Source organism: Amia ocellicauda, chromosome 5, assembly GCF_036373705.1.
Source record: "Amia ocellicauda isolate fAmiCal2 chromosome 5, fAmiCal2.hap1, whole genome shotgun sequence".
Taxonomy (NCBI): domain Eukaryota; kingdom Metazoa; phylum Chordata; class Actinopteri; order Amiiformes; family Amiidae; genus Amia; species Amia ocellicauda.
This window is the reverse complement of record NC_089854.1, coordinates 43,346,907-43,399,568: the sequence shown is the minus strand read 5'-3', so window position 1 is coordinate 43,399,568 and position 52,662 is coordinate 43,346,907. Positions and strand designations below refer to the sequence as shown.

Sequence of the window (52,662 nt, the reverse complement as noted above, 5' to 3'; positions counted from 1 at the left end):
TTTAAGGCATTATAAAGACTCCCAGAGAGCAAAAATCCAATGAGAACAAATGAATAATACACAGTTATAGAGCAAATAACATTAATGTGCATGTATGTGAAGTTCTGTTTCATAGGTGCTGGGATGATATGCTTTTCACCCTGTCCTGAGTACTGAAAAGAGGACTATGCCAATATATTTTTGGTTGTACTTCTAAGATATGCAGTAGAAGACATTACACACTTTTGGGGGCTTTGTTTTTGCAGGCGGTGCAAAGTGAGCAGGAGTGCTGTGTGCTGTCCCTACTGAAACACAAGGCTGACCCAAACCTGGCAGACATCAATGGGAACACGGCCCTCCATTTTGCTGCCTTCATTCCTTCCATTCCTCTGGCTGGCCACCTACTGAGAAACGGGGCCAGCATCAATGCCAAAAATAAGGTATGTCTTTATAGTAAATATATAGTACAAATGTGATGCATAAATAATGATTATAATGGGCAGTAGAATGATGTGATTTAAAGATTGATGTTTTCCTCACTTTTAGGAAGGCTGTAGTCCGCTGCATCTGGCTGTTTCAGAAAACCACCTTGATATGGTATCATATCTGCTGAGCAAAGTTGCAGACATCAATGCAAGTGACAACTCATCGAGGTGGGCAGTATTTTGTTTCTCTTGAAAAGAAAATGACACAAACCTAGAAAAGTGATATCATCTGTTAGAGGAATGGATGGGGAGTGTTTTCTCTGTTGCTTAAAGAAATTAATATCTAGGCCTGGACCAAATCAAGACATTGCCCAACCCACAAATCACTGGATTTCTATAATACATATTAAAGTTGAATATTTTCCTGTTGATGATTTTGTTTTTCTTAGAACACCTCTGATGATTGCTGCTAACAACGGATACTTCCGTATGATCTCGATGCTTTTATGGCATTTTGCTGATGATTCTATCAAGGACAACAGTGGATGGACTGCCAATGACCATGCAGTGATGAATAGACACTATGGGTAAATATTGTTCTGGAAATAAACTGGAAAAGTTTCATTTTTGTGTGTAAAAAATATTTTTCTTACTTTTCTATAAATGTTCAAATGTAGCCATTTGTTTGTTGTCTCCCACATGAATATAGAATACATATATGTAACTCTCATTAGAATATATGTAATAGTTTTTCAAACGTATATTAGTTTTAATTAGAAATCGTCCTAATAAAAATAATTAAAAATATATATTACAATCATTCTAATGAGCTTTACATGTGAAGAGGGGATGAAGTACAAACATACTGAATCTGTTTGGATTATTTTCTTAGTCAATCACTACAGTAATCGCAGAGAGCTAAAGTATATGTTTAAGAAATTCAGTGACCTTTTCTTTTGCTTCTCAGTTGCTCAGATCTCATTATAAATCGTGGGACCAGGGGACGGCCTCCGCAGTCTGCTTCAAACAGCGCGGGAAAGGAGGCTGAGCGACTCAGCAGCCCGATCGTGACAGAATCTGCCATGACATTGGAGGGGCCTGCTGTTGACGGAGAAGGTGAATTTAAGTGTTCTTTGGGAAATCTCACATTTTTATTTTCCTGGCCTACTGGTCATCCCATCAGGCATGTTTGGGGGAAAAAGTATATTGTTTAGAATTTGTTTGTTTGTTAAAATTTCATAATTTTCTCCATGTTGTTTAAGCTCACATTGAAAGTTATGACTTGATAAGTGATCAGTTGATAACTCATTTAGTGCCACTACAGACTTTACATTCACATTGTTTTTCTAGATATCATGACCTTCCTTGATTCAGGGCCATGTTGTTCTTAATGATGTTGCTACTATTGAAAGTTCCCTAAGTCTTACCAATATAACTTTCTTGCATGGGGCAACCCATGTACAAATCACATTTAGTAAACAGGGTTTCTTTCTCACAACTGTATTCAGGCCAGGCGCCATGCCTGGCCAAAAACATGTCCAAACAATATTGAGATAAATGAGTCAGCAGAGAGTGATGTTTAAATAAACCCTCACATATATTTCTATGAGTGATTTTCTTGAGGTCAGTTTTTCTGCATAGAAATGCATTTCCTGAAATATATAGCCAAAACATCAAGATGAAGACAGTTTTAACGTTTTTGTTTCAGTCCGTTTTGCAATATGAAATAAATATTGAATATTGCAAAACAGACTGTTTGTTTCCATTGCACGGACGTCCTCTGTATTGACGGTCACTGATGGTTGGTTGTTAATTCTAGTTTCCTGTTGTTGTCTTTCAGCTCCAGGAGGCCAAGATTCTGAGAAGAAGGTAATTTCCGTTATATGTCCATCAATTTAAAATTTTGAATTTCAAGGCTGATTGGAGTAAATCCTTTTTTCTACGACACCCTGCTGTGTTTTCCTGTGGAATAAAACATAGGCACTGCTGGACTGTCCTCAGTCTGGTGTGCTTGGTGGAACTGTAAATACTGTATTATCATTTACTTTTTAATGTTATTTTTCATTCAGCTTAATAAATATTGTTGATTAAATTATACTAATGTATTAATTCAGTCTTTTTCTTAGTTTCTGATTCTGCCTAGGGCAAACTGTAAAGGTACCAGCCTCAATCAATGGTGTGTCAGTCATAGATACACATCCTGACTAAATCCAGTTCAATCCCTTTACTATCGTAAAGGTTGCATCCCTGAGGCCCCAGATGACCTCGGCCCTGCAGGAAGGGGTGCACAGCCAGGTGACCAAGGCAGACATCAAGGGTGTTCTGCAGCAGGAGAGACATGACACATCCTCTGAGTCGTCCTACCAGCCGGAGTCATCCAGTCTGTGGGAGTTGTCCAGCCAGCAGGAGTTGTCCAGCGAGCCGGAGGACATCAGCAGCTTGCCCCAGCAGCTCGACAAAGCTGAAGCCAAGACCAGCAGCCTGGAGTGCCACCCGGCCACCCTTTCCGTCACCCTCCTGCTGGAGACAATACAGCGAGAGAGAGACCTGGCCCAGGAACGCCTGGAGTCCCTGCTGCAAGCAGAGAATGTCCCGCAGAAGAACTTGGGGTTTCTGGAGGCACAGAACAAGGGCCTGGTCAGGGAGGCCTTGAGTGATGAGCAGGAGAAAGAGAAATCGGAGAGAGAGGTAGGTGGCCAAGAGTTTCTTACTTGGTTTTTGTATCACCTCTGACAAGGAATAGAATACATACAGGTAGATTGAGGGGGAAGGAGACTGACCTGTGAGTATCTGACACATTTGTAGCAAGGCATTATTTTCCAGGCTCAATTGTCCTAGACTCCATATTGGTCAAAGGGATATGGAACAATATGTAGCGTGTGCAGGTCAGAGCTCCCTACTTGGGATTCGACCCATATTTGTCCTGGGCAGTAGAGAAAAATTCTGGAAACAAAGGAATCTAGTGTTAGGTGTCATAGTAAACTGCACTGGTGTGTGACAGTGTTGCATGTATCTTGGGATTCAGTTGCAGAAAACCATGGGACTGTACATTCAGAGCAAGCAGCACATCCATGACCTGAAGAACGCTCTGGAAAGCAAACAGTGCGAGGTCATCTTGACTGTACAGAAGCTACAGCAGGTTCTGTCATCTTCCTCTGCGGCTGAGATGACCATCAAGCAGCTACAAGAGCGTGTCATGAGGTATGTTAGGTTATGCCGACGAAAATGCAGCGGCCAGTGGAAAATGGGAATTGAGAGATTTCTGTGTAGAATCGGATTCATGCCTCACAACAATGCATGCATTGCTGTTATGTTTTGAAATTAAATGCTTTCGTAATGCATTCCTAATGTGAAACGCATGCCTTTTGTTATTATCAGCACATTAATCTGTGGTTTCTAAAGCTTGTGTGTCCAGTGCGGCTCTTGCTTGTCCTGAACTCTTTCAAATTGTGATGTGGCTTTAGACTTGAAAGGGAAAACGCCAGGCTGGAGGCCACTTCCAACTACCAGAATGACAGAATAGAGATGCTTGAGAGAAACGCACAGGAGTCTGCAGTGGTGAGTAAGCTTTCCCTATCCACTTTGTTACATACAGTGAGGGAAAAAAGTATTTGATCCACTGCTGATTTTGTACGTTTGCCCACTGACAAAGAAATGATCAGTCTATAATTTTAATGGTAGGTGTATTTTAACAGTGAGAGACAGAATAACAACAAAAAAATCCAGAAAAACGAATTTCAAAAAAGTTATAAATTGATTTGCATGTTAATGAGGGAAATAAGTATTTGACCCCTTCAACTTAGTACTTGGTGGCAAAACCCTTGTTGGCAATCACAGATGTCAGACGTTTCTTGTAGTTGGCCACCAGGTTTGCACACATCTCAGCAGGGATTTTGTCCCACTCCTCTTTGCAGATCCTCTCCAAGTCATTAAGGTTTCGAGGCTGACGTTTGGCAACTCGAACCTTCAGCTCCCTCCACAGATTTTCTATGGGATTAAGGTCTGGAGACTGGCTAGGCCACTCCAGGACCTTAATGTGCTTCTTATTGTCCCCTTAGCAGAAAAACACCCACAAAGCATAATGTTTCCACCTCCATGTTTGACGGTGGGGATGGTGTTCTTGGGGTCATTCCTCCTCCTTCAAACACGGCGAGTTGAGTTGATGCCAAAGAGCTCGATTTTGGTCTCATCTGACCACAACACTTTCACCCAGTTCTCCTCTGAATCATTCAGATGTTCATTGGCAAACTTCAGACGGGCCTGTACATGTGCTTTCTTGAGGAGGGGGACCTTGCGGGCACTGCAGGATTTCAGTCCTTCACGGCGTAGTGTGTTACCAATTGTTTTCTTGGTGACTATGGTCCCAGCTGCCTTGAGATCATTAACAAGATCCTCCCGTGTAGTTCTGGGCTGATTCCTCACCGTTCTCATGATCATTGAAACTCCACGAGGTGAGATCTTGCATGGAGCCCCAGACTGAGGGAGACTGACAGTTATTTTGTGTTTCTTCCATTTGCGAATAATCGCACCAACTGTTGTCACCTTCTCACCAAGCTGCTTGGCGATGGTCTTGTAGCCCATTCCAGCCTTGTGTAGGTCTACAATCTTGTCCCTGACATCCTTGGACAGCTCTTTGGTCTTGCCCATGGTGGAGAGTTTGGAATCTGATTGATTGATTGCTTCTGTGGACAGGTGTCTTTTATACAGGTAACGAGCTGAGATTAGGAGCACTCCCTTTAAGAGAGTGCTCCTAATCTCAGCTCGTTACCTGTATAAAAGACACCTGGGAGCCAGAAATCTTGCTGATTGATTGGGGATCAAATACTTATTTCCCTCATTAACATGCAAATCAATTTATAACTTTTTTGAAATGCGTTTTTCTGGATTTTGTTGTTGTTTTTCTGTCTCTCACTGTTAAAATACACCTACCATTAAAATTATAGACTGATCATTTCTTTGTCAGTGGGCAAACATACAAAATCAGCAGGGGATCAAATACTTTTTTCCTCACTGTACCTTTCAGAATCGCCATGCCTTCCATATATTTAATGGATACTTTGACTATCTTATTATATTATTATATTACTATATTATATTATTATATTATCCTTTGCCTGCTGATAATTAATGTTTTGTTTATCATACATTTTTTCTATTCGACACATTCTTTACATCTACATCTGAACTTTCTCTCCCATATTATTGTCTGTAATGGTGTGTATTGCTGCAGGTACAAAATAGGTTAGAGGACAGAGCAACACACCTGGCGGACAGACTTCGATGGTATGTGGACACAGTGGAAATGTGCAGCCGCTTGACTGAGGACCGGTTTGTCCAGGGGTACAGGCAGAGGTTGGAAGAAGTCAACCTTATGTTGGAGGTGAACCATTTAATGCAGCACATTGGTTTGCTATGAGCGGAGGGATCAATGCTTTGATTTAGTCCAGCCCTTAGCCAGTTGTTGACTTTTTCTTCTTTCTCTCTCTCTCCAAACTCTGAACAGCTTCTCCACTATTAGAATCAAAACACCAATGAGCAGATTGAGGCAACCAATGAGCAATCAATGAGGTGACTTTGAGGAGTAAACTGGACCAGAGGATCAGAGACCTACACTGCGAGCTCAGCAGGATGCAGAAGACCCAGCGGGACGCAGAGGACCCACAGCAACAGGACTCTGCATTTCATTTTTTCCTTTTGCTTTCAACTATTTCCCAAAATATAACCAATGACTCCTTAAAATGAGTTTGAGTTTCAGTGTTTTACATTAAAGTATCATTCCATCCATTTTTGAAACTGCTTATGCTGGTGAGGGTCATGGGGAAGCTGGAGCTGATCCCAGCAGGCATAGGGCACAAGGCAGGAATACACCCAGGACAAGATGCCAGGCTATCACTGGGCAACACACACACACACACACACACACAGGGCAATTCAGAGAAGCCAATTAACCTAACCTGCATATCTTTGGATGGTGGGAGGAAACTGGAGTGCCTGGAGGAAACCCATGCACACACCCATAAGAATATGCAAACTCCACACAGGCACCCCAAGCTGGGACTTGAACTTGAGGCACCACCCACCGCACCACCCACCGCACCACCATGCTTAACCCCTTGCCCCTGAGCAGCGCTTTTGACTTGAAAGATAACGACATGATTTTCTAAAAAAAAACACTACGATCAAGTGATACACAAGTTACCATTTCAAATTAAACCAAAGCATTACATTAAACTTATTTATTTATATGAAATGTTGCACATTGCACTTACAGTGGGGGGAAAAACGTATTTGATCCCCTGCTGATTTTGTACATTTGCCCACTGACAAAGAAATGATCAGTCTATAATTTTAATGGTAGGTATTTTAACAGTGAGAGACAGAATAACAACAAAAATCCAGAAAAACGCATTTCAAAAAAGTTATAAATTGATTTGCACGTTATTGAGGGAAATAAGTATTTGATCCCATATCAATCAGCAAGATTTCTGGCTCCCAGGTGTCTTTTATACAGGTAACGAGCTGAGATTAGGAGCACTCTCTTAAAGGGAGTGCTCCTAATCTCAGCTCGTTACCTGTATAAAAGACACCTGTCCACAGAAGCAATCAATCAATCAGATTCCAAATTCTCCACCATGGCCAAAACCAAAGAGCTGTCCAAGGATGTCAGGGACAAGATTGTAGACCTACACAAGGCTGGAATGGGCTACAAGACCATCGACAAGCAGCTTGGTGAGAAGGTGACAACAGTTGGTGCGATTATTCGCAAATGGAAGAAACACAAAATAACTGTCAGTCTCCCTCGGTCTGGGGCTCCATGCAAGATCTCACCTCGTGGAGTTTCAATGATCATGAGAACGGTGAGGAATCAGCCCAGAACTACACGGGAGGATCTTGTTAATGATCTCAAGGCAGCTGGGACCATAGTCACCAAGAAAACAATTGGTAACACACTACGCCGTGAAGGACTGAAATCCTGCAGCGCCCGTAAGGTCCCCCGCTCAAGAAAGCACATGTACAGGCCCGTCTGAAGTTTGCCAACATCTGAATGGTTCAGAGGAGAACTGGGTGAAAGTGTTGTGGTCAGATGAGACCAAAATCGAGCTCTTTGGCATCAACTCAACTCGCCGTGTTTGGAGGAGGAGGAATGACCCCAAGAACACCATCCCCACCGTCAAACATGGAGGTGGAAACATTATGCTTTGTGGGTGTTTTTCTGCTAAGGGGACAGAACAATTGCACCGCATCAAAGGGACGATGGACGGGGCCATGTGCCGTCAAATCTTGGGTGAGAACATCCTTCCCTCAGCCAGGGCATGAAAATGGGTCGTGGATGGGTATTCCAGCATGACAATGACCCAAAACACACAGCCAAGGCAACAAAGGAGTGGCTCAAGAAGAAGCACATTAAGGTCCTGGAGTGGCCTAGCCAGTTTCCAGACCTTAATCCCATAGAAAATCTGTGGAGGGAGCTGAAGGTTCGAGTTGCCAAACGTCAGCCTCGAAACATTAATGACTTGGAGAGGATCTGCAAAGAGGAGTGGGACAGATGTGTGCAAACCTGGTGGCCAACTACAAGAAACGTCTGACCTCTGCGATTGCCAACAAGGGTTTTGCCACCAAGTACTAAGTCGAAGGGGTCAAATACTTATTTCCCTCATTAACATGCAAATCAATTTATAACTTTTTTGAAATGCGTTTTTCAGGATTTTTGTGTTGTTATTCTGTCTCTCACTGTTAAAATACACCTACCATTAAAATTATAGACTGATCATTTCTTTGTCAGTGGGGAAATGTACAAAATCAGCAGGGGATCAAATACTTTTTTCCCCTCACTGTATATACATTTTGAAATTACCCTCCCAGAGTAAAAAGAAATCTGGATATGCAAACTTGATTCTGCTGCCAGTCTTGCATCAGTAATCAAAATGGTCAAACCTCATGCAATTTAAGCATATAGTAGATTAAAATATGCTTTATTTGTATTTTTGTCTTCAGTACAAAACAGCAGATAAACATTTACTTAAAAAAAACCTTAAAGCAGTTGAAGTCCACAAGATGGATTTCTCCCCCAATTGAATATCCAGGTACCATGAAACCTCCATTTCAGCACTGCTATCATACTTTTTGTCATACTGGTGTGCATTTTCTGAATAAGCAAGGGGAAATGGTGCCCCCTTGCTTACTGGGTGCAAATGCACACCAGAATATGCAGTTGAGAGACACACACTAGCAGTAGAAGTTTGGACATTTTTGGAAAACTCCTGCTTGATTCACAGGGGTGGCACCACATTTTTTTTCACCAGTGCCCCTTATTTATTGAGAGCAAATGTGGTGAAAAAGTGGTTGTGTATGCATTCATATGGCAAAGAAATAACCATTATAATTTGCTTTCAAGTCAATGTTCCTGTTATTGCTTCACCTGTGTGTGACAGTTGTGAGAAGCTGACAGGAATTAAATTACTTACAAATAAATAAGTAAATAAACATTGAGAAGATTATACTGCGTTAAAATATCTGGATACATTTACAAATGGTATTAATTGTGTAGTAATGAATATAAATGATAGTGTCTCAATGTGTGTACTGCGGTCTGTGGAAAAACACACGTACATTGAAGACTTAATTTAATTACGTACATTAATCCATGGCGTTCCCTTTCTTTCCTTATAATTTTTTTTTAGCAGACATCATTACCCAGGTGTCACAAAATATACATTTTTTACAGAAAGAACACATACAATATACAATACCTTCAGTCCTTATGGGAAAATCTTTAACTAAACTATGTATATATGTACATAGGACCAGCCCTAGCCTTTGTGGGCCATAGGTGAGATTTGATTATGGGCCCCCCACCTTGATGCAAACATTTTAGTGGTGTCCATTTTTATGGTGAAGAGAAAATGATTAGGTCAAACTAAGACACACAAACATTTAAATAGTGCACATCGCAGAACATTTATTGCACTTTACCATATATGTTGAAAAAAATGATTTAGTAATAAATACAAATGTAAATAGTGTACTGTGCACATTGAAATAACAGCAATATCTAATAAACAGTATGACAGGCCGGTAAGTGTATGTGTTGTGAGAAGGACTCTTCTGCCCAGGTACATTTAAAGCAAAACAAAATGTAATACACTCTCAATTTGAAAAAACAAAAAAATAAATGCCTAGCCTTGTCCAGGCCTAGCTGACTTGCTTCCTTTCTATGACCACATCAGTTCAGGAAACTGACAAACACAGGGGGAGTCCTTTTAAAAAGTATTTCTCCCCAACCACCAGCTGGTGGCAGGATGACACTTCCCAGGTTAGTATGTCCAAGTGGGTCTTCAATTCTTAGTGTCCTGCATCGATTGAATATCCCCACAATCCCAGGTTCCCTAAACAGGGTTTTGTCTTCCCCAAACTACAGGGTATATTATTATTATTCAAGTGACTGTTAGCAATGGGTTGACAATTATACTCACTCACCAGTATACACTCTTACCCCACTATACACATTTGCAGTTTGGTAGTACATATCCTTCTGTGAAGTGAGAAGCTTGCAACAGGTTCTAGTAGCTCCTTAGGCTTATCCCAGCTCCCCCCTCCCCCCACCTGTGTCTACTGCAGGGGCTCCTGGGACATGTATTCTACCTTGGGCGGTCATTTCTTAAAGGGATGGAGCCCTGCGTGGAGCGGTCAACCTCCCAACCCGAATGCACCCTGGACAAGCCATCTGCGTTAGCATTTTTGGCCCCACTGCGATGTTTGATAGAGAACTTGTATTGTTGCAAGGCCAAGAACCACCTGGTGACCCGGGCATTCATCTCTTTGTTTTCTTTCATCCAATTAAGAGGGGAGTGATCAGTGACCAAGACAAATCCCCTCCCATCAGGTAATACTTCAGGGTGTCATTGCCCATTTTATGGCTAGACACTCTTTCTCCACTACTGCATAGTTTTTCTCTCTGGGTAACAACTTCCGACTTAAGTATATGACAGGGTGCTCTTCTCCGTCGATCACCTGGGATAATACCGTGCCTATACTGATTTCTAATGTATCAGTTTGCACAATGAACGGCCGGGAGAAGTCGGGAACCCTAAGGACGGGGTCAGTACACAGGTGGGTTTTGACCTCTTGGAAGGCTAGCTCAGCCTTCGAGGTCCACTTTATTTTATTTGGGCCAGTTTTCTTTAAAAGGTCTGTCAGCGGGGCTGCAATGGTCGAAAAATCAGGAACAAACTGTCTATAGTAGCCAGGCAACCCTATGAAGGCTCATACTTGCTTCTTGTCCTTTGGGGTCAGCCAAGCGCTAATAGCTTCCACTTTTCCAATCTGGGGTTTTATCTTTCCCCTCCCCACTACAAACCCCAAGTATTTAGCCTCTCGTAGGCCCACAAAACATTTATCTGGATTTGACGTGAGGGATGCCTGTCTCAGTGCCTGTACCACCTCCTCAACTTTTTGAGGGTGATCCTCCCACCCCTGTGAAAAAAACACTATATTATTAATGTAGGCTGCTGTGTAAGCCTCGTGTGGCTTCAATACCCGATCCATCAGGTGCTGGAAAGTTGCTGGTGTACCATGAAGTCCAAAGGGCATAACTCTATACTGGAATAGGCTCCATGGGGTGGAAAATGCAGTCTTTTCTTTGGCCTCCTCACTCAAAGGGATTTGCCAGTACTCTTTCATGAGGTCAAGAGTCATAATGTAATTGGCCTCCCCCCCCCCCCTGCCCCAATTAATACTACACAGCATATGCTTCTTGTAATAAAGTCGGTATTTATTTTTATTTTCTTGTATAGGAGAAAACATGCCCAAGCTAGAAGTTGCCTAATTATTATTTTTTTCGTATATTTTTACCAGGTATGTTACTTTTCTGAAGTTTTCAAATTTATTTTTAACACGAGGTCTTTGTAATTTTAAAATGGGGGAAATGTAAAATGCTATAAAATGGCATACAAGATTATTTGTTTTAACAAAATTCAAGAATGTTCTTGAAGTGTTTTGTGAAAAAAAAATGCTAATCCTTAAAAATGGAATGTTTGAGCATGAACATGTAAAGCTGATGTTTGTTATTTTGCTAAAAAATTTCTTAAACTAAAACTATACGATCACTCTGTTAACATGTATGAGAATGCTTTTATGTGATACTATGCATTGCTTGTATATTGTGATGGAGCCCTGTTTCGTCACAACAGTTTAGGTTAAAAACATCCACACCAAAAATACTCAGTACTGAAAATACTACAGTGCACATTAAAAAAACAATTCAAATAATACAATACTATCAAAATTATTCAGCTGACAACTGGCAAACTGCTATAGTAGTTAACTACTAGCTAATCATTATCATCATTTGGAAGACAACTGGCAGTAGGCTAGCTATCAAAGTAATGTGACCCTCCACCACAAAACCAGTCACATCGCCAAAATTTTTAAAAATAGATTATTACTTCATCTGATTGATCTGGATTATTCCTTTATAATGATATACAATTTGTTATGATAAATTAATTCCTCACAAAGTTATGATGTTTTAAAATCCCACTACTTGGAATTTGCAGAGAAAATTGCTGTTAAAGTTCCGCTGATATTCTCTTCATAAACTCCAATATACACTTGTATCCATCATATTTATATGAAATTTGGCATACATATCCGTGATGTGTGTTTTGACCACACTAGAGACACTGTGCTTGAATCACAGATTAAATTACCCTCTCCCTCTTGGGTTTACATGGTCTTAGTTTCCTCTCCTCTCTAATTCTTGCAATATTTTCCCAGCCGGCTTTGTAAGTGAGTGAGTGAATGAATCAGTGAGTGAGTGAGTGAGTGAGTGAGGTGGAGACAGAGATGCATTTTCTTCTGCACTGCAATACAGATTCCCAACCTAAGGATATATTATTCAATAAAATAAATCATTGGGGTGAAATCAAAGCCATGGGGAGAAATACTGCATGGGGGGGTCGGCGGCTGTAATCTAACAGGGAGTTTCTTTTCCTCATTTAAATTTTCCCATAGTGTTCACAAAACATTTAAAATATGCCTTCGAACAGTGATGATGGACTACTCCACTCACCAATAATATTGGGTTCTGGAGTTAAGAAGCAGCTGGCTGCACTCTCTTTGGTTATGTGTGCAAGTTGCCACGCTAAGTGAACTTATATTCAAGATTTGTTTTTCTTCATATATTTTACTGTTTACATTTTTTGTCAACAAATTGCTGCAGTGAAAAAAACAAAAAAAACATCCATCCAAAAAAATTTGATCCATCTTCTGCTTTCAAAATACAATTAAAGCAGGGTAAATGCACACTTGAAACTACAATATAAGTGCAATATTGTGCACCATAGTGACCCTTGTCTTTAAGCATCATAACTTAACAACCTCCTTTCATACTGTATGCCAATTTAAATTGTTACTTAAATGCACACCTTCTCAAGATTACATAAAAAGAGTGGTCAGCAGCCACATCATGCCTACAGCTGCTGAATTGCCTACTGTTACATTTCCTGGGACAGAAGCATGAATCGGTAAGACATCCGTTTTTACAGTAACCTTAGTTAATATTTACAGTACTTTATCAAATTAATATTAGTTAATGGGGCATTTAAGGCCCATATACATTAGTATGGCATTACTGTATATGCAACTCCTCTCTAATAGGGTATTGTGTAAATGGGGGGAAATGTTTGGAAACTGACTCACCAGGGCAACCCTGCGTGTAAATCACATTAATCACCAGTACATTGCGCAGTGGGTTTAGCTATTAGTTCCGACAAAGACCAAAAATGATGGTACCAGAAGCACAAAAATAGACAGAACTCAGTAGGAAAATATGTTATTGCATGTAAAGCAAGCAACAACTCATTATGGTAAACTATTATTATTTTTATTATTTTACAACAAAATATGAAAAAACAAAAACAAAGATATAAATCTGAACTTTACCATAGTGGACAGCACTATGCAATTATCAGTTTTCAAATGTAAATTTAAAAATAAAGCTACGTACATTGTGATATGAATTCAGAGCTATTTTAAAGTGTTTTATGAAGCCAAATGTCAAGTCAGTCGTATATGACGATAAAACAATGATTTTAATGATTGTTCACAATAGTTATATTACAATGTTTGAAACCACGCGTGCGCAATCAGTTAAGGATTCACACCGGCCCTGTTTCAAGCCTAAATTAAAATGTTGTGCCCACCCACCCCATAATACGCGTTTAAACACATTATCCTTTCAGTGAGAAAATGTGTCATTTGTGTACACAGAATTTCAGAATTAAGGTAAGTTTTCATTTGGGACCGGTAACCTAGAGGTAGTTTAATTACGTCTCTCCTTCAGACAATGCAATGCAGTATCATCATTCAGAAAAGTTATAACTATGATTTAAGGTTACTCATTGCCATAGATATTTAAGAATACATTAAATACATTTTGCTCCAGACTTGGGTTAGTCTACTGTGCAGTGAGGGTGACGGTGACCGCCCAGCTGAGCCCAGACGCATTTCCCCCCGGCGGACATCCAGCCCATAGACGGGCGCTGTGGGACGCGGGTCTGGGTCTTGTTACAGGTTGGCCTGTCCTCCCCCACTTTCACCGAGTCCGGTGTCCACTCGCCCTCTCTCTGTCAAAGAAATCATTGGTAGTTGTTGTTATTCTTTTCCTATAATATGTCAACCTCAATGGCTCGCCACATCCTTTTCCTGGCGCTACTGGGGGCAGGTACTTCAGTCTACATGGCCACCTTATAGATCTGTGACATCCTTTTGTTTTTTCTCTCCCATTTCAGCCGGAAAGAGAAGGGCAAGCCGAGCTCCGGCATCCACAGCAGCATGTCCACAACCCCGGTCCGATCGCCGACTCTGCAGCCCGGCAAGATGAAGAAGGACGAGTCGTTCCTGGGGAAGCTGGGAGGCACGCTGGTGAGGAAGAAAAAAGCCAAAGAAGGTAGGTTTTTCATTTTTGCAATCCCCACCCAAGGGCCTCCGTTATTTCTTCTCCATTTAGGACAGAACATATCCATGTGGACAGCCAGTGATTACGGAATAGTTACAAAGTGACTTCAGGAAAAAACTGAACCAAAAACAGCCCCTTTGAATACAATGCAACTCGGTATAAAACATGAATCAGCATTCTCCTAAAATCACTGCAGATTCGTTATCTTTAATCATGTCCTTGTGTTTCACTTCTCTCATACATTAATAATAAAAATAATAATATTGTTTGTAAATAAGCACCCATTCTCTCTATCTAAACAAGATCACTATATGAGTATATGAATAGGCTGAATAGCTGTCAATTACAAATTCGTGTACAGACTATATAAATACTACTTTTACTTAGTTTTAGCCCCTTTGCAAGCCTGTTTAAGATGCATATTATAGCATGTATGCTTTGTATTTTTTAATACCTTGTATTTTTCTTAAATTGTACTTTGTATTTATACTTAATTTGAATTGTGTATTGAATTGTATTCCTGCGCTTTTATAATGTAATGTGATATAAGGCGTCTGCCAAGAAATAAAGAAATGAACGAATGAATGCATACATAGATTAATACTAATGTTTTGATTACACCCTTAGACAATTTTAATCTTCGCAACCTTCATTTGATTAACTCTGTGTAGATGAGTTTTTGTAGTAGTTACTTAATATATACAGCATATTGTGTTGGTAATTGTTATACATTTAAGTCCAGGCTGTTAAGCCACTATATGAAAATAATAATAATGATATGCAAAAGTTCCAGCTGTTTAAAATGCCTGCTTTCTGAATGGTTCCTTAGTGATTTCTGACATGGTGAAATACATGTTTTCTTGGAATGTAGTTTTCTACCGCAACTTGAGAAGGATTTGCATCAAAGTAAGCTGGTGAAGCCCTATTAGATTTGAATAGACATCTGCATTGCTTTATCTGTTTGGCACAATAGAGTGTGTGTGTTTGTATGTATACAGCATGAAAGACAGGTAGATAGATAGCCCACTACATTTGGCAAACACTATTTCAGTTTCAGGGAAGTGAAAGATACCAGCCATCATGGTGTAGTTGAGTCAGAGCGGGTCTGAAGCGCTGCCTTGCTGACGTCTGGATCATCTGTTCACACAACTGCTTTGCAAGAACAAGCAAGCTATAAATAAACTCACTCTTAGCTCTTCGGATGCTTTAGCGTCAGTTAATTCCTAATCTAACTTGTGGATACATTGGCCAGTGTGTCTTACTTCACCTATGACATAATGTGTGCCCATTTTACTATTATTAGATGTGTTATTATTCACAGAATGCATGGTTACAGAGATACAGTCTATGTTGATTAAAAAAAATAAAAAATGGTTACTGTCGTTACCCTCTATGGAAAAAAAAGATGTCAGAACTGAATGTTTACTTGCATTTTTTTTTGTTCTTCTATGTATTGTTTACCTCCCTCCCCCTTGCCTTTACCACCGTCTGGAGCTCCATGTGGGACAGCTGTTGGCCTGGGAGCTAGTCTGGTTGTGTGTCCATATAAGGACCTCAAAGGCCATGCAGAGAGGCCAGAGCAATTACTGTGGCATTCCAATGTACAGTTATTGTCAAACAGACGCGCCAGGCTTTGTTTGTTTGTTTTTTTCAAGAGATTGAGCACAGAAATAGAAATGACAATGTCATCTGATGCAAACTGCAGTATTAATGTAGGCCCTTATGAAGTGAAAACGTTGACCCCGCCCCAGTGGTTGTGAAATTACCAGATGGATATTTGATAGTAGTTTTTTGGTGACACAGGCAAGAAGTGTTTGCTTGTGCCCAATTGGAATCTGACATCAGGTTCTGGGTTTGTAATCTGTGATTGAACGAAAGGGTTTGTGTACTTTTGATTTATTTAATCTTAGGCTGCAAGATATTGCCCTTGTTATTGTGAAGTCCAGAACCATACATGCGGTAAAGCTTTTGTCGGAACATGGAAAGCCTGAAAAAGCCAGTTTATTTATAAAATGCAACAATTTCCTGTCATATTTTTTACACCCTCAGTGGCATTATGGTTATTTTCCTAAAGTTACTCATCCATCTCCTTGGGAACCATAGATTCATAGCACTTCACAATAACCTTAAATAGCAATAGGCCTAATAATAATAATTTTAAAAATGGTGTAGATAAGCCTTATCAAAGTGCAAAAATGTCTGTTGGATTCTTCCTGTCTGTCAAAGAAGTTGGATATTTAAAAGTGGCTATATAGAAGTGCAAGTCACTGCTGAAGAAATATAGAGGGAGCAATATCATTCTGGCTGTAGCAAGAGCTATTTACCATTTTCACTGTCTCTTTATAATTGTCTTCTCGACTCAAAAACAAGTAAGTTTAAATTTCATTAGCTTTGTTATAATATTTTAGTATAGATCATTGAGACATTTAAGGTAACAGAAGTATCTTGCTAAATACATTGTGTGTTTCCTATATGTACAGTACTGTGCAAAAGTTTTAGGCAGGTGTGAAAAAATGCTGTAAAGTACGATGGCTTTCAACAATAGACATGTCAATAGATTATGTTTATCAATTAACTAAATGCAAAGTGAGTGAACAGAAGAAAAATCTACATCAAATCCATATTTGGTGTGACCACACTTTGCCTTCAAAACAGCATCAATTCTTCTAGGTACACTTGCACAAAGTCAGGGATTTTGTAGGCATTTAGTCAGGTGTATGATTAAACAATTATACCAAACAGGTGCTAATGATCATCAATTCAATATGTAGGTTGAAACACATTCATTAACTGAAACAGAAACGGTTGTGTAGGAGGAATAAAACTGGGTGAGGAACAGCCAAACTCAGCTAACAAGGTGAGGTTGCTGAAGACAGTTTACTGTCAAAAGTCATACACCATGGCAAGACTGAGCACAGCAACAAGACACAAGGTAGTTCTACTGCATCAGCAAGGTCTCTCCCAGGCAGAAATTTCAAGGCAGACTTGGTTTCCAGATGTGCTGTCCAAGCTCTTTTGAAGAAGCACAAAGAAACGGGCAACGTTGAGGACTGTAGACGCAGTGGTCTGCCAAGGAAACTTACTGCAGCAGATGAAAGACACATCATGCTTACTTCCCTTCTCAATCGAACGATGTCCAGCAGTGCCATCGGCTCAGAATTGTCAGAAAGCAGTGGGACCCTGGTACACCCATCTACTGTCCGGAGGAGTGTGGTCAGAAGTGTCCTTCTTGGAAGAGTTGCGGCCAAAAAGCCATAACTCTGACGTGGCAACAAGGCCAAGCAACTCAACTATGCACGAAAACACAGGAACTGGGGTACAGAAAAATGGCAGCAGATGCTCTGGACTGATGAGTCAAAATGTGAAATATTTGGCTGTAGCAGAAGGCAGTTTGTTCGCCAAAGGGCTGGAGAGCGGTACACAAATGAGTGTCTACAGGCAACAGTGAAACATGGTGGAGGTTCCTTGCAAGTTTGGGGCTGCATTTCTGCAAATGGAGTTGGAGATTTGGTCAGAATGAATGGTCTAATCAATGCTGAGAAGTACAGGCAGATACTTATCCATCATGCAATACCATCAGGGAGGCATCTGATTGGCCCCAAATATATTCTGCATCATGACAACAACCCCAAATATACAGCGACAGTCATTAAGAACTATCTTCAGTGTAAAGAAGAACAAGGAGTCATGGAAGTGATGGTTTGGCCCCCACAGAGCCCTGATCTCAACATCATCAAGTCTGTCTGGGATTACATGAAGAGAGAGAAGCAACTGAGGCTGCCTAAATCCACAGAAGAACTGTGGTTAGTTCTCCAAGATGTTTGGGCCAACCTACCTGCCGAGTTCCTTCAAAAACTGTGTACAAGTGTACCTAGAAGAATTGATGCTGTTTTGAAGGCAAAGGGTGGTCACACCAAATATGGATTTGATGTAGATGTTTCTTCTTTTCACTCACTTTGCATTTAGTGAATTAATAAATATAATCTATTAACATTTTTGAAAGCATTCTTATTTATAGCATTTTTTCACATCTGCCTAAAACTTTAGCCCAGTACTATTTATATTTATATAATGTGTTTATTGATATCATTGATACTAGTATGGTATACTGGTCATGCAAGTCTGAAAACCTTTCTACAAAATCATGTACAATGCTGAGGTGTTTTCCCTGTGAATAGGTAGTTCTGTATATATACTTACAGTATGACTTCAGTATTTGCCGATCAGTTTAGGCTTGCTGTAGTATATAATGAGATTTGCCGGATGTTTGTGTGTATAATGCATTTATCCAACACTGCAATGGTAGTCAATTTCAATCACGTGAACCCAAACCTACATGTGTTCTAAAGTGTGTTGCTAGATTTTTAAATTTCAGCTGAAAGTTCATTGAGTTGTTCATTAATACTCCATTAAACAAACAAAAGACATACATGAAAACCCTTTACAGACAAAATATGAGAATGGCATAGTAAAGGATTAAAACATACAAACCTACCTCATCATTTGCAAAAAAGGATAGTTTGTTTAGGTTAAGCAGGCATGTAATAGGTTGCTTTCTACAGTCTGTAATCTCTATAGTCAGCCAGGCAGATGGCAGTTTAGCTATCTGCATGTTTTATCTGTCTTGTCTTTAATTTTAGTTTTTTGTTAGAACTGTTTTTTATTTTTTTCAGTCAGTAGTACTATACACAGCAGCAGTTGAGAAATGTGCGGGACTTGAATAACTGCATCCACATTTCCTATCATTAATTTAAGTGATATCTGAAAGGGTTATAAATTGAGTGTAAAACTGCTGCATACTGTTATTGGTTTTTGTAGGATGAGGGTGTTGTACTGCCCTGTTGGCAGCAGATGGCATTGTTGGTCAGTGGCTTTCCTCCACCGCTGAGCTTTTTATAGAGGGGAACATGAACACTCTGGAGTCTTCAGGTTGCAGCTGGTTACTATTTCACTACCTAACGAAGAAGACACAAAACGGAGCACTGGCAGAGACAGACATGACTCCTAATTCAGGAATTCAGAATAACTCTGGATACATTTCATAGATAAGTTATGTGTTATACCTGTATTGTGCAGTGTGAGAGTTGAAATTAATGATAGATTATGCATTATATCAAGTAACAAAATAACTCCAATGAATGTTCCTTTTGCCTTTTGTAATTGCCTCTCTCGACATATTTACCAATTAGCAGCACTTGTCTTAATGTGCGGGTGTGAAATGGCCGTGCTCCCTTCTCCACCCAGGCTAACAAGCGAGGTTCTAGTGTAATGTGTCTGTGAGTCACAGAGGGCGAGGGCGAGTCCTGTCAAAAATAACTAGGGCTAAATTTAAAGGGACGTTGATCTCCCTATTGCATTATTTATATCTGGCAGGTGCTGTAAATCATGTTGATAGCATAGTATGGCAGCTTTTGGCATCCTTATTGTCTTCGAATTCACATCAGAGTCTTAAAAGGCCTGGATCCCATAAAAATCTGATGGAATTTGTAACTCTAAGACAGGACTTCTGCCTTTTGTAACTTCTAAGTGTTTAACAAAAATTCTGTTTTGTAACTTTTTTTTTTATTACAGGGGTTCCCAACCCCCCTACCCTTCTTGTTTTTGTTCCAACCAAGCTCTCAGTTACTTAATTGAACCTTAATTGAAGTAACAATCTGCTTAGATTTTAACTTTTTTAATTGTGTAATAAAATAGTTGATTCTTTAATAAGTTATTTATACAATTCTATATTTAACGTAATATCCTTATGGTTTTAATTAAAAGGCTCTAATTTAGGAAATTATTAATTCAGTTAAAGGTTAAATTAAGTAATTGAGCTCAGTTGGAACAAAAACCAGCATGGCAGGGTGTCTTCCAGGACCAGGGTTGAGATCCACTGCTTTGTCGTAGCAGTTCTGAATGGACCATTTATAACGCATCCTCTGTCTTAGAACCCAGGCAGACAGTATTAGCTTTTCATGGAACATATTTCTGATCTGCATGTAAGTAATGAACTTGGCAAAGTCTTTCAGGTCAGTTGTCTACCTGTTAATTTTCTTAGAAGCTTGATTATTCTCCCCTTTCAGTACTTTTTGTAGAAGTGAAGATGTGATCTGACAGAGGCTAAAAGAGTCTTTCCTGTTTGGAAGATAAACGCTGACATACTGTGTAATGTTTACCCTGCTGGGTTCTCCCTACTCTACACTACACAGTGAAAGGTTTTGCCTACATTTTTATTATTTTGGTAGCTGTATGTTTGTATGTTTTTAACTTCCCATAGAAAAAAGTTGTAATTAGTGCTGAATTATCTGTTATTGCATATATTCTAGGGTGCATTAAAGCAGCAAGGGTTCAAGGGTTAATTAAAGTACTTCAGTAGTAAATTCACAATGGGCTTCACTTGGCTTTAACCTCTGTTCATGGGGTTTAATTTGGGTCCTTATCACTGCTCCCAAGTGTCATTGTGTAAATAGATTGATTAATGCAGAATGTGACTCAGAATCATATTATTTAATGTCATATTTAATTATAATCAGCTTTACTTTGTCATTACCCCATTGTCTGGTGTAGACTGAGGCAACCATGTGATCCTCCCACATTAATTACACATTTAATTGTCAAAAAGTATATATACAAAGTGTGTGTGTGTGTGTGTGTGTGTGTATATATATGTGTATATATATATATATATATATATATATATATATATAGGCATTTTCATTCAAAAATACATTGCAAAGTCACATACAATTGGTTAATGTACTGAATTCCCTTTACCTTGAAAGCTGAAGGCAGATATTGCAATGGATTCTGGCAAGTGTGGCAAGCACTATACAATTTATTCTGTGGTCTAAATTGTAATGCTTGACAGATATAAACAAAACATGTATACAATAATTGTATGTGCTGTGATTAGCAGCACTGGATTATTCTTCATGCAGGGTGGATCAAAACCAATGCAAACCTACCTTCAGAATCAGCGTCGCCTGTTCTGCCCACATCTCAGACCAGTCGATGGCTCAGTGCCGGTCAGGTATTTATTGGGATCCCGTAGTGGTGTCTCTTTTCCTTCCGTTCCCTGTGTGCTGTGTAACTGGGCCAGCAGTGTGACAGAAATAACACGTGATGACTGGCCAGGCCACAGCTGCCCCCTTCACTGTGCTGCACTCTCCACCCGAGACACGGTCTCTCTGTCTCTCTCGGTGCCGGGGGCACAGGCATTCTCTAACACAAGGCCACTCCATAGCTCCACTCCACTGCCATGGCGGGCCTTTTGTGTGGGACCAAGCGGAGGAAACAAGGTAGTGTGCAGGGCTGGGTTGTACTGGGGGATTTTGGTTGGCTCGCTCCCTGTCAAGATACGATTTCAGAAGAAGATTTGTGTTACCCCACCTTCCTTCTCTGGGGCCCCACCAACAACTTTACCAGGAGAATCAATATATCCAGGCCTGCATGGGACCAGCTAGAACTGAAAGAGAATGGCATGACCTGAGCTAATTGTTTTATGCAATATCTGTCTCTACAGGTAGGTGCATTGGCTAGCATGTTCAGTGTTCACTTTGCTAGTGAGTTTGCTAGTCAGTGTATCAGGTACTTCCCAGTGTCATTAGAGAAGGCTTTTCTAAAGACTTATAACTGGGAGATCTTCCCTGACATTTGTTTATTTATGAATCTATAAAAAAAAAAAATCTACTGAAACCTTTTCATTTATTCATATATTCTGCATAATATGTATCAAGGGAGAACTATAATTGAATTAATGAGCTAGGAAGAGCTGACTATGCACAAACAATAAGAGTACACAGGATCTAGGGACTTTTTTATAGTGAAGGTTAATGATCAGTGTGGATCATTTGATCTGATGGATTTGGTGAGAAGAAGAAATCATTCAAGTTCTAGAACCAGAGAGGAGATTCTGGCAGGATAGGAATTCATATAGAAATGGTTTATGAAGTGAAATACTACTCTGTAAATGCAATTGTAGTTAACTGATCAATTATGTTGATAGCCAGTGGAAGATTTTTGTGAACCTCAACTCTGGGACAACGTCATGTACACTGTGGTATTTGGATTTTTTTTTTTTCTTCCCATTTTACTGATGAGCTGTACAGAAATGAGAAACGTGGTAGAAAAACAAAAACTGCCTTTGGCTTGTAATATATTGGGTATCACATCTGTGTGTAGTACACCTGTCAGTCAAGCTAAGTGGTTGTTTTTTAGTTTTCTGGCAGAGATGCCTTTGTATCTATGGTGAACTGCACCTCAGATCGCTTTATGCTGTGGTGTTAATGGGTGACAGTGTAACATTGCCATACAGCAACGTGGCAAGGACAGCTTGGGGGAACCCCAGCTGGCACCAAGACGGTGGTAGGAAATGGTCCACCTGTCTCGTCACAGACAGCTTTCTGGCACTGAGTCCATGCAGGGCCTGTATGAGTGTTACTATGAGCCAGGCTCTTTGGTCTTCGTCCCTGCCCTTGCTGTTTTTCATGTGTGTTCCCAGGCTGATTCTGGGATTGCCATTGCATGTGTTTCACAGCTGTGTATACTCGATGCACGTTGGTATTGATCCCCCTCTCCCTTTTTGAAATCTCTGGCATTGTTCAGCTTTATCAAGTGACTATTGCAGGCCACTTGCTTACATTTAACATTCCAAATCTCTGTCTCCACTTGGCTTTACGTATTTTTTTTATATTGTTTCTTATATATATATAGGTAAAACCCCTGGATGGAGGAGGATGCATTAGTAAAACCTTCTGTCTTGCTAATTGACAGCTGAGGCATTAGGGGAGATGCATCCTCAGAGATGAAGAGGTTTTACATTTGTGATGCCCCACGGACATACTTATTTTCACCTATAATGTCTTTTTACTTTATAGAACCTTTTTTTTTTTTTCTCACTATGTACCGTTAATTGGGTGATTGATTGTTCTATGTGATTATATGTTCCTTATAGTGATTAGGAGGATTATATCATCTACTATTTTCATGGCAGTGAATCAACATATGTTAGTCTGTCAAAAATGTGTCCCCCAGAGACAGTCTTTTGGTAGCAAGAAGGCACTGAAAAGCAGCATAAAGAGAAGTCTGTTACTAATAGTAACTTTATTCCTTTTCATTTCAATAAAGTTGGAGATTATTTGTTTATAACAAAAGGCATATGGGGAGTAGGCGTTTGAGGTGACATGGAGACATTTGTGTTATGTTTTTCAAATTATTAAATGACTGCTGCTTAAAAAAGAAAAAAAAGGTTAATTGTAATTTTTAAATTAGGGGGTAGAGAAGAATACATTGAAAGGAGGAGTCTTAATGATTAATGAGAGGTCTATACATAAAAAAAGTATACCGTTTCTGTTGTTTGAATAACCTCCCTGGAGTATAAGTATAGTTCTTCTTACTAAATTATATATACACTACCGGTCAACAGTCCTAGAACACCCCCCTTTTTCCAGGTTTTATTGACATTTAAGCAGTTCCAAGTCCAAGTGAATAACCTGAAATGGTACAAAGGTAAGTGGTAAACTGCCAGAGGTTAAAATAAATAAGGTTAGGTTACCAAAAACTGAAAAATGATGTACATTTCAGAGTTATATACTGTGTTACTACACGCTCTTAAGCATTATTTGGCAGTGTTACATGCAGCTCCTGTACATAGAAGTTACACTGTATTCCTACAATGCGCACACTGTTTGAAAGCTTATTCTCTTGGCTACCAGCGCGTTTCATTCTCAAACACATCCGATTTACAGTTTCTGTGTCGCCTGCCATCATTCAGAGCCCGGTGGGTAAATGCGCAGTCTGCTCCAGCGGGGAGGGTCTCATTCAGACGGTCACAGATCACTCAGTTTCGTTTGGATTTCTTTGCAAATAGGCTTATGTAAATTATGTAAAATCATTGTGTGTTAGTACACTGTAAATAGAGTGTTCCATCTTGACGTTTTGAGCTCTCAATGGGTGTGTTGCTTCTGTGATATCGTGGATGGTCTTCTGTTGATCAGTAGACTGTCTGGTTCCAGAATACGTCATAATTGTCAATATTTTCTGAGATCTTGCATTCCTACTCAAACCAAGTATCCCCCCACCCCCCCATTTCAGAATTCAGGGGGTGTAAATGCAGGGGGGGTATCAAAACGTAATTTTTCACATCAGAGAGTGCTTCACATCATTAGAAAGCTGAGAGTCTCAGCTTTCATGGAACACCAAACACTTGGCAAACAACACAACAGGGAAGAGTACACAAGGGATTAAAGAGAAGCACACAAATTTGGTGCCCTTTTAAGGGTTCCAGAGGGGTTTGTCAGTTTAAGGGGTTACATTTTGTTAAACAATACAGGTTTGATTTATTTTTTATCTCCAATTGTTTTTGTTCTATGCTTTAATTTCATTACATTGAGTACATTGAGACATTACACTGCGTAAATGTCAATAAAACTGGAAAAATTTAGGTGTTTTGACAGATATTATTGTGTGGTGTGTTCATGTGTGTTTGTTTTTGTTGTATGGCTTTTGAGTTCTGACAGTGTATACCAGTATTTTACGTTATATCTAATACAATAATCATTAAATAAATGACTTGGCTAGATTGTTTTCAAAAATAAATGCTTTAGTAAAACTATTATCTTTCATGAGGTAGATGTATGTTATTTTTAACTTATGAGTCAGAAACCAAAATGATTGGGTTTTGGGGGAGGTTGTTAATTTCACATCATCCATGTAGCAAAATACATTGCCTCACAGAGGGTGTGAGTGATATGTTAAGCAAATCAGTCATCAAGGGCAGGGATTGGAAGTCAAATGTATGACCATCACTAGTATTCTAACCAAAACATATTGAGGGTTAATAACAACATCACCTAGGGTGGAGACCGGTCTGAACTTCAGTGGAGAACCCTGTGGATTAATTTAATGGAAGGTGGGAAAGAACTAATAATATAAGGTGGCATTGAAAATGAATCATTTGACATCAAACATGCAGGTTTCCAGGATGAAGAAACTGGGTGCTTTATTTCTGATGTCTTGGCTTTCTTGTCTAGTTAAAATATGAAACTGATTGCAGTTCATATGTGAATGTGAATATGAATGTAATTTCCCTCTCTTCTGCCTATGCATACTCTGGCTAGATTACAGCGTCTGAACGGCTATAATCGCTATTAGAAAAATGGTGAAAATATCCTTCTAATGCTTTGGCCTTTTTTTGTGTCTGCCTAGTGAGTGACCTCCAGGAAGAAGGCAAGAATGCCATCAACGCTCCTCTCCAGCCCTCAAGCACAGACATCCACCCTGAAGACACCCTCCTCGGTAACCTTTCCCTTTTTATTTTACATACGAATACCCATTTATACAGCTGGGTATTTAGTGGAGCACTCTTGGTACAGTACCATGCTCAGGGGTACATGGGATTGAACCCATAACCCTCCACTCCAGAGGCAAGAGTCCTGACCCACACTGTTGTTGTTGCTGTGCTGTGCTGTGCTTAAGGAGAAGTTCTTCACTCTGGGAGGGGCAGTTCCATGGAAGTTACTCTGGCACACCCTGTCCCCCGTGAATCACTCCAGATTTCGCAGCCCCTCCCTTTCATATCCTCTAAGGGCTTTGTACAGTGTCCGTGAAGAGACACCAGCTGGCCTGCTTCTTGTTTCACTGAGCTGGATGTGGAGTCAATCTCCCTTGTGGATGTGGATCCCTTTGTAAAGCCTCCATCAGAGAACATCAACATCACCACAAGGACTTTGTAGCGAATATCATTTTCACCCCCTGCAAATGTGCCACACTGTGAGACCTGGTATATTCAGTAAGATTCACACATGCATCAGATTGGGAGAAATGTTCTGGATACAGGAAGCTTTCCCACCTATGGATGCAGTGTCCTCAGATTACTGCCCTAAATACACTCCCCCTGCAGGCAACAGCTGGACAACCTGCTATGCTTAGCCATTGAAAGCGCGGTAAAACGATCTTCTATTTGATATGTATGCAAAAACTCCCAACTAGTTTCACAGCTTTCCTTTGTAATTGTTTTATCTTTGCTTGCCAGTGCCAGTATAGTTCACTTCAGTACATTGTGAATGTGAAACAGTCAGCTTGGTGACTGATCAGAATCGGGATTTCTGATCCAGATCTAAAAGCAGAACTAGGTAGCAGTAGATTGATTTCCACATGTGATTACATCTAAATTCCAAGAATCATGTGAACAGTGCCTGTGGAATGAGTGTGTAAAGCTCCCTGCTTTTCTCCAGCTCAGTCATAGAGACTTGTGACTCCACTGGGTGCTCACACAATGAATCTCTTCACAGAGGAAAATGCAGAGAGGACTATGCTGGACCCCACCTCCAGGGACGACTCCAAGTTTAAAGAGCTCCTCAGGGTAAATTTGTCATTTCTCCCTGTGTGGTTCATTTTGTTCAATATCATGAGCACATCACCTATGATAATAGCCCTGGTTAATGGCATGGAAAGGAAAATCGCATGCTTTGTATGTTTAAGAATTACTTGTATTGACCTGGATGCCATAATATATATAGGATTGGCGATTTGATGATGAAGGAAATTTCAAACCACAGTATGTTATTCATAATGTTTGTTTTAAAAAAAACAAGATGGTGGTAATGCTTTAAAATGACCGCAAGGATGAGTAAAGCTCCACAGAAGACTCCACAGAATATACTGGAATACAGGCCGATCGTTGTCTGTGCTCTGACCAGGGGGTCTGGCTCTGTCTAGGTGCTGATTGACTGGATCAACAACGAGCTGGAAGAGGAGAGAATCATTGTGAAGGACCTCGAGGAGGATGTCTACGATGGACAGGTGCTGCAGAAACTTTTTGGTATGTATGAAAGAAACTCTGTTAACTTGATTCTCAACAGCAAACTCTGGTAGCTTGTTCTCGTTTCTACTCACTGCTCTAACATGTTGAATGTTGTGTGACTAAACTCCTTATAAAACAGTCCAACACTGGTCCTGGAGTATGGAAGAGCCCTGGGGCCATGTGAAAGAAAATAAATTCACACTTTCAAGTTTTTAATTCAAAAATGTTGAATATATAAGTTGAAAATGTGTTATTTAAGTTGAAATGTATTTATTTAAAGTCAAAATTCTAAAGTTTTTTCTTTTTCACATGGCCCCAGGGTTCTTCCATACTAGAGGACCCCCTACCCTGGTTCTTTTTGTTCCAACCAAGCTCTCAATTACTTAATTTAGCCTTAAATTAAGTAAAAAAATCTGCTTAGATTTGACTTATAAAATTGTGTTATAAGAGTTGGTTCTTTAATTATACTTTTCTTTATTTCTTTTGTTCTTTATGTATAAAGAACTTACTATTTTAAAATAAGTTCTTCATACAATTCTACACTTAACTTAAACCCCTACTGTTTAAAACAATTAAAAGGCTCTGATTTAGGAAATTATTAGTTCAATTAAAGGTTTGAAAAAAAAGCATTCAGTACTCCTGAGCTGTGCTGAGAGGGGAAAAAAGTATTCATTTGCAGTTTGACATTAATCCTATGTATTAGTATTGCCACATACCTTTACTGGAATCTTCCATATTTCCAAAGATATGTAATACTTTGTTCTGTTTTGGTAGCCATTAATTATTTAAAGATGATAATGATAATAACACTTCGGCACTCTCCTGGACTGGTCAGCCACAGTTTTTTCTTTCTACATCTTGGTTTTAAAGAGTTCTGTTCCACACGGAGGTGTTGCACTGAACGTTGTGTTGCTTCCTTATCGCAGAGAAGCTGTCGGGGCGGAAGCTGAACGTGGCCGAGGTGACTCAGTCCGAGATAGGACAGAAGCAGAAGCTCCAGACGGTTCTCGAGGCCGTGAATGAGTTGCTGCGCCCACACGGCTGGGCCCTGGACTGGAGTGTGGACGGTGAGCACAGCTGTCGACACTCGCCTAGCACTGACCTGAACTCTTCATCTGGACACACCTGCACACACGCCTATGCAAATTTCTGTATGAAACGCTGACATACCAAAGCCTCATTGGTAGGGAAACAGCCCTCTGCTCCCTGCATCACCCTCTTTGACCGCACCTCTCTTCTTCCCACAGCTATCCATGGCAAGAACCTGGTGTGCATAGTCTCCCTGCTGGTTGCCCTGGCGATGCACTTCCAGGCTCCCATCCGTCTGCCTGAGCATGTGTCTGTGCAGATGGTGGTGGTCAAGGTGAGAGGGAAGACGAGAAACATATTCATGTGTTTAAATTAATTCTGGAAGAGCATATAGTCGTGTGCTTCAAAATCGAAACAACGGGTACATGTATTTTAAATTGATTTTGGGTTCAGACTCATGATCGCCGCTGACCTAACAAACTCTCAATGTGAAAACTGAGAGGTCATCAGAAACCGATGATGGAAACCAAGGACAAAAGACAGTTCAGGGCTATCCTCATCTACAAACGTGTTTTTGTAATAGCTGTATTTTCAGAACACCTTCACCAGAGGATAACATTTATGATTAATTCCTTTTTTATTTTTAAATAAATGCAGTGTTCAAGGTTTACAGGCCGCTTTGTACTTGTGGTAGGTGAAGTGTATGCTTAGTATGTCTAGTATAGTTTAATCTGAAATAGTTTTACTGTTCATGAATCTCTCCTCATTAAGGCTCTTGTGTTTAATACAGAAAAGAGAGGGCATTCTTCAGACATCGCACGTGACGAAGGAGCTCACTACCACCACAGAGTAAGTAAAGTGAAAACCCTGCAGTGTTAAGATTTCTGCACTTACTGGATCTTGCTGAATTGGTTTTGGCTATAAACTGCTGCTACACCCAATACATCTGTTGCTACCTGGTGTCTGAAAGTGGAAAAGCTGTAATTGTAATCAATGGTTCAAGAAAAACTTTGACTAGGGATAATCTGGGTCTACAAAATCAACCCTACAAGAGTGGAAGTCGGTCTTCTATCCTAGGTTTTCTAGTCACTGTTTGAACAAAACCACCTTTGCGTTTCATATCTATGTAAACTCACCCTTGCAACTCCTCCAGAACTGAATCCACTGCCCAGGACAACTTTTGTGAATCAGGTTCAGTGTTGTTATAACAATCCTTGTGGCCTTGATTCTTCATTGTGAGTGTGATAGACTCTTAATCGGCAAGCATTGTTTATGCAACACAGTGTCCTGTCAAGCACAGGGGATCAGAGTGCAGTTTAATGGGATATCGGCTATCTTTCCTGACCACTTATTTTTTGTCTTTGTGTAGGATGATGATGGGGAGATTTGGTGAGTAATTCTTCTGCACATTGTGTTCCCTCTTTGTTTATTTCAAGAACAACAAGCTGGGCCATCAGACGGCAAATATAAGGCATCTTTGGGCAGGGGTTAAATGGGAAATTGATTTGTTTTTTGGTTGTTAGCTATAATCGTTTTCAAGTGTCTGTAAATAGACCTTGTTAGTTTCTTGGGAGGTGGTTGGAAGTGCTTCACCCCAAGGTATTTCTTGAGCAAAAAGAGTATACAGTAGTTTGAGTTTTGCTGTGGATTAATTTCGATTTCAGAAAGAGATGCCTTTGACACCCTGCTGGATCACGCCCCTGACAAGCTGAATGTTGTTAAAAAGGTTTGTGTTAGCTGATTTTCTCTCAGAGACCTTCACAATGGAAACTAGCTGCATTTACATTCAAAATGTCATGAGAGTAAAGAAAGTATCACGACTTCTTTTAAGGTTCTACAGCTGGGTTATAATTTGTGTGTTTATGGGTAATACTGCACCCACAAAAATTTGTTGAGTTGTTTTTAACTCCTCATCCCTTCCTTACCTTTCATAGTGAAGTGATAGGGATCTTTTGTGCAAAATGTGGCACAGCACCAAACATTAGAACTATGCAGTCTCATTGTATTAACCAGTAATAATAATGTCATTGTTTTTTTCTTCTCTCTTCTGCCCCCAGTCTCTTATCACCTTTGTGAACAAACACCTCAACAAGCTGAACCTGGAGGTAACCGAGCTGGAATCGCAGGTAAGTTTTTCCCACAAGAGGGCCTTCTGCTTACACCAGATTTGGATTTCCTTCTCTGCTGTACCTATCTAATTACCAGTCATGCAATCCATTCCATAACTGGAGATCCTGACGAGCACGGACAGCTATGATTGTGTATTGCATGCTTGAGATTATGGGTTCCTTGTTGTTCAATTACATTTTGCAGCGAGCGATCTCTCTGTTGAGGCTGACACCAGTGGATACTAAGACTATAGACCCTGAGAAATGGGGGCAGTTATACTATGCATTTACTTTGGGTTTCTGTGTATGGTATTGTGGGAAACCATGAATGCCCATGCCTTTGGTGATCTCTCACTGGGCTTTTAGCACGGTGAAGCTCAGTAAACTCTTTATCAAGGGAAGTCAGTTTGATATCCTTTCTCCCGGTCTAGTTTGCAGATGGTGTGTATCTAGTGCTGCTGATGGGACTGCTGGAAAACTACTTTGTTCCTCTTTACAATTTCTTCCTCACCCCCGAGAACTTCGATCAGAAGGTACGTTTGAGGCGACTAATGCTGAAAACATGACATCTGTGCAGGGGGAGAGACATGGCAGTAATCTTGTATTGTGCCCCTGCAGCTGAGAATATTACTTTAGACAGCTGTACCCCCTGTAGTATCTCAATGTTCTTTGCGGATGTCTCGTTTCTATATAAATGGCAAGTATATAATATCAGTGCCTGATCTTGACTTTTCCCTCTATTGTCTGCTCTTCTGACTCATGGGTGAAACAACATTTTGTTCATTAGTGATATCCTGCCTCTATATTGTTCTATTGAGTAGAGAAACTAAAACGGTTTCCCACATTGTGGGGTGAGCAAATGGTAATTGCTTTTAAAAAATGTCTTCCCATATATTATGTCATGAGTAATTCATGTACAAAACAGCACCTCTCCCTACAAAATGGAGAAGAGATATTACAGTACCTGCCTGCTGTTGATTCAAAATTTAGCCAGCACCACCACAATAATCATAGTAACTCCTGTATTTCCTGCTACTGCTCTGGCCCAGCTGTAAGTGAGAGTCTCTTGAGACGCACAGTGCAGGTTGGTGCCTTGATTGTAAAAACTGTCTGGTGTGGGATTAGCCTCTGTGACAGATATGTGATGGCATTAACACCTTCTGTACCATCTGGTTTCTACAGGTTCATAACGTGGCATTCGCCTTTGAGCTGATGCAGGATGGAGGACTGAAAAAGCCCAAAGCTCGCCCAGAAGGTAACTACATTATTTTGCATATTCATGAGGTGAATTTCTCTTCCTCTCTCCTTGATTTGTTATTTTGTCTGTTTGTTTTGTTGACTGAACCTTAATGTACTTTCAAACTACACTCCTGACTGCAAAGCATGTTGAGCTGTATTTCCCTCTGGACAGCAGTCTTTCTTTTGCTTCTCTGGGAGTGACCTGGGTAAAGTACTTTTTGTACTAGTAGTTTTGATAGACAGTGAATATTACTTTGAATCCCCCTGGTTGCATTTTAAATATTGCCCATCTGTGCATTTATTTCCCTAAAGCATTTTATATTTTATTGGATTGTTTTAGCAAGAATGGTTTATCTGTTAGTGTCTTTCTTTTGCAAGACACTCAGGGCTAGATGTACTAAGGGATTTCAAATGTTTTAGGAATCATAAACGAATCAGAAATGTTGGGTGACGTGCACTAAAGAAGCACTGTGACATCTGTGTGGTTTAAAGCAGGGTCTGGTTTTTGTTCCAACTCACAATTACTTAATTAAACCCTTGATTTCACTAATTTCCTTTTAATGATTTGAAACAGTAGGGCTTTTAAGTATAACATTATTATTAAGGAACCAACTTTTAATCAGTCAAATGTAAGCAAATTATGAGTTATTAGGGTTCAATTAAGTCATTGCGAGCTTGGTTGGAACACAAACCAGCAGGGTAGGGGGTCCTGCAGGACCAGGTTTGAGAACCACTGGTTTAAAGGACTTTTTTGGCTGAAATTTGTCTTTGCAGTTCAGCTATTGATGGATATTTAATGCTGAGCGTTTCTACAACAAGCCACAAAAAGCATTGCAGTGCGAATGATAATAGCTTAATGTTGGCCTCAACCCGATGGGCTGCAGTCAAAGAGACACTTACAACTTACACTCCCCCTCCCTCCCCTCATTTTGAGACAGGCATTGGCTCACCAGCTTGTGTTACTTGGTTAGACATTTGACAGAAATTATACCTCTTGGCTCAGATGCACAATGTCTCTGTTTTTGTTTGCAAACAGTTATAAATTAGGCATCCACTGTAAAACAGCTACATTTATCACTGCTGCAGTAACATGCAGGTGATTTGTGTGGAAGTTGTACCTGATTCTTTATAGTGGTAGAGACTGTATGCCAGACAAATGCACATTCATTTGATTTTTTTAATGTAAAGAAAATGGGCTTTTAACTTCACTGCAGGTTCAAAGCAAAGACTTTACGTCCCTTCTGCAGAATACATTTAATAGCAATAAATGGTGCACAGCCAAATAAAGGGTTTGTATCATTCCACTTATATACAGGGCTATTCAAGACATTACATATACAATAGAATGAACACTATAAGCATCACTATGCAGGACACAGGATCTAACTGGTCTTGTATGACCCAAACAATATATTGTTTATGCATATTGTTTATACCGACGATGAGACTGTTTCTGTCTATTTCTTGTTTTAGGACCATTTTGCACCCAACATTTCAGCTACTGTTTTAACTAAGGCCCTCCAGGTGCCTCAGCATGCTGTACAAAGGTTATATATCTTAATGCACTAAAAAGACACAATACGCAGGACTATACTGAAGTTTTGTCATCCTTAATTTCAGCCTTTAATTTGCCTTTTCATGCAAACTTGTAAAATACATTTATATCAGTATTTTGTGTATGTCTTCATGAACATATTTTCTCTTGGTATATGTATTTTGCAATTTGTCGCAACCAAGATGCTAATTGCGGTATGTTGGCCCCATGACTGGTCTTTCTTAGTACATCTAGCCCTTGGTGTGATGTAGCAAGTACATTTTTATTGAACTGAAGAAATGGCCATCCCCACCAGGTGGAAACATTGTGAATTTGAACATTGCTGCAGTTTGTTTTTTCCGTTGCTCTTCGTCAATGTTTGTCAGCTCGTTCTTGTCTCTGTTCGAGATCTCCAAAGTTCCTCCAAATATTGTAGTAAGAGCGGATCTCTCGCAGTTCTTGCTGTGCAGTTTATGAGAAATAAGCATGTTTTGTTTTTAATTAGACAACTTTTGCAAGCCTAAGACTCGTCTATTTAATTTGCTTCCACTCCCCATTTTAAATTTTATTTTGTGAGAAACCTGAGCTGGTCCTGATATGCAGATTTGTATGGGCCTGGCTTGAATTGTTTGTTTGTGTTAGGGTTGGGTTTCAGGTGTTGTGTGGCAGGTAAACTAATATAATACAGTGGTAATGCAGTTCAGTATGTCAGTTCAGAATACTAATTTCTGATTATAATTTACGTATAAATACATAAATTTTGTATCACTATGTGAAGTGAAGGTTTACAGGATTGTTTGTGTTATTTCTATTTGTATATTTTTTTTAAACCCACTTTCCCCCCTCCCTCTTTTGTAGATGTTGTCAACCTGAATCTGAAATCCACCCTGAGGGTTCTCTACAACTTATTCACCAACTACAAGAATGTCGAGTGAAGTTCAAGTTGGCCTGAACGTGATGTCCAAAGACGGTACAAACATTTTGACAGCTGGTGTTCACGCTGGTCTGGCAAATTTGACCGAACTGCAGGGACAATAATTTGCAATGCAATGATGCAAGCTTTGTAGCTTCTCTGGTGATCTCACCCCCAACAACTTCCCCATCCTACACACACACACACACACACACACACACACACACACACACACACACACACACGCGCGCGCAAAGTTTTCTCTGTCCATTCATTGCAATACATTTTTAAAATCTGACCTGATATAAATTGTTTAAGGATTGTATGCAAGACCCACAATTAAACAAATGTTGTAAAGGTGTATTCCCTGGGTTTGGAATGTAACCCTGACATTAGAGGAATGTATTGCACTGCAGCTTGCGTTACTTTGTTATAAATATCTCAGCTCAGATACAGTGATCTGTTTTTGTTTGCAAACAATTATAAATTAGGCATCCACTATAAAACAGCTACATTAATCACTGCTGCAGTAACATGCAGGCATTTTGTGTGGAAGTTGTACCTGATACTTTTACAGTGGTAGAGACCACTGATTAATGAAGTGCACATTGATTCGATTTTTTAATACCCGTTAGAGAATCGTTGTAGTCTTTATTTCAGGTTTTGGTCTTAATTTTGTAATATGAAACGGTTACTGAACTGTAACTAAAAGCCTTTTTTGTTTCTGCAACACATTGTTTAATTTGTAAACCGGTGTTCTCCAACAGAAGACATGGCTTTAATTGCAGTTTTTGACACTTTTACCCTTCATCTCTTTTAACCCTTGGCCAATTATTCCTTGCCTGCTTTTGAGGATCTAAGCCATGTGCCCGGCTCAGCACCTGGGTTCTTAATTAAGCCATTCTTATTAGATGTTCTCAAATGTTTCTGAATTGTTCATCCATCTGCTGCTGTTTATCCAAGTATTGACTCCTCAGTGAAGCTGGTGTCATTTTGCATTGATACAGACAGGCAACAGATTGTCCAAAAGCCTTTCTAAAGAACCATATGTACAGAGAGTGTCCATGCATGTGTGCCGGTGTTGAATTATCACTAGTCATGTTTTTGGAAGACTAGCACCTGGATATTAAAAGCAGTTTTGCAGCATAGGTATTTATGAATGTGTTCTACTGTTACTTTCTTGTAATAAAATCTCTAAAAGCAGTTTTGCTGAGTCCTTGCATTTATGTATGTATTTATTTATGTCGGTTGTGGTTCAGTTCCAGATTGTATTCAAAATGTCTCAGTCCCTTTTGTTTTCATTCATTGCAGTTGGAAGAAGCACAGAAAGATGAACTTGAGAGTTAAAGCGACACAGATTTCAGAGGTTCATGGCCTCTCTTCAGCTCTTCACTGTTCATGTTAGTGTTCAGGAGTTTAGCACCCAGCACCTCAGAACTTGGTACAGTCTGTAATATAAAGGAAGGTTATGTGGCCATCTTATGATCTGTGGTCTTCTTAGGTGCCTGTGTATTAGGAAGAGGAATTGGGACCTCCCCCAATGCAAGATAGCTGAATGTGTGGGAGAGGGGTGTGTGTGAGTAGAGAAGGAGTAAACCGCAGCTAATGTTATTCTAGGTCTACAGGGACAGGAAGTGAGGACTGTGGTATGAGTTGGCAATCATTATTATTTTACTGGTCTGCGTTTTTTGTTGTGCCTTAGTTTAGTTTTTTGTACTTCATGAGTACCCAAGGTCAAAAGATGCTTTTTTGGTGTGGATTAGCAGGTGTAAGGTTCCAACTTTGAGAGCATTTGGTGATGTCATACATAGTTGCAAAAACATGTTGTATTTAATGAAAAGGCTGTTGCTTTTGTTGTTTTTATTTTTTAATCGGGGAGATACTCAAGTTCAGCTTCTGACATTGACAGTCCTCTAGCTAGCACAAAAGTGTTATCTCTTCATGTACAATAATTACAATTTCCAGCATTATATTATATTTCATAATCACATACTTTTCTGACTAAAACTGTTCATGGAATCGATAACATCATCTTCGGTGAGAACAGTGGCACGGCAGATGGAAAAGTTGTGAAATGCAATGTGTCTGTGGGGAAATTTGTTTTGACATCCCGCCTGCATCTGTCGCTTTCTGACGTCTTTGAGGGGGAGGACAAATGGAAGAAGTAAAAAGAAATAGCATCCGAAAAATCATTTGGAAGGAATGAATAATTAAAAATCTCATAAGTTTGTGGAATCGCTCATTCTCGTTCAAGTGAAAACGGCATGTGATGACATTTTCACTTAACGTTTAGCGCCTTGTTTACCGCTTCTCCCTTTTACTGACAGATGGGCTGATGACACTCTCTCAAAGCAAAACAGCTCACACTGTCAACAGTCACAAGCCACTGACTTCATCTTTCTGAGGAAGGACAGCTGTCATGCATTCTGTCTTCTCTTAACATTAAGACTGGTGTGAAACGAAGGTGCTGTAGTGAAGGGCCCATTAATTACAGGCATTTGAGCTTAAACCAACCAATCAACAAATATTAGACCCTGCAGATTACTTTTATTTTATTTTCTTCTCCCCCAACTGTACATGTATGGTTGTTTGATCAATTCAGTAGTCCTTCATTACTTGAACAAGGTTTTATAACACCCTACTTGGTCTCTGACATCCATTATAACTGAAAAGGGGCTGACAGTGTTTAACAGTTTAGGCAAAAATGGCTCATCTGTTCCCTACAACCTTGTGGGTTATTATTGCTTGGTTACCAGTTCAGGGATGTGTGTAATTCCTGTTAGGAGTTATATTGTAATAACAAAGGGGTATACTTGAAACCTGTGCTCTAAAACAAAAAGTACTAAACATTGCATACATGTGGATATGCAATATATTGTTTTTCATATGGACATCTTCCTCAGAAACTGTCCCTGACTGGAAACACGGGTCTTGCTGAACACAGTGGAGTCCATCAGCAAAATTATCCATATTTCCCTCCATTTTGAATTCTTCATATAGAATAGGCTTTCATGAGCCAGAGCCTAACTCAGCAGTCACAGGGCTACAAGGGAGGGTACATGCCAGTTCATCACAATACATGACAAGACAACACACAGCAATTTAGAGTAGACAAACAACCTAAGCAGGGTGTCTTTGGGATTTGGAATGAAACCAGAGCACCTGGCCAAACCACTGTGCCGACCACTGTTCCACCGTGACACACACTTAGTACGATGATCCTTTAAATGCAGAAGTCCTGAAAATTGGTTCTGCTTTGTTCTTTCTTGTAAGTGTTGATGGAGGAGTGTGTTTCTCTATTTTCCCTGTGTGCCATAACCTTTTGGGTTTTTGTAATCTTTTTTTTTTTTTAAATACGTTTTTGGTAGTCATTCTCTGTTCCTGTTTTCCACTTATACAGTGTATTTTCATAAGTACGACCCTACTAGACTCGCATTCAGTGAATCACTAGGTTTGTCAATACGAACTGTGTTGAAACAAGTGCTTGATTTATGTGAGTCTCGTGGGAAGAAATGTATGTTTAGAGAAGATAGTTATTACTTATTACAAATAGCACTGTAAGACAAGTGCAGTTCAGGTCAGGTTCAGATCAAGCAGATCAGAGTGAGGCCTGCCCTTTAAATGAAGTTATGATTATTATGACTATAATTTCCTAAACTATTTTGTAGACACCAAAAGACAAGTCAACTACAATGTACACCGATCAGCTATAACATTATGACCACTGACAGGTGAAGTGAATAACACTGATAATCTCATTATCATGGCACCTGACAGTGGGTGGGATATATTAGGCAGCAAGTGAACATTTTGTTCTCAAAGTTGATGTGTTAGAAGCAGGAAAAATGGGAAAGCGTATGGATCTGAGCGACTTTGACAAGGGCCAAATTGTGATGGCTAGATGACTGGGTCATAGCATCTCCAAAACTGCAGCTCTTGTGGGGTGTTCCCGGTCTGCAGTGGTCAGTACCTATCAAAAGTGGTCCAAGAATGGAAAAGCGGTGAACCGGCGACACTCATTGATGCACGTGGGGAGCGAAGGCTGGCCCGTGTGATTTGATCCAACAGACGAGCTACTGTAGCTCAAATTGCTGAAAAAGTTAATGCTGGTTCTGATAGAAATGTGTCGGAACACTCAGTGCATCGCAGTTTGTTGCGTATGGGGCTGCGTAGCCACAGACCAGTCAGGGTGCCCATGCTGACCCCTGTCCACTGCTGAAAGCTCCTATAATGGGCACATGAGCATCAGAACTGGACCACGGAGCAATGGAAGAAGGTGGCCTGGTCTGATTAATCACGAGTTCAAGGTGTTCACTTGGTCTCCAAATTCCCCAGATCTCAATCCAATCGAGCATCTGTGGAATGTGCTGGACAAACAAGTCCAATCCATGGAGGCCCCACCTCCCAACTATAGGACTTGCTGCTAATGTCTTGGTGTCAGATATCACAGCACACCTTCAGAGGTCTAGTGGAGTCCATGCCTTGATGGGTCAGTGCTGTTTTGGCGGCAAAAGGGGGACCTACACAATATTAGGCAGGTGGTCATAATGTTATGGCTGATCGGTGTATATATAGTTTTGTATATAAGAAGCCACCACTGAATTGGTCACATTGTAGAATTTTGGGGGGATATAAAAGGTTTGTTCAATCTGTGAAATTCAGACTGGGCTGAGGGTGAATGTCTCTCTCTGCCTCCCCTGCTCCCAAGTGAAGATCTGTGCCTTGTCCCAAGTAACCATGGAGACCTCTTGCTTCAGTCTTACCTCTTCCCTGTGTCCGAAAATACATTTTTTGAAAATTCTTTTTAGTTTAGAGATGAGATTTAAAAATCTAAACAAATGAACCCTCTCCAAACCTTTTAGAACTCCTGAATCTTTTTGCACATCTGAAATCAATAGATCTTTTTGTGTTTTAAAATTCAACAGCTCTTATGTAAGAAACCTGGCCAGTTACCAGTCAGCTCCTCAAAGACCATAGTTCTCTTAATTGAACAAGTGACGTTCCTAATTATCAATCACTAGCACTATAAAACTAACTCAGTTGGAGCTATCAAGAACCTGGGCTGGAGACCACTGGCTTGTAACGTGAACACAGAGGCTGGTGTAATTACAGATTTGGAGCTTATAAAGCTGTAATATTCAGGATAGCATTGTCTGCACAGTACTACCAATTATTTGTCTGAGAATGGTACACAAATTGTTCCTAAGGTGTATGAACAGTCCTTTATTCTATGAGGCACAGCAAGGGTCTATGCAAGCTGAGGCTTTTGCATCAGGGGTTTAATTCACAAATCCAAACCACAAAATACCACAGTTGAGCTACTTTGTCGCTTAAAAAACAAACAAACACCAAACAGCTTCTTTTGAAAAACCACAATGTCGAAACAGGAAGTGTCGTAGGCCTTCAGAACCTTAGATTAGGTATTTCTGTGAAAGGGCAGTCATTTCCCGTGAGTCTTCAATTAAATCTTAAATGTATTCACGTCTTTATCCATAGGTATATATGTGCATTGCTCGTTTGTAGAGATTTTGTTTGTGTTTGTCATCTGTGGGCACCGTCCTGACACTTTTGTACAGCCGTTCAGTTCCACTTTTCACAGGAAGAGAGAAGCTACTGCAAAGGGAGTTCTCCTTTTCATTTGAGTGCAGTGCATACACACAGTAACTCCCTGTAAGAGGTAAGTTAATGTTTTTAGATTTGTTTCGTTGTTTGTTTTATCCTGGACAGTGCAGTAATTTGTATCTGATTGAGAGAAGCACAGTAATACTCTTTCAGCTATGGTGTCAATGACACATGCACGGGAATATAAATGAATGTAGACTGTTGGTTAATTGTGCTTCTCTGGCCTTTTGGAGATTTGCAATCAGGATGAAAGAAAAATTAAAAAGAATGAATCTATAACCACACTGCAAAGAGAAATTCTATGAAATTCTTTTCTTTTTAAATCAAGTTGGTAATAAAAAAAAAAAAAAATTAATAAGAAAATTCTGCACCCTGGAGTCTCTGCAACTCAGGAAACCACAATGCCATTTGTGTAGCCCAATATATATTGCGTTTTGCAAAGATAAAAGACGTTGACCCTGTTATCAGAAGGTCTGAGTATATGGTGTGTGCATACAGAGCATGTATTGGCCAGCCTAGCAGTAAAACTAATTAATTGAACCTTAGGGTCAGAAGTTTGTGCAGCGAAGGTACTGAATGAATCGCAAGGTCTGCACGAACAACAGAGTTGCTGTAGATGTCATCTTCTATTTTTGGAGATGAGCATGTTTATGACTTGAAAGGAGCATGTGAACATGAATGATACTTGAAAAAACTGCCTCTTTCAAAATAGTCCTGTATCCTTTCTCCTTCTTGACTCAGACATGGAAGCGGATTTTAATGAGATCTTTGGGCAAGCTGCTTTACGGAGCAAACCATCAGAGGATCTGGAAGGCTTTCTGGGTCAGTACCGAAATTCAGATCCCCACTGCTCCCCACAAATTCTCCGGGCAGCCATGTTTAAAGTAGAAACCTTAATTAAATCATTTATTATGAATTGGGTAATTTTAATTAATTGTCTGCCAGGTACAGCAGTGGAACGCCCTGTAAAAAGAATTGCATTTCGATTGGATTTTCATAAATGATGCATTGCAATAGAAATAAATTAAACTTATTTCAACTTATTTTTACATTTGTTTTAATCCTTCATCTATAATACATGCAGGTGAAAAACGAAAAATCATTCAACCCAGCTCTCTGAAGGATCCCAAGCTTGAGGAGTTGAAAACGGTAAAGTTGTCTTTTGCCGAATTGTTCCTACTTTTTGCAAGTGATTTTAATATTTACATCATGAATGCTAAAGGTGGCACAGACTGGACAGCATACAGTACAATAAATTGGCAGATAAATATAATAATATTGACTTCTGAATGTAGATCATTAGACACAAATTACATACTTTTACTGGTTGTGCACTTTAGGTATCTTAATTGCCATGGTAATGTTGCTTTCTCCACAGTGTAGAATTGTGATACAAAAACTGAGTTTGAGCTGGTCCATTGTGTAGATTCATGACCCCTTTTTTTGGCATCCTTTGTGCACTGTTCTCTTATCTTGATACTCAAAATAGACCGTATGGATCTGTCTACAGGTTCTGATTGACTGGATCAATGACACTCTGAAGAAGGAGCACATTGTAGTGCAGAGTCTGGAGGAAGACATCTACGATGGGCTTGTCCTGCATCACCTGCTGGGTAAGACGCCACTCCCCAGCACACAAAATAACACACAGAAATATATGGGAATAATTACACAAAGAGAGAAAAAAAGAATCCAAAAAGAGTAGATGTCCACAAACATTTTATTCTGCTTCAATAACCCAACTCAGCATGAGGCAGTTGTTTACATGCTTTTTTATTATAAATATATATATATACACACACACACACAGGCCGACACATAATACAAAAAATTATAACAAAAAGATGGCTTATCATAAGAAATGTATTTTTCTTATACTGGCAACACTGCAGAGAGCAACACAATGGCATGTTTATACACACACACACACACACACACACACACACACACACACACACACACACTAAATCCAGTACCTACCAAGTTTGGAAAAAAGCTTTATCATGCTCACAAACAAGATAGACTCCAAAAATAGTCAATTTGGCAGCACCTTTTCAGAACTATGTCTTATGTCTGTGATTATACAATTGTTTACAATACGTACAATCACTCTCCCTCTCTCTCTCTCCATATATGTATATACAGTGATCGTAACATAGAATTGAATATTCACACTGAGAGAAATTTCCACTTCAGTTCTGTGAGGTCATTTGGTCAGCGCAGTCCATTTTCTCTGTCTTCCCCAGCCAGGTTGGCGGAGCAGAAGCTGGAGGTAGATGAAATTGCTCTGACAGCTGTGGCTCAGACCCGTAAGCTGGGGATCATACTGGAGGCCCTGCACAAGAGTCTGGGGTTGCCAGAGGAGGCCGTGCAGAAATGGAATGTTGCCCGTGAGTCTTCCAGAGTGCCACAGTGCAGTGACACATGCTGCCCCTCTATGGCATTACTTACCTTCTTTCTTTCTTTCTTTCTTTAATTTGTGTCTTTCTATTGAATTCTTGTGCACACAGTTGACTAGCACAAACAAAAGCAAAATGCCATGATACCACTATCCTGTACAGCTTCCCCAAATAGGAAGTGACACGCAGAAACAGTTAAAGGTAGAGCAGCATTAAATACTATGCGTGTATAGCATTGCCTAACATGAAATAGGCAGAGGGTAAATATGATGAAGCTACTTCCTGGGTCATTATATTTCTTTTCCCTTTTGCACAACTGTGAAATTAAACAATTCCCAAGCTGTTTCTGAACTCAACTTACCATAGGAGGTCTTAAACACAACTGTCTTGAAGAGGTTTGATATTGTTGCAGACCTTAAAACCCCTGTAGTGGTGTAGTAAGGTGGCCAATAAATATAGTGACTGATCAAACTCAGTTTCACATTGTTTCCGGGCCGATTTTGTACCTGTTAATATTCAAGTGCGCATTCTTATTTGTCAAAAGAATGTGCAGAAAACCATTACAATGCAACACCGCTCCTACTTTACTGCACACATTTAGATTAGCTCCACTGCTGCCCTAACACGGACAGACGCAGTAGTGACAGTAATTAGATTGTCGGGGTATGAAGATATTAAATATAGATCAGAAGAAGAAGGGGAAAAACATGTATTTCCTAAGGCTGTGAAAGAATTTTCTATTTTTACTACCTCAGCAACAAAGGAACACTATTTGTGTTGCTGGAATGTGTGTTTTACAAATGACCATGAGAAAAACAGCAATGCAGTAAGTGTGAGGTTCAAGTTATGCAGTATTGAAGCCATGATACTTAATTGTAAAATAATGATTTGAGGCACAGAATCTTGTGTGGCAAATATTTTCAAATGCATGTTTGTAACAGGAAATGTACAGTACTAACTCTATCTCAGTTGATTCCTGGAGTAGTTTGTGCTGAGGTACTTCTGTTTTTTGTGGGGGTTAATATTGATAAGGGAAAAAACTGTTTAATATATTGTTTTATACCCGCCACAGACCTGAGCACAAGTGATTCTAACACTCTTGAGACCTCAGGGGAATGAGTTATAAAAGCAAATTTGCTATTACAGTTCCTGTCATACCAGGGAGAAGATTAAAATGGTTAGAAATAGAGAGGAGATCTATTTGCCCTCCTCGCAGGCTCTTTTGGTTGCTGGTTATCGGCCATTTCATTCTCAAGGATGCCATCCAGTCGTTTCTTGAAGGGTGTGAGATGGAACCCACTAAGGGGCTTCTTCCAGTTAGCCTTTGCAATGTTTCTTTGGACATAAAGACCCCCTGTCAGCTGAGAGTGAGTCTGTGTGCATTTTTGCTCTTCCCTTCTCAAGTGATCCACAACCGGGACCTGCTGGCCACCTTGCATCTACTGGTTGCCATGGTGAAGAAGTTCCAGCCAGAGAAGCAGTTGCCCCAAAATGTGTCCCTGGAAGTTGTGATCGTGGAGGTAGGAGCTTTCACTAACTCCCACTGCAACAACAAGTTCCCCTTTTCTTTTGTATTCAAGATGGAAAATGGAATCCAATGTAATTGATTCAATTGGTGATTACATGTCTCTTATGTGTCCAGGTAACATTGAATTGAAATTATGTTTGTCAACAAATTTCTCCAAAACATAGAACCAACTATTACGTCACAAAATATGATGCATATGTCCTTTTTTCCAACAGGTGAGCAAAAGTGGAATTAAATCTGAGAAATATACAGAGAACATCACTGAATCAAGGTAGGTAGTCTCTGTGTACAAACGAATGCCTTTGACAAGGATTCCTATGTCTTGAATCCAGACTGAATTTAAAAGTAAAAGTTTTGGAGTTGGATACACCAGCTGTGTCTGTTTGAACTGTGATGATTTGTCAATGTTTTGATTTATTGCTTGTTAAATCATAAAGTCTCTCTTTCTCCTTCTCTCTCAGTAATTCCTCGGATGGGAACTCTAAAAGTAAGTCTGGAAACATTGTGTCTTTGTTGCTATGAAAAGGCTGATGAGATAATACTGGGATATATAAATCAGTAGCATCTTGGCATGTGTGAGCTCTTTTGTAACCGAAGATTTCAATTCAATTCAAATATCACCTCAGTCAACGCACACCCTCACATCTTATCGTGTAGAGAGGAAATGTCACAACCAACCTGGCTCTTGTTAACTTTGCTTAATATATCTCAGAGCACATTGCAAACTCTCTTGGAGCTCCTCTGTGCACATTCTGGCGTTTCTTGTCGGCTTGTTAAAAAAAGAAGCAGCTTGTTGTTTCTGCTATTTTGACCGAAGCAAAGCAGCCCAGTCTCGCGATGCAAGCTTTAGCTGCTGTCTTCTCCAGGGGTTAGTTACTAAACCAGCGATCAGAGACATCAACATGTTGGCTGCCAGCTGCTTGCTCTCTTTGTTCTACGATCTAAAAGCCGAGAAGTTGGCCGCGGGAACAATCTCATTAGCCTTCAACTCTACTTGTCACTATAGTGCATCTGTGCTGCTTGAAGGAGGAGAATAGAGAATCTGTGTTGCCCATCTGATCTCAACTAAGCATAATTGTAACAAGGACAAATCTATCTGTTACCAGTTTGACAACAACCATCCCACTGATCCTTTTTGGTTTCAGTCTCAGCTCTCGGTTCGCGGTTCCTTTATTTGTTTTTCTTCTCTGTCTTTAGCAGAAGATGCCATTGATGAGCTGCTGAAGCTGGACCCACAGAAAGTCATCACAGTGAAACAGGTAGAGAGTGGTGAAATTTACTGCTACTTCAGCCTCTACCACAACCAGCAGAGTAGACTTAATCACATCATGAGATCATTGATTTCACACGTGCAATGTTGAGATGATAAGATCATGTCTTGTAATATTAAGATCCTATGTTATCTCGAGATATCAATGAACAAAGTTAGGAACACTTGTCACCTGCCTGTGACTTGTTGTGGAAGGTATGACTCCTTTTTTTAATTATTTATTTAATGTTTGTATATTCATTTTTTTATTTCAGGCAATTTTACACTTTGTGAACAAGAACATGGCCCGCCTAGGACTACAAGTGTCTGACATGGACACACAGGTATGTTTCTTGCTTGACACACAAAGAGAATGAGATTGTGAGAGTGAGGTTAAGAGAAAGAGAGTTTAATAGAATGGCACTGTTTTATTAATGAAAGACAAAGATCGAATTCAAAAAAGTGTAAGAATTCAAACCTGATATTTTTGCTCTTTTCAACAGTTTGGCAATGGGGTTATATTGCTCTTGCTGATCGGGCAGCTGGAAGGATACTTTGTTCATCTGAGTGAATTCTACTTAAATCCTTCCAATAACTCCGAAATGGTGAGAGATGTGCAATTGGTTTAGACCCCCAAGTTATAAAAGCACGTAATTTCACTCTCCTTTCACTTTGCTATTCTTTATTTCATGTTTTAAGTGGTATACAAGTCTATAACCTATTTTGGTAATCTAATCTAAGGTGCAGTGTCATTAATTCAGCCTCTATGCAAACTGAAAATACAACTGTATGAAAACAGCACTCAGCACTTCTTTAGCCGTGAAGCTACACATAAGACTACTGTTCTTTGGATGCAAATTTCCGTTTAAATTACGTATAACTTTTTGCACTCCAGGGATTTCAAAGTGCCCCCCCACCTCGATTAACCCATAATTGTATCCCAAAGCGCAGCCAACCCTTCCTGGCCAGGGAATACACACACACACACACAGTTGTTCTGTAAATGCCTCACCAGTGCAAATTGACTTCCTGTGCCTTCTGAATAGCGCCTCAAGGGGTCTTAAAGTGCTGTAACAAAAACCCACAGGTGCCGTGTGACAAGAGGGGCTCCCCAAATTAGAGCTGATTGGGATTCAAATGCACAGAGAAACTTCACAGAGAGCTTCAGCTTAGTTTCAAAATAAAAAACAACCTCAATACTGTGTGTGGGAGGGAGATCCAGAGTGTGAGACCTCCTTGGCTGGTGCTGTATAAATGTTTGCTGTGGTATACCATGGTAAAGCATACGTTAAGAGCAGTAAAACAAAGTGCAATGATTTGAATATATAAGAAGAAAAATCAGTGTGGATATTCTGGATTCCTGAGCAGAGGGTTGTGGGTTTAGTCCAAGGTGGGGGACACTGCTGCTGTACCCTGTATGTAGAAATAATTTGATGTATTGTAACAAGTATAAATCCTTATCCACAACGTCTGCTAAGAAATGTAATTATAAATGTTTATACAGAAGAGTTTGAACACTTGATTAGAGCAGGATCAGGCAAGAAAACAAAAATGTGTTCTGTGATCATGAATGTCTGATAAGGAACCTGTCTCTAACACATACACATTTCATATGTACAGTGGGGGAAAAAAGTATTTGATCCCCTGCTGATTTTGTACGTTTGCCCACTGACAAAGAAATGATCAGTCTATAATTTTAATGGTAGGTGTATTTTAACAGTGAGAGACAGAATAACAACAAAAAAATCCAGCAAAATGCATTTCAAAAAAGTTATAAATTGATTTGCATGTTAATGAGGGAAATAAGTATTTGACCCCTTCGACTTAGTACTTGGTGGCAAAGCCCTTGCTGGCAATCAAAGAGGTCAGACGTTTCTTGTAGTTGGCCACCAGGTTTGCACACATCTCAGGAGGGATTTTGTCCCACTCCTCTTTGCAGATCCTCTCCAAGTCATTAAGGTTTCGAGGCTGACGTTTGGCAACTCGAACCTTCAGCTCCCTCCACAGATTTTCTATGGGATTAAGGTCTGGAGACTGGCTAGGCCACTCCAGGACCTTAATGTGCTTCTTCTTGAGCCACTCCTTTGTTGCCTTGGCTGTGTGTTTTGGGTCATTGTCATGCTGGAATACCCATCCACGACCCATTTTCAATGCCCTGGCTGAGGGAAGGAGGTTCTCACCCAAGATTTGACGGTACATGGCCCCGTCCATCGTCCCTTTGATGCGGTGCAGTTGTCCTTGTCCCCTTAGCAGAAAAACACCCCCAAAGCATACTGTTTCCACCTCCATGTTTGACAGTGGGGATGGTGTTCTTGGGGTCATTCCTCCTCCTCCAAACACAGCGAGTTGAGTTGATGCCAAAGAGCTTGATTTTGGTCTCATCTGACCACAACACCCAGTTCTCCTCTGAATCATTCAGATGTTCATTGGCAAACTTCAGACGGGCCTGTACATGTGCTTTCTTGAGCAGGGGGACCTTGCGGGCGCTGCAGGATTTCAGTCCTTCACGGCGTAGTGTGTTACCAATTGTTTTCTTGGTGACTATGGTCCCAGCTGCCTTGAGATCATTAACAAGATCCTCCCGTGTAGTTCTGGGCTGATTCCTCACCGTTCTCATGATCATTGAAACTCCGCGAGGTGAGATCTTGCATGGAGCCCCAGACCGAGGGAGACTGACAGTTATTTTGTGTTTCTTCCATTTGCGAATAATCTCACCAACTGTTGTCACCTTCTCACCAAGCTGCTTGGCGATGGTCTTGTAGCCCATTCCAGCCTTGTGTAGGTCTACAATCTTGTCCCTGACATCCTTGGACAGCTCTTTGGTCTTGGCCATGGTGGAGGGTTTGGAATCTGATTGATTGATTGCTTCTGTGGACAGGTGTCTTTTATACAGGTAACGAGCTGAGATTAGGAGCACTCCCTTTAAGAGAGTGCTCCTAATCTCAGCTCGTTACCTGTATAAAAGACACTTGGGAGCCAGAAATCTTGCTGATTGATAGGGGATCAAATACTTATTTCCCTCATTAACATGCAAATCAATTTATAACTTTTTTGAAATGTGTTTTTCTGGATTTCTTTGTCGTTATTCTGTCTCTCACTGTTAAAATACACCTACCAAAAAAATTATAGACTGATCATTTCTTTGTCAGTGGGCAAACATACAAAAAAGCAGGGGATCAAATACTTTTTTCCCTCACTGTATAGCTGCATAACGTCACCCTGGCCCTGGACCTGATGAGTGACAGAGAGCTGCAGGTGCCCAATGTCAAACCTCAAGGTTGGTGTACATTTCCTTCTATATACTGTATTATCATTAACCTTTATAGATCCACTGCTGGACAATTTTTCCAATGGTTTTGATGTACAGGGTCTTGTTTTTGAGGTCACGCCAGCACACCCTCTTTTATGTGTTTGTCTTTTTTTCATCTCTTGGGATCTGTTCTATAGCTTCTTTGGGCTGTTCTTCTTGCAATGTTTCCAGCCCATTGCCATTTTAACATCTTGACACTTTCAGTGATGTCACAGACTTTTGTATGTTCTCGGATCCCTTCTTTTTCAGACTCTTATCTCTTCCACTTATCTGTCTCCAAAGCCAAATGCAACAGTTTCGCACTTGTATTTTACCTCAAACATCAGTCAACAATGCTGTACTTTTTAGGCTAGTCCAGTGCTGTCTATTCAAGACCTACTTTTATTGTCACCTTTAGTGAATCATCATATCAAAAAACTGTCACATTACCACTAACATTATACTGTGTGAACATTTCAACATTTTGACAATCTCTCAGAAGATCCGAAGTTTTGTCCTCCACTTTCTGAGCCATCTCTGCCTGCACAGCATAATAAGTGGTTGGAGATGTCTGTTGAACAGGATTTGACTCTTGTAGTTGTTTTCTTCCTGTCTCAGCAACGTTTGTTTGCATAGCTATCATTTATCCTGTATGTGTCCACTGGGCTCATCTATACTTTAAAATAAGGATTACATTTTCATGACAAATTCCCCAAAGGGAATGTGAAGGGTGACTAAGGGTACTTATGGTAATGCAACCCGTAAAAAAACACAATACATATAAGGGATAATGGTTTATTTGGAATTACAAAGGTGAAATGCTATTTAAATGTCTCAGCTGTGGGATTTTCTATTTGAAATTAAATAATCCATCTTTTCTCATTATGGATGGTTTTCCATTCTGAGAAGACTTCCTTTAAGATTTTCAGGTGACCTCATCTTTCAGAACGACTGTGCATTAAAAGCAAATCATATTGATACAGATGGGGATTTTATGGAATTGGCAGTTCCCATGTGACAGTTTATAGGGATCATATATTACCGTTCCATTAAAACACCCTGGAGTGTGGTTTTGGAGGATGGAATATATTTAGCATTTAGATCGAAAATGTGTCCGGAAGAAGGAAAGTTTGGATGCATCAGCTGCTCTGGGGGTCATCTGAAATGAGTTCCCGAGGTTTCACATTATTTGTTTATTTATTATTTTTGTTCGTGGATAAAAATAAACTAAATTGATGTGATGTTGGCCCTTTTAAAATTGAATGGAAATTCCTCCCCCGCACCACACGGTCAATTTCTAACCTGAAATGAAGCTCAATACATGAACTCAGACGTCTAGAGAAGAAATAAACAAACAAATCAATCAACAGCAACAGAAAACCATGCACAGTATTTGTCTGAGTGTGTGTGGAAATCTGTCCATGCCAGTGTTGGTATATTTGTGAGGTTAGCAATGTGTGCGCTTTGGCGTTTGAGTATGAGTATTTCTTGGCTACTTGGAAATGGCATCTCCTAATGGCAGATACAGCTGTTAAACCTATAGCACTATCTGACAGAAGTCAAAAAAAGTTATTAAACTTAAAATGTAATTAAGATATTAACAATGAAATTGAAAATCACAGGCACTTGAAGCTGAAGCAAAGTGTGTTGGATACGTTCAGGCACTTTTGTTGCCTGTGTTTTTTTAGACATGAAAGGAAAGAAACTGCACTGGACACCTGGCCTGTCTGATTGACAGTATTGTATTGATCCAAACAACAGCATCAAACCGTTTGGCACATAATCCCAGTGACTCAGTGTCAGCAGTCTTTTCACATTATAGTGTTCAAAATATAAAAATAAGATGATATACTCCCTTTTCCAAAGCTTTAATCTTACTTGCTTATACGTGCATGTGTGCCCTCGGGTGCCAATGCCTGTGCAAAAGACACAAAAGAGAAGAATTCTCAGGACAATGATACATTGGTGGAAACCAAAGATGAACTCGAGTTAAAGTGTTTTTTTCTTCTTTTCTGCAGACATTGTCTCGTTGGATTCATCTGCGACACTGAAAGTGCTGTACGCCCTGTTTAAAAGATTCAAATTCAAATGAAGTGTGCTTTAATGAAAGGGCTTCTTTTAGAGAAGGCCCTCCTCTGACTGCTGTCGAATCCTGTGAACTTTTGGTCATACACCTCTTGAACCCTTGCAAGGAATCAATGATCTTTGTTTGCTTCTGAGGATGAGTTTCTTGGATCAAATCTTTTTAAAATTGACTTATTTTGTGTGCATCTCTTTCGCTATTCTTTGAAGAAATCTAAGGATTCTGTAACTTTCAAGACAGCTTTAGCAACCCCTCATGGTTCATTTAATCCACAGGAAGAGACTAAAAGCTAATGCTCCAGTCTGTCCACACCTTCAACGCACATCTTGGGTTTAAAGATCATGGGATATGGAACCTGTCTTTTGAGAATGGGTGTCTGGGGGTAAATAAAGTAAAAAAACTAATATTTCCAACCCAATACAAGAAAGCACCTTGGTATTATTTTAATGCAAGATGCCTCTTACATAACAGAAAACTGCAAAACAAGGAAAAGGGGAATTGATTTTAGCTCTGCTTTCAATCCACAAAGTCTTAACCATAAACTGCAAACTCTGAGGTGCTCCTGCACATGTCTCTGGACATTTCTGCACAAGCCTTACTATTCTTCACCCAAGACCTCAATATGATTGACTGACCTTTGTAGACCATGTGCGTGAACATCAGGGAGATGGATAAAAGCACCAGCATCCCTCAATCTCTGAAGATCTTATTAATGAGGTGCCAGATGTTGTAGTGCATGATTCCTGTGGCTGGGAACAAGATGTATGGCAACAGTGATGAGGACTTAAAAAAAGCAGCAAAAAACATGAAACTGTACATTATGTGGGAAACAACTGTCCTGTATCTAATTATTTAATCAATATGAAATGATCATTGTCAATATGTCAATAATGTTTGAAATTAAGCACCATTCTCTTGATAGTCTGTTTTTGTGTTGTTGTTAGACAAGCAGGTACAGTGGTTTTGTTTCTCCACAAGGTGGCACTCCTGAGTTGCGGATGTGGAGCCTTGCCTGTGTGGCTGCCCGTCACTTGTGTCTTGTGTCTCCGCAAGAGAGAAATCAATTAAACATGATCAATAAAGCAGATAAATGGATTAATGTGCCAATGTAAGTAGCTTGCCTCCTCCCTTGCCATGTTCTAGAGCTGTGACACATACACAGAATGAGACTTTCTTACCTGTATACAACGGCCGGCTTGTTTGTTCAGCAGCGGACAGAGATCACACACAGCCTGTATTTCCCATTTTGCTTGTGAACTGTTTTCACCTCAGACTCACTTTACTGAAACTGGTAGTATTTACTCCACAATCCACTTGCCCATTGCTTCTAGTTCCTTCAGTCACAGTCTTGGAGTTAATGACCTTGAATGTCAAGTCCTCAGTAATAGTTCGTTAGACACAAACTCATAGCAGACTGCAGTGCTTTCAAGCATCTCCTTCAGATAAATGGATTGTGATTTTCGCCCATCTGGGGACGGCCACGTAGAGGACTTGTGCATTTAGCCAACGGCCTAAAACACAATGATGGGTAAACGAGCTCTTAATAGACCTTTCACTAAGCCCTGCCCATCTTTATTAAAGTGTCCCTCCGACAGCTGCGGAATGTAGAGATTGTGGAGATAAAGGTGGCAAGCGAGGGGAATTTCTGCATGCAATTATTTTTCATATTTCTAGATGGGAATTTATGCATGGCTATAACGTGGGGGTAATGTGTGCTCCTTCAGCTGTCCCTCGAGGAGGCTTTAATAAAGACTGCCGGCTGAAAGCAACTCTGAGCTCCCCGAGGAGTGAGTGTCCTCAGACATGTGCTGATTGGGTTATGAAGGGGTGGCAGGGAGTGGGTTGGGGATGATTAAGAAAACACATCAGCACTGATTTACGATGGCACTCACTGAGTCTCAGTTCCCTGATCGTCGTTCCCCATTGGCAGATATGAAGTATAATATGGTTCTTCTGCATGTTAAATGCTTTTAAATGCTGCACGTCTTTTTCTCTTATTACTTTGAGATAAAAATATATGTATATGATTATTTTCAAAGATATATAATTTTTTTTTGTTTCAAAAAGGTATGATTCCCCCTCTGGGCATTACAAGCCAAATAACAAATAAATAAATCAAACACCACTAGGTTGTCTGTGCCTTTTTTCTCTGCCACAGCCAGAGAAATATACTTTTTTTTAAATCAGTTGTTATGGTCAATGAAACATACATTTCTCTGTGGATCAGATATTAAACATGGAGGTATGTCCCTTGCCTGAAGCCTTGCTGTGCTGAATTTCAAAAATGAAACTTCCTTATCTGAAATTACTGCATTTCATTTGAAACGGCAGAGGTCTGACATGGAGTGTAAAGCCAGGTCCGATGTCGGCACAATAATAATAATAATTTTTAACGACACTGGGAGCAAGAACGATTATGTGAGATGGGAAATTCACCTCACAGATAAACCCTTTTTCTATGTAGGTAAATATTCAAATACATGGATTTGTCTTTGCTGTGTTACTTGCAAAGGGCAGCCAGGGC

At 40.0% G+C, this 52,662-nt stretch overlaps 3 protein-coding genes across 8 annotated transcripts in view; all 3 read left to right on the top strand.

Moving 5' to 3' along the window:
- LOC136749043 (POTE ankyrin domain family member B-like) overlaps positions 1-3,804 on the top strand; it is a 5,255-nt gene extending 1,451 nt beyond the window's left edge. The window contains exons 3-10 of the mRNA XM_066702981.1: positions 246-419; positions 526-632; positions 854-991; positions 1,372-1,520; positions 2,245-2,273; positions 2,643-3,092; positions 3,430-3,605; positions 3,783-3,804. Coding sequence (XP_066559078.1) covers positions 246-419; positions 526-632; positions 854-991; positions 1,372-1,520; positions 2,245-2,273; positions 2,643-3,092; positions 3,430-3,605; positions 3,783-3,804 — 1,245 coding nt within the window. The remainder of the gene's footprint in view (positions 1-245; positions 420-525; positions 633-853; positions 992-1,371; positions 1,521-2,244; positions 2,274-2,642; positions 3,093-3,429; positions 3,606-3,782) is intronic.
- Positions 3,805-13,884: 10,080 nt separating this feature from the next.
- Positions 13,885-35,171, top strand: parvb (parvin, beta). 4 transcript variants are annotated; one of them, XM_066705331.1, is made up of 14 exons: positions 13,885-13,976; positions 14,195-14,352; positions 25,549-25,638; positions 26,634-26,704; positions 27,061-27,163; positions 28,072-28,212; positions 28,393-28,508; positions 28,965-29,023; positions 29,544-29,563; positions 29,839-29,900; positions 30,232-30,300; positions 30,714-30,815; positions 31,465-31,537; positions 33,914-35,171. In XM_066705331.1, exons 2-14 carry the CDS (start codon positions 14,238-14,240, stop codon positions 33,988-33,990), a joined length of 1,098 nt encoding a protein of 365 aa, XP_066561428.1. In that variant the 5' UTR covers positions 13,885-13,976; positions 14,195-14,237; the 3' UTR covers positions 33,991-35,171. The 4 variants fall into 4 exon arrangements, with proteins under 4 accessions (XP_066561428.1, XP_066561431.1, XP_066561429.1 ...); XM_066705334.1 differs by lacking the exons at positions 13,885-13,976; positions 14,195-14,352 and adding an exon at positions 16,712-16,730; XM_066705332.1 differs by lacking the exons at positions 13,885-13,976; positions 14,195-14,352 and adding an exon at positions 21,550-21,641.
- A 4,192-nt stretch (positions 35,172-39,363) lies between these two features.
- On the top strand, positions 39,364-52,263 carry parvg (parvin, gamma). 3 transcript variants are annotated; one of them, XM_066705328.1, is made up of 13 exons: positions 39,364-39,645; positions 40,332-40,412; positions 40,675-40,739; positions 41,101-41,203; positions 41,837-41,980; positions 43,394-43,509; positions 43,733-43,788; positions 43,979-44,004; positions 44,718-44,776; positions 45,042-45,110; positions 45,270-45,371; positions 47,971-48,043; positions 50,074-52,263. In XM_066705328.1, exons 2-13 carry the CDS (start codon positions 40,334-40,336, stop codon positions 50,145-50,147), a joined length of 966 nt encoding a protein of 321 aa, XP_066561425.1. In that variant the 5' UTR covers positions 39,364-39,645; positions 40,332-40,333; the 3' UTR covers positions 50,148-52,263. The 3 variants fall into 3 exon arrangements, with proteins under 3 accessions (XP_066561425.1, XP_066561427.1, XP_066561424.1); XM_066705327.1 differs by having other exon boundaries at positions 39,372-39,645; positions 44,715-44,776; XM_066705330.1 differs by lacking the exon at positions 47,971-48,043 and having other exon boundaries at positions 39,370-39,645; positions 44,715-44,776.
- Positions 52,264-52,662: the final 399 nt, after the last annotated feature.

Bases quoted from the DNA above. Each gene is read 5' to 3' on its own strand.
- parvb (XM_066705331.1), top strand. From the start codon at position 14,238: ATGTCCACAACCCCGGTCCGATCGCCGACTCTGCAGCCCGGCAAGATG. The intron at 28,509-28,964 runs GTGAGAGGGAAG...TGTTTAATACAG, and splicing joins TGCAGATGGTGGTGGTCAAG to AAAAGAGAGGGCATTCTTCA. The intron at 29,024-29,543 runs GTAAGTAAAGTG...GTCTTTGTGTAG, and splicing joins GAGCTCACTACCACCACAGA to GATGATGATGGGGAGATTTG.
- parvg (XM_066705327.1), top strand. From the start codon at position 40,334: ATGGAAGCGGATTTTAATGAGATCTTTGGGCAAGCTGCTTTACGGAGC. The intron at 43,789-43,978 runs GTAGGTAGTCTC...CTTCTCTCTCAG, and splicing joins GAGAACATCACTGAATCAAG to TAATTCCTCGGATGGGAACT. The intron at 44,777-45,041 runs GTAGAGAGTGGT...TTTTTATTTCAG, and splicing joins AAGTCATCACAGTGAAACAG to GCAATTTTACACTTTGTGAA.